Source organism: Drosophila arizonae, chromosome 3 (assembly GCF_054131065.1).
Source record: "Drosophila arizonae isolate 15081-1271.41 chromosome 3, UAZ_ARI_1.0, whole genome shotgun sequence".
NCBI lineage: Eukaryota > Metazoa > Arthropoda > Insecta > Diptera > Drosophilidae > Drosophila > Drosophila arizonae.
Genome location: NC_142923.1, coordinates 16,318,838 through 16,389,055, shown reverse-complemented (window position 1 = coordinate 16,389,055; position 70,218 = coordinate 16,318,838). Strand labels below are relative to the sequence as shown.

Genomic DNA, 70,218 nt, shown 5'->3' with positions numbered 1-70,218 from the left:
CTCGCTGGAATTTTTAAACGCCTTTTAAAGTATTGAACTCTAGGGAAATTGGCTTGACTAGGAGAATCTTTATTATTAAATTTAGACTAGGAAGATAATACTTCTCTTTATTGTTTTAAACTATTTATACTAGAGATATATACTGCCAATTATTTATTTTATATTTTTAGGTGTTTATATATATTTTTAAATTCATAAGAAATTTCTGACTTACAATATAAAACGATTTTTTCATTTCCTGCCCCAAAAAAGGTAATATAATATATTTTTTAAAAATTATTTTGATGTACTATATAATATATATCTAAGACCCCCACAATTCTTCATTAGTTGAATACAACAATAATCTTAACTAAATAATACTAAAACCGCAAAAAAATACTGTTTGTTTTAAATTAAGTATTTTCAATTAATTTCCTTAACTAGAAATACTATACCTTAATTATAAAAATATATATGTATTCCGCTCTTAATTCGAATAGCAAGTGTTCAGTATTCAAAATTTCTGGCTTCATAATCAATTTGAATAAAAGTTTTGCCACTTCCACTTCCATTTATCTATTGCAGCAATGGAGATGGGCAAAAGAAATGTAAATGGTTGCTGAAGGGGCAGTTGCCGCAGTTGCCGCAGCTGCCACACTCAACACTTTCCGCATCAATTACGTCATGTTAATCCAAGTGTCCACTGCATGTCCGCAAACTGACCGACCATACATCACACACAGAGCGTGGCAGGAGAGGGTGGGAGAGGGAGAGGGAGTCGAGGTATGGCTGGCGCATTGTTGCAATGTGCAGTCGCAGTAGCCGTCGCAGTCGCAGCCGTAAAAACAAAATGCCAAGCAGCAAACAATTCAAATGCTTTGATGTGGCACACAAGTGGCATGCCCCCGTGTTGCACCCGTTGCGACGTGCCACCGTTGGGCAGTTGCAGCGCCAGCAAACATTTCAATCAAACTGTCTGCAAAAAGAGCCAACCAAAAGGGCGCCCAGGACGATGCCGACTAACAGTCTGCTGGCAGGACGTGGATATGGACATGGCCTGGAGCAGCAGGAGCAGCAGGAGCAGGGGCAGGAGCTGGTGCAGCTCAATGACGCACATAAACTCCCAGCGTCAGCGTTAAATGCGTTCGTGTCCCTGTCCATGCCACGCCATGCCATGCCGTGCCATGCCATGAGTTGCGATTCACTCACTCATTCAGTAACAGCCTCCCCCCACTCTCTCTCTCTCTCTCTCTCTCTCTCTTTCAGTTTTTAGCAAACGTGCAAAAAAGTGAAACAGCGCACAGTGCCCTGATGAAAAAGAAGAAAAACAAGAGACGCAGGCTGCCCGTTGGAAAAACTCAATTCGATTTAATTAAAACCAATTTTCGACTTTGAGCTGAGCTTTCGGCTTTTTATGTGAATAACAAATACCCTGCAAAGCTAATGCGGGCATAGTGAAAATATAGTTATAAGAATGTTCATAAACTATAAATGAATATGTCTATTATTTAATTTTAATTGTTTACAAATTAATTTCTTTTATTGATTTACTTGAATGAGGGAATGAATTATTATATATATAATTTATTTATAATTTTTTTTTATTTTAATTTTAATATATTTATAATTTACTTTCTATATAATACATATGTATTTAAAATTTAATTGAATTTAATTATTTTAATATATACTATTATAATATTATTTTAATATACATTTTTTTAATTTTAGTTAATTGTATATATAACTAAATATATTATTTTATAAAAAATGGATTGTCGTTATCTAGATTTAAATTTTTATAAAATTTAAGTAATCGTGAATATAATTTTAAATTAGAATTAGAATTCACTTATATATTTATTTATAATATCTATACAAATATTTTGCAAACAAATAAATATTTATTTTTGCGCTTGTTCAAATATTTTGGAAAATGTTATTTATTTAATATAGTATATTATATAAATTATTCAAATATTCAAATACAGCTCATTCTCAATTCGTTCAGTTAACAGCATCAGAAACAATAGCATAGTTATAGGATGAGTTTGGAGTTGGGGTTTTCGATTGGGTACCTCTGGCTGCACTGCACTGCACTGGCTGCAATCCCTTGCAACCTGCCACATTTACATTTTTTATGCAAATACAAACTCAACGTGCAGTTGATTCTGCACAGTTTTATTCTATTAGCCAAAAATGAAATGCAATTTTTTGTGTTAACCAAGCCTGATTAAGTCGACGAAACGTGTTCGGAAGTTTAATATAAATAGAAACGCGTTACATTCAAATGCGTTCGCTGCATATCAAACTGAATTTTTGGCGAACTGCCGAAGTCGAAGTGAGTTTAAAGAGAATTAAATTAATTAAAATAGTATTAAATTGAATATAATCAATATGGTATACTGGACGTTTAAACTCTTCTTTATTATATTGTCTAGTATATAACATTAAAAATAGTACAATGAAAAAAAAAAAAAAAAAAAAAAAGAATTAAAAAAAACTAATCAAAAACTTAACTCATCTTTAACAGAATGCTAATGAATACATATACACACACATATACACTTGCAACAAACTGTAACATTTACAAGGAAATTCAGTTTTAAATAAAATTCCTTTCTTAACTCTACAGCTAAAAGTAAAGTGGAATTTCCAGAACTAAAGAAATATATTTTAATTAAAATCCATAACTCTCTCAGCTTTGTTCCACATCAAGAAGACTGCGAGACGACAACGTCGAATGGATTAAGCCACGTCAGTGGGCGAATGCATCAGGAATGAATGTTTCAGTGCCTTATCGAATATTTTCGCACAATTCGCATATTATTTGCACGCCAGTGGGGAGCAGCTCCACTCGGCCGTTGCCCAATGGGGCAGTGGCCAGGCGCTATCGCGATTCAGTTGGTTTCGCTGGCTGGGCTGTTGTGGGAGTGCATTGAAATCCACTTCATGATGGCAATGTCGATGTCAGTGGCGATGTCGATGGCGATGGCGCACGGAGCGCACATTGAAGGGTATTAACAGTCATTATTCAATGATATCTGCTGGCTGTGGACATTGCAGGACGGGGACATCATCATTCGTGCAGAATATTTCGGCTGCTGTAAATGGATCGATTTCGTTTTGTGTTCGCTGCCACGCCTCAACACCCAACACCCCACACACCACACCCCCACCCCACACTCCCATAGCGGATCAAGCGCTGTTGTGTTGTGGGCGGCAGCCATTTTGGCATTTTGGCTGGCGCACAGACACCGAAATGCATATGCATATCCTTAATTATGATTATTGTTATTTTCGACTCTGAATGGCGCATTTAATGTGCTGCCGCCCGACTCGCCTCTGGCTTCGGCTCGTCCATCTGGCTCGTTATGTTGTCATAAATTTTGCGCTTTAGTGACGCCGGCAGCAGCAGCAGCAGCAGCAACGGCGGCGGCTTCAATGGCGGCACCAAATGACGTCTGCCCCATTAAAATATCGAGCCGAGTCAGTTGCAGTCATCAGCGAACTGTCGCGTTGTCGCCTATCGCTTGGCCCACAACAACTCCCAACCCTTGCACCCCACCCTCTGACCGCAGCCTACTTTCAGTGCATTATGAAAATGCTGTTTCCCCATTTTGTTTTTGTTTTTTTGAATGGAGCTCCTAAATCCCCTTATGCTGTCATTTATGCATTTTCCTGCTCGTGATGGTCGCCATTTTGTTTGATTTTAGGGTTTCTGCAGTTCTGTAATTACAATTTATTTATATGATTTAATGTATTGTTTATGCATATTTATTTAATTATTAATTTTTGTATTTCTATTTTAATTTGTATTTTATTTATTTATTTTTATTTTATTTATTTATTAATTTTTTTAAATTTTTTTTTAATTTTATTTATTTATTTTCATTTTATTTATTTCATTTTTGGTGTTATGTATGTATTGATAACATTTATTATTTTTATTTTAACTTTTATTTAATTTATTTTTATTATTATTTTTTTTTTTTAATTAATGATGTATGTATTAATGTATTAATGATTTAATGTATTGTTTATGCATATTTATTTTATTATTAATTTTATTATTTTTATTTTATTTGTATTTTGTTTATTTATTTTTATTTTATTTATTTATTAATTTTTTTTTTATTTTTTTTTATATTTTATTTATTTATTTTCATTTTATTTATTTTATTTTTGGTGTTATGTATGTATTGATAACATTTATTATTTTTATTTTAACTTTTATTTAATTTATTTTTATTATTATTATTATTTTTTTAAGTTTTACAATTTTATTTTATATATTAATATTTTTTATGCATTTATTTTCCAATATTATTATTTATTTGATATTATTTATTTATTTATTCATTTTTTAATGTCTTTGTATTCCAATAAATAATATTAGTTAGTATCTAAACTATGTATGCATTTAATCCTTTTTTTCAATACTCAAAATATTTATATATATTCAAACTATAAATTAATTTTATGGAGAAACTATATCAAAATGCTATGTGAAAACAGCTTAGATAGTATTATTAACATCAATATATATGCATCAAAGTTCTAATTTATTTCCTGGCTTAAATCTAAATCCTTTCGCATGCTTTTGTTCGGAATTTTATGCCCAGCTGTACTTTTGGGTTTGTTTTTGGGCGAGCTTCAGCACGATCCATTGAACAAACATATGAAAAATCATTAGTTTTTAGTGCGGCTGGCAAACAATCAGAAAATTGGCACTTGAAACCCTTGCAAACAATTGATGTGAATGCGAATGTGAATGCGAATGCGAATGTGAATGTTTATTGTGGGCTGTTGCTTGGTTCGTTGTGCTCTTTTTATGACGGCTTTCCGGATTTTTTTCACACTCTCTTTTTGCGCCTCATAACGTATTCAAAATCAAATTGGTTTGCCATTCGGTCGGCTGTGAAAACTTTTACTTTCATTTCTAACGCGTTCTAACGGCCCCAAAATCAACCCAGAAAATTGAAAATAAAAAATCATTTTTCGCACAATAAAATATTCGCAACGCAACGCAAATCGAACCGAGCCGAACAGAATCGAACCAATCCCAATTCCCATACCAGGAGACGTTGCACAGCCGCCCCCGCTGCAGCCCCGCCTCCTTCCACAAGGAAGGATGTATAGTTTTACACAGTGGGAATCGCAGCGGCTGGATGGTTGGCCGAGTCCTGTTCGTCCTGTGGAATTAGTTGCGCCTGAATTGGCGAGCACTTGCCACGCCCCTCTCAACCCATTTGGCCAGCTACGAAAGCGTTTTTTACCGCTGGTCAATTTGAAGCAATGTTTTCTCGCTTGTTTTGCGTTTGATTTTATTTGATGTGTTTCGCTTTATTTTTTCCCCTTTCGTTTCTATTTGTTTTCCCCGTTGCTTTGCGTTGACCCTTTTTTCTTGTTTTTTCTCTCAGTTTCGGCTTTTAGTTTTCCAATTGCATTTGAGCTTCAATTGTTTCCCCCCATTTCAAGCATCAATGCCAAATGGCGCTTAACGCATTCAAACGCAAATGATTTGAGGAGCACCGAAAAAAATGTGCTCATAAGTCGATACTGAAATGAGAATATCCGTATGTCCTATATGGTGTTATATGGGATATAGATCTATAGAGTTCCTGTTTTATAATCTATTAGAAGCTGTCAGATATATTCGAGTTAAGCAAAAACAGACATAGGAAGAGAGAAAAACTTTGATCATATATAAGAAGAGTAAATCCTTAAGACTTTTGCTATAATTTTCAGATTAATCGAATGATCTTTGAGAGTATCAGTTAAAAAACTATGGATTTGGCGTAGAAGCAAATTCACGTTTATTTTTAGCCTTAGATTCAGACTTAGTTTGAGGTTCAGAACTAGATTACAGCTCTAGATTAGTTAGAGTCAGATTCTGCTTGAAGTTCAGGTCACAGCTCAGGTTCAGTTTCAGGTAACAGTTCTACTTGAACTTCAGGTTCAGGCTCCTGCTCAGGTTCAGCCTTAGTCAATTAGGTTCAAGCTCAGGTTCAGGTTCACACTTGAGCTTCAAGCTGAGCTTCAGACACAGTTTCAAATATCAGTTCAAGTACAAGCTGCGGGTTCAGTTTCAAGTTCATGTTCAGGTTCCCCTTCTGATTCAAGTTCATATTCAGAATCATAATGATTCATTTAGATTTAGATTCAAGCTTACGAGCAGGCCTAAATACGGTGCCACGTTCAAGGTCAAGTTCGAGGTCAAGTTCAAGGTCAGTTTCATATGAAGGTTCAATTCCAAGTTCGGTTTAAGATTTTCCATCTGTTTCAGGTTCAGATAAAACTCAAAGTTCACTACGCAAAATTCTGGGAAAAGTGATGATCATATTAAACATTTTTCAAATATTAGGTCTGATTCATTAAAGCTTGAATAAACACAGTAAATGAGTTCTTTAAAAGGTCAATAGAAATGCTCTCCAACAGTTGCCTCTATGCGAAATGTATATCTATTTTAGGACAGCCACTGGAATCGATGAACAATGAAAATCTCAACTATAAAATATATATAAACGATTCCAGCATCAATTACTTCAAATCAGCAATGCGATAGCATCAACTTCTAATGCCTCATCAGCAGTTTAGTGGCTAATAAATATGCTTAGAGAGCATATAAGTATTCTGTATATATCGCATATATATAGGTATATGTTACACTCTTGTGTGTGTGTGTGGCATTTGTATCTGCAGATCTCTGTTCGCATTTTCTCGTACATCGTCATCTAAATTTTCATTGATGCTGCCTGTGCGTGTGTGTGTGCGTGTGTGTGTGCGTTTTTCTTTCGTTTTTAGCCATTTGGCTGTGTTATTTGACTAACTGCCTGACGTGTTTTCCTCACACTGGTGATAACATAAAATTTTACTATTATGCGTTTTAGCTGCTTTCCAGCATTTTAATACAATATTTGTTTTTTCCGTGCCACACAAGAAGCTGAGGGAAAGGAACTGCAAAGAATGGCTCGCGCACACACAACAGCAAAGGGCAAATAACGTACCTCCACCATCATCCCCCCTCTCTCACCCTTCGTTACCCAGACTCCTGCCACATTTGGCCATGCAAAAGACGGACAGGACGCGGCATTGGCTGAGAATTCATGGACATGCAACGCGTCTGAAATTTACATTCAAATGTGTTTCGCTTAGATGCGAAACGTATCCAGCTCCAAAACAAAAAAAAAAAAGAAGAGAGAGAAAGAGAAAAAAATAGTACCTCAGTGCAGCCAATTCCCTCGAGCAGCATATGTTCCATGCTGTGGGGGTTGGGCAATGGACTGCCTGACTGCCTGGCTGGCTGGCTGACTGACTTGGGGGCGCGTCTGTCAGAGGGCGCACAACGGATTTTTGATGAAATTTCAAAAATTTCCCACTTAGCGCACAAAATGACAGACATTAAATTGATTTGCAAGCGAACGACATGACGAACGGAATCGGGCCGGGCCGGGCCGGGCTGGGCTGGGCCGTCTTAGCGGTGGTTGTACTGTAGATTGGCAGTTGAAAATCAAAATTCCATGCACACTTGAGCATTTCATTTGGAGTCTAAACTGCATGGCCCAGTGCTGAGGTGTGGGCCGAGTGTTCCAAGTGGGCCAAGTGGGCTGAGCGGGTCGAATGGGTCTCTGGGAGTTGGCCAAATGGAATTCAGGTTTTTCTTCGAGTTTTTTCTTTCGTTTCATCTTAACAATGCCTCAGTGATGTGTGTGTGTGTGCGTGTGGCTCATTGGGCTCTGGGTAGTAATACAAATTTAAAGTTATGTTTGTATATTTGCTGAAGCACAAACATTCTCTCATTTATTCATCTCGTCAGCTTTGTGCCTTTGTTTGTGCTCTCCTTTTGCTCAGACGGGGTGGGGGGCTCGGTTTTTTATTATAAATTGTATTTTGCATTTCATGAAAATGAGAAATGAATAAAATAAAATTTTATTTTTTACGTGCAGCATGTGAAAAATTTCGTATGCTTCTGGCCAAGTTATTCTGCATTTGATATCGTTCACTCCTCTCTCCTCTCTGTTCTCTTCTCTGCGCTTTCTGTGCCATTAACTTTTACGCTTCATGTTTAGTCAAACTTTTCTGCCAAAAGCAAAAATTAGGGTCGACGTAGAGGTTTTTTGCATGTATTGTATTTTAATATTTATATAGAAAAGAATATATATACAATATGTGTTGGTGTGTGTCTCGGAAAATTAATTTAACAATTAATTTTATATTATTACAAAAGACGATATACTAAAAAAAAATATATATATATGTCGTGTCAGTGCGATATTACACTGTTGAAATTGCAATTAGATATCTGGATATCGTGTTAATCGATTGATTTAGTATTGTGGTGCAATTAAAGGATGCACTGTCACTAAGAGACAACAATAGCTGTTGCTGAACGTAGTCCCGGGTGTCGCTGGGTGAGAGCGAGACGGCTAGTCATGCCGTTCGCAGCAGGGCCGCTGTGCTTTCGATGAACAAGAATATGCGACCATGATTAGAACTTTCGAGAGTAGAAGAGAGGGCACTCTTGGAATGATTATGGAACGAGAAAGACCATTAAAAGAGTTTAGCGACACACCGGGAATTCGTTATTACGCGCAGCTATGAGGGAAAACCAGTATGAGAAACGCATCGCCCCGACATCAGAAGTGGGATCGGCACCACCTCCTACGTTCTCGGAGGAGCAGTGGCGTACGATTTTGGGCCTACAAAACCGAATTAGTCAATACGTTAAGTGAGCAGCAGAAACGTGACGTCATTCTACGAAAATTTAACGCTGACGTGGCAGACGTTGATGCTGAAAATTGATGTGCGACTGTAGCTGAAATACGTGTGGTAGATGAATCGAAGATAAGTATACCGATCCGAGGTGAGAGCTTTCCAATTATCTTTGATTCTGGTGTATTATTCCTTGGTGAAAGATAGCTTTGCACAAAAGGCTATATGAAACAAGTGAGGGTACTCGGGTCGAGACTGCTCGACTGGTAGATGCCCTTGGCTCCTTGGGCTGGTGTTCTGGTTATTCTGCGCATTTTTGTGTACGCATACGGTGGCGCATGCACGCGTTTGCTGGCTGCGCGGTGGGCGGCGGCTGCGCTGCGGTGAGGCCGGTGTTGTGAGAGTTTGTATGTTGGATGGTTTCTCTTGTGGTGGGACGTCTCTGTGGGACTTTCGGAGCGTGATCGTGGTGCTCAGATGTGTGTGTTCCGAGGCGCGGATCTCTAGTGTATTTTTGGTGGTAGAAGTTCTTATATTTGATAAAGTCGCTTAAAGATAATCGAATGTATAAGTATTGCCATGCAAATGTTCGAAAAATGACAAATGGTTCATGCAGATTTTCTGTCCCGAAATCCAGAAGTCAAAATTACAAAAAAAAAAAAAAAAAAAAAAAAAAAAAAAAAAAAAAAAAAAAAAAAAAAAAAGTAGAAGTTCATGTTGATTTAGCAGAAATTACAGATAATTGGCTATTGGCGGAGCAGCAACGCGATTCGGATATAATGGAAATAATGAACCAATTAAATGCTGAGGAAACTCGAAATGATGTTTTAAAAACATATGAAATTAGAGCTGGGTTGTTGTATCGCATTATTCAACGAAATGGCAAAACACATTGTCTTCATGTGATTCCCAATGCCTTTAGATGGTCCGTAATTAATCATGTGCATGAAGCAATAATGCACTTGGGTTGGCAGAAAACTCTAGACAAGGTTTTTGAGCAATACTGGTTTAAAAATATGACGAAATATGTAAGGAAATTCGTAGAAAATTGTATAACGTGCAAATTGGCTAAACCTTCATCCGGAAAAATACAAATGGATATGCATCCCATTCCTAAAGTTGAAATACCTTGGCATACTATACACATAGATATTAGCGGCAAGTTGAGTGACAAAAATGACGTAAAAGAATATGTCGTTGTTCAGGTAGATGCATTTACTAAGTTTCTCCATTTACATCACAAGTTAAACCTAGACACAAATAATTGCATTGAAGCCGTAAAGTCGACTATAACACTTTTTGGAGCACCTTATCGTATTATTGCAGATCAGGGCAGAAGCTTTGCAAGTAGTGGCTATAAAGATTTTTGCTCAAGTAATAAAATAGATTTGCATTTGATAGCAACAAGCGCTAGTAGAGCTAATGGACAAGTGGAGCGCGTGATGAATACTATGAAAAGTACGTTGACAGCAGTAGAAACAAGTTCACGATTATGGCAAGAAGCTTTCAAAGAAGTACCGTTAGCCATGAATTGCACAACCAATAGTGTAACCAACTTTAATCCATTAGAGTTATTAATTAGTAGGGCAGCAAGGCCTCTGGGCATGCTACCTATCGGTGGAGAAACGAAAATTGATCGTAGTGAAGCGAGAGTTCTAGCTAAGGGAAATATGGTCAGGAATGCCGAGTATGACAAAAATGGAGTAGATAAAAATAAGGCAAAAATTAAGAAATACAAAATTTGTGATTACGTTTTGATAAAAAGTGAAGAGCGGCATCAGACAAAACTGGATCCCAAATTTAAGGGACCATTTGTAGTTACTGAATTGCTAAAAGGTGACCGTTACATGTTGAAATCATTAACAAACAAGAGAAAATATAACTATTCGCATGAGTTTTTATGAGCATTACCAGATAAGCAAATCGAAACAGAAATTTTTGACGACATTGACCACGGTGAAAAAGACGCTGGTTAAGAGGTTACCTCTGCCACCTAGAAGGTGTGGAGGACATCCTACACAGGGGCTAGGTTCAGTTGTCAATGGTCACGCTGGTGAAGGCTGACATTGTTCATGGCGGACACTTAATCTAGTGAAAGATCATGGTATATGTGGTATATATCGTGGCAGAGTGGCGGCAGGAGCCTGGTCAACTGTGGTATGATAAAATGGAAAGCCAAATGATCGGGTTTGTGCAGAAGAATACGAGCTACTGAATTTGAGCGATATACTGCCAAACTGACGTTCGATGAAGAGCCAAATGGGCGAGTGGTCGCGGAAAAGTACGTTGTACTTTGAGAATGTAGATGAGATATCCCGTAACACTGCTATTTGATGGTGTAACATGGGCGTGAGATAAAAGTGAAATCCAAATGGTTGAGTTTATTTGCATTAACCATAATTTGAAGACATTAGGAAATGTGTAACGAGATAAAGTAATGATTATGTGGGCAATGAACAGAAAGATTTATTTTGATACTATTAATGAGAGCAAATGTAAATGTTTAAATGGTGCGAATGTTATATTGGCTGATGAAAGTACGTAATCAAGTTAACTTATTTTGATTAAAAATGATATGAGTTTTTAACTGTGTACACGAGGACGTGTAATCGTCAGGAAGGCCGTGTTAGAGATTTATGTAATTAACATGAGAATTTAACATAACAGGAGTATGTTATGATAACAACATGAAAATGAAATGTTGATGATGTAGCAATGTATTGGTTCACTGTTGCGTCAGTCAGTCTGACACAATGTTGCGATGCTTCTTTGCGATGTTGTAAAACTTCATAGTGACGAGACTGTGTCGCTATATAGACAATGCAAGATGCAAAGCAGATGACAAAAGAGGAATAACGGTTAGATAATGAGTTATCCGTCATGTTCGACGATGAGTTACCCGTCTGAGAGAGACGATGAGTTATCCGTCTATGAGAGACGATGAGTTATCCGTCAAGTGTGACGATGAGTTATCCGTCAGGTGTGACGATGAGTTATCCGTCAGGTGTGACGATGAGCTATCCGTCTAAGAGAGACGACGAGTTATGCGTCTAAGAGAGACCATGTGGTATCCGTCAGGTGCGACGATGAGTTATCCGTCAGGTGCGACGAGGAGTATCCGTCCAAGAGAGACGATGAGTTATCCGTCAGGTGCGACGAGGAGTATCTGTCTAAGAGAGACGATGTGGTAGCCGTCAGGTGCGACGAGGAGTATCCGTCCAAGAGAGACGATGAGTTATCCGTCAGGTGCGACGAGGAGTATCTGTCTAAGAGAGACGATGTGGTAGCCGTCAGGTGCGACGAGGAGTATCCGTCCAAGTGAGACGATGAGTTATCCGTCAGGTGCGACGAGGAGTATCTGTCTAAGAGAGACGATGTGGTAGCCGTCAGATGTGACGATGAGTTAACCGTCTAAGAGAGACGATGTGCTATCCGTCAGGTGTGACGATGTGTTATCCGCCTAAGAGAGGCGATGTGCTATCCGTCAGTTAAGACGATGAGCTTGAAATATCAGCGAAAATGATATAATGGTGAAGACCAATGGTTGGTATGAATAAGGAATGATAGAAAGAATTGTGGTATCCGTTTTGACAGGACGAAGTTTGCAGAATCGAGAATAATAGAAGAGTAATGTTAATGATAATATTGATAGATACCGAAATCTAAGAAAATGCGAATGTAAAATCGAACTGTAATAACTATTAATAGTAAAGAATGAAAATAAAAATAAATAAATTAAATTAAAATAATAAAAATATCTTTAACTAAAATAAAAAAAAAAATAAAAAAAAATAAAATAATAATAATAATAACTCAATAAAATAAATAATAAATACAATAAAGAAATAAATAAACAAAACAAAATAAATAAATAAAATAAAATAAATAAATAAAATAAAATAAAATAAATAAATAAATAAAAATAATAAATGAATAAATAAAATAAAAGTAGCTATGAATAAATAAAATAGAATAAATAATAAAGCATAGAAGGTAATGTAGAATGATGCCCAATATAACACAGGGACGTGTAAGGGTCAGTATGGCCGTGTCGGAATGATATTATGATACAATAATTACACAGAGACGTGTAAGGGTCAGTATGGCCGTGTCGGAATGATACTATGAGAAATGAATTACACAGGGACGTGTAACTGTCAGTATGGCCGTGTCGTGTCAGTGCGATATTACACTGTTGAAATTGCAATTAGATATCTGGATATCGTGTTAATCGATTGATTTAGTATTGTGGTGCAATTAAAGGATGCACTGTCACTAAGAGACAACAATAGCTGTTGCTGAACGTAGTCCCGGGTGTCGCTGGGTGAGAGCGAGACGGCTAGTCATGCCGTTCGCAGCAGGGCCGCTGTGCTTTCGATGAACAAGAATATGCGACCATGATTAGAACTTTCGAGAGTAGAAGAGAGGGCACTCTTGGAATGATTATGGAACGAGAAAGACCATTAAAAGAGTTTAGCGACACACCGGGAATTCGTTATTACGCGCAGCTATGAGGGAAAACCAGTATGAGAAACGCATCGCCCCGACATATATATATATATATATACTAAATTAAAATAATTAAGTATAATGAATATTTACTATAAGAGAGTAAGCTATATTTATAGATATACATACAGACATATATCCAAGATTTTAATCCCACACTGGAAAGTGAAAAACATTTTTATAGAAATTTGTATTGATGAATTAAACCACATTTATATCTATCTTGTTCTACAAGAGAAAGAAAAATATACAGAGTATTTCTAGGTCAGCCACATTCAGACACCTTCAACTAGAACGCTCTCGTTTATGATATATAAATTAATCATTTTTCTTTTATTTTGTATTTCATAGATTTGTTAAATTGTTTGCTGATCTAGTTTTGTTATGCCGTTTACAGTTGGTTTGTCGTGAATGTCGAGTGTATTCTTATGACATATGTGCTTCAGAGTCGAGTTTCAATCAGTTAGATTAATGTTTCGGTATCAGTATACGAAATGGTGACGTGCGCTCCCACAACTATATATCAGGGCCTGGCTAAGCGAAATCGAAATCGAAATCGAAAACAAAAATAATGCGGCTAAGCAAATCGTCATCATTATACCCTATAGCTGAACAGATAGAGAGAATATTAAGATAAGGAGTATATACGTAAAAATATAGACATATTTTTAAATTGTAGACGGAAGATAGAGAGCTTTTTATGGTTCGCATTTTAATAAAAAAAAATATTTATCTATATTTTTAAAGAGCTTCCATATTTTCTATTAACAGAGCATTGCGCAGTCGGAAACTAGCGACTGTAACTAGTGTCTTACTTTATTTTATAAATGTATACACGTTTTTGTTAAACTGGCATTCAGCTATCAATCAAACAGTTGCCAACTCTTCATATCACTGCATTTATATAGATACATATATACATACGTATACATATATGTATTAATATCTGTGTGCGCTGTTCATTCTGATGGATGGCTGGCTGGTTGGCTGATTGATCGATCGATCGACCAGCTGACGTTGGCCAAATGTCAGAGCTGGAGCTGTTCATCTACAACTGATTAACCACTAAAGGTACGGCCATGCCCATGTGAGTGTTAGTGTGTGTGGGTCAGGTGGGCGGCAGGTGGGGCAGCAAGTGCTGGCTGCGTCATTAAGCGCGCACGCAACACATTCACTCAACCCAAAGTTCAGCCAGTCAGTTAGTCTGTCCGTCCATCAGTCAGCCAGTGAGACAGTCAGTCACTTAGTCATTTGGACATCCGCCAGCTTTTGATTGATGGATGACTGAGGGGACTGGCGCACAGATTAAGATACGAACGGCACTCAAAGTGGGTCGATTAAACCGCTCGCGGCCTCGACTCTTTATATTTCCGCTTCATTCAGTTTTATTAATGTAGTTAAAAGGTAAAAAGTGAAAAAGTGAAAAAAAACACAATTTACAATTGATATGGAAAACTGCAAGTGAGAGATCAGAGATCAATAATTGAACAGGAGAGACAATATAGTTTCTTAAAAGCTTTAAATAATTTAAAGTAGGAAATAATATAAGTAATTATAGATGAGGTAGATTCTGAATTCTCTCTCTGAGAGAGGGATAGAGATAGAGAGAGAGAGAGAGAGAGAGAGAGAGAGATCTAGAATGACAGTCGAAATGCATATAGAAAACTATGGGAATGACAGAGAAAGCATCGATCATATATTATTTGTAAATATAAAGGATAATGAAAAAGAAGTAAACAGTGATAGAGAGAGAAGAACAGTATGTGTATGAGAGAGCAATAAGGACGAAGGCATACGTTTTAGAGGGAGAGAGAAAATTAAATAAAGAAGATTGAGAGCAGGAAGACTGAGAGAGTTAAACAATAGATAAGTGACATTAGGGGTAAAGAGACTAAGGATAGGTAATCTAATTTTTATATGAAAAAGAAAACAGAAAAGAAACCAGCGAAAGGCAGACACACAGAGAAGGAAAGAGAGAAAAATATGGAGTGAGAAAGAGACATACTACTTGTATGAGCAAAGGGAGAAAATAAAGATCGTATAGTTTTTGCAAGTAATAGGAAAAGAGAAATGTTTTTCGTTAAAGTTTTTTCTCCCACACACAGACAGAGAGACATCAAATACATTTTTAGTTTGTAAGAAATGTTCATGAATAGCACAGATTGTATAAATTTGTAGATCTCATAATTTCGGCAAGTATAAAAAAAAGCAAAATCATGATTGAAAAATATTTTGAGTTAAATGTGGAATCGCCCATGGCAGCTCCATATCGAATCCGTTTTCACCCATTCAAAATTGATTTTTAAACATTAATTATAATTTTATTGAACTCTTGTTGCCTTGGGGCCATGCTCTGTGGCGTGCGGGTGGGTGGGGGTGGTGCGGTTGCCTGAGGCAGGGCGTTGCTTTGGGCGCTGCGTTGACGCATGCATCGTCTAATACCTGATAAATCTGTCAGTTAAATGTTTAAATTGAAATCTCTCACCACGGTGCCCGCCCTCGCCGAAGAGGCAGCGCGGCGGGTGAGGCGATGCGTACGGCACTCAGCGCTGCCCAATCGAGAGGCGTGGCGCGTGGTCGGGAGGGGGGAGCGCAGCATGACAAACAGACGGGCACTTGGGAAGACAACAAAAACCTCGGCCGACAGCCAAGAGGCAAACAAAACAAACAAACAAACAACATACAGAAGATGCATTTGCGCTCTGCAGATACAATTTAGATAATTTGTATCTCAGCGTTGTTGTCAGGACGCGAGCGCTGACTGACAGATGTTTTGATTTGTGGGCGAATCGGGGGGGTACAGCGAACACACACAGTTGTGGAATGTATCAAGATACTCTTGCACTCTATCTCCCTCTCTCTCTCACTCTCAGTGGAAAGTGGCAAGTGCTGTGCACATCGGGAATGAAAACAAATATTGGATGAATAAAACGCTTAATTCCAATTCGATAGCTGGCAAACAAATCGAGTGAAAGATTTATGAGCAATGCTCACGGTATTTATGGCCCACTCTTGAATTATTTAGCAGCCACGCTCGTCGCTCAGCTACGCCGCCCCACGGTCCACGCCCCACGCCCCATGGTCCATGGGTCGACTAGGCCATTAAAAGTGCATAAAACCTCAACTCAGCTAATCTTCGACTAACTAACAAAACGAAACGAAATCTTTGTGTTTATTTTTTTTCGCAATGATTTCCAACCAACTGAAAATAAATAAATACACAACAATATCTATACACACACACACACACAAATAAATGGAAACACCTGCCGATATCTGTGTGTGTATGTGTGTGTGTGCTTTGTGCAGAGATATATAATTTTTGGACCAATTAACGCCACTGAGAATGGGGAACACCCATTGCGATGGAAGTGGCTAGCAAGCTATGTATGTATGTATGTATGTATGTGTAGGCATCTCATTGACGGAGTTGAGTAAATATACATACTTATACTATACTATATAGATGCGCTAATATATACCCCGTAAAAGAGGCAGACATATGTATCTTCAGCTCAATTTACTAAACTTCATATTATGTATGCAAAATATTCAATAAATATTTAACAATATCACACTTTATGATTCATTTTTAATACACATGAAAGAATATTATTATTAAATTATAGCAATAATTAGATAAAAAAAATAAAAAAAAATACATTTTTATTGTTTTTTTTTTTTTTCATCTTATAACATTATTTTTTTTATTTATTATTACTATTTTAATGTAATTTCATGACACTATTACAAATATTAAATTAATATTATTATAATTATTAAAATTTATTTTTAAATGTTATTTATCATTATAATGTAATTTAAAAATTTATTAAACATTTAATATTATTATTTTCAATGTTTTTTTTTTAATTTTATGTAATTTAACCATTTTATTAAATATTAATATTTGATTGTTATAAGTTGTATATTGTGTATAAAATATAATAATAATTAAAAAATAAAAAAATAATAAATATATTATTTTAGTTATTTTTTATTTTATTCGACAATTTAATTCAATACTATAATTTTTATTTAATTTGTTGTCTTTATTCAACTTATTCAACTTTTATAAAATTTTATAAAATGCTAATTATTTATATTTTATGCTGCTTTTATTTTAACTTTGTAATTATTTTTATGCATTTTCGTATTTTCCTTTTTTTAAACTGTTAATTTATAGTAATGTTAAAACATATATATTAATAATTATGAATATTAATAACTAATATAAAATATATACCCATGTTATCAATCTGAGTTATCGATAACTCAAAACAAACTCCATCAGTTCGAAATCTACACCAAAGAGCTTGAGCTAACCATAGCATAAAATCAATATCTATTATAATTTTATATTTATTTTATAGTAACGCATTCTTTATGCATTGTTTCGTGTGTGTGGGTAAACATTTTATTTTAACACGATAACATTTTAATTTATTTGTTGTTTCTCATTTGTTATTTGTTGTTTGTTGTGTGTGCTACACGTATTGCAAATATTTTGCACCAATAATAACTCAGATTTTGTGGTTGTTAATTTTTGACAGCGACGTGAGTATGCCAACAGCCGCAGTCAACAACAGGCAACAACAGCAACAACAACAACAACTACAACAACAATGAGAACAACTGCGATTCGTGTTCAGAGGTTCAGTTTCGGGTTGTGGGTCATTGTTTATTTTTTGAATCAACGCGTAGCGCCGCCAATTATCGCCAGCCGATAAAAAATATGAAGTAGTGCGCGCCACAACAACAACAGCAGCAACAGCATAATTATGACGTCAACAGTTGTTGTTGTTGCTGTGGTTTTTGGCTGCAAATTGGTTGCGAGCGTAAAAAGGCCAGATGCAAATGCTGGCCAAAAGAGAAATGCGCGAATCTCACGGATTATACGGCAAATGTAACGGAACTAATGTCGCTGGCCGGCGCTGAGCGGTTGAGCGGGTGAGTAGGTGAGTGGGTGAGTGGTTAAGTGGGCGCCAGCGTCGGTCTGTCTCAAAGCTGGCGGCGCCCTTTGATCTTTGCCGTCGTTTTGACTGGCTCGACTGCCTAATTGCCCCAGTCGCTGCCTTTTGTAATTGATAAGTACACTAAGCACACACACACACGCACACGCACACGATCACAACAGAATTCCGCATTGTCTGACGCGTCCAGCTGGAGAGGCTTCAGCGCACATCCATCAAAGGCCTTTAGGCCCCCTAAAGTCAGTTAATTTGCTTGACCAGAGCTCTCCGGTTCGTATGGCAAAGCTCTCTGGCCGAGCTTCTGACCAACATTTCAGCTGCGTGTGTGTGTGTGTGTGTGCGTGTGTGTTTTGATCGATTGTGAATTTGGCAATCACAGAGCCGGCGCACAGTAGTTTCGTTTCGTCTTGACGGATTAATTCTCGATTCGGGCCTAAAACTGCATTATGATAGATGATAAATGATAGATGGATCACCGTCGATCGCTCTTCGATCATGCAAGGTCTCAGTTCCATTTTCAGTTTCAGTTTGAGTTTCATTTTTCAATTTCCATTTATTCATTTTGTGGCTTAAGTTTTCGCCTGGAAATTGATTGAGCAACTCGTGTCGTGGCTCAGGTATAACAGGTGGTATACATATATACACATTTTTTGTAGTAGTAGTAGTAGTAGTAGTAGTAGTAGTCGGGTGCGCCTTTGCCTTTTTGATTTATATGCGGCCCACTAAAAAGCGCCAATAATTCATTTACACAATTCTTTAAATTTCAACGTATTACGCATGCTCGCTCTGCCCCCAGCGTCCCCTCCCAGTCAGGCAGCCTTTCAATTCGTTTTCCACACTTGATTGATGCCAAACAGTTCACAAACAGAGCCCACAAGTGCCAGCCGCGAATGATATTCCATTAACAGCAAAACCAACACCAACACCACCAACAACACCAACAACAACAACAACAACGCCAACAAATACCCATTCCAAATTAAACAAATAAACTGTCTCGCTGTGACGCTGATGTATGAATGGATGAACGCCTCGTGGAATCTACTGTATTGTTTTAGTGTCTGCCAAAGAGGCACACACTCTGCTCGTCTATCGGCCGATATCTTCACTGACTTAGCGCCTGCCACCCACTTGATCAATGGAGCCGTCCCCAACTGTTTCTGGATGTGTCACCCCACCCAAACACACAATGCCAAGCGATCAGTCTTCAAAGTCCGTTGCTATTGCAAAATTCCCTATTCAACTGTTGAATAGCTTAAGGAAACAAAACATTTACTATTATTTACTTTTATTTCATTTAGCAATAATAATTGATGTAGGATATGATATATATTAAAAACAAAAAATTGTTATTACATCAAATAAAACTAAATTCTATAAATATTATATTTTTTAAATTATTTGATATAATATTAATAACTTAATATAATTTATTATTACACGAAATAAAATTATACAAGTAAATGCTTTATTTAAAAAAAAAATTGATAATTAATAATTAAATAACATAAATAACCTTTTTTTTTTTGTTTTTTGTTTTTTATTATAATAATAAAGCATTTTTTATTTTAGAACTGATATCTTAACTTTACATAACCATGATCATCTCTGTGGAACAGAAAAAAATTTTAATTGGAGAAAGCTAGAGAGAGGGAAAGAGAGCGATAGAGAGGGTTTTGTTTGTTTTTTTTTATATCAGATCGTAATAATTACAAAATCTGATATTTAGAACTTTTCTAGCTACAAATTAAGATATAGAAGTTCAAAACCCTATAAAAAAGTTTAATCTAATTCGAAGATATTTTTATTTCGTTAACTTTGATATAACTCAGCCTTAACGAGTTACAGTGTAAAAACCGTATAATACTTGAAAATTTATTTATTTGATGTGACAAGTGGAACTAGTTCCCGAGCAGAACATCAAGAAGGTGGAACAAACGCATAAAGTTTCGTTGATAATCGCACATAAAACTGAAACATGCTCGATGATTGTTCATAAAATCATTAAAGAACTTTAACGTTTGATCCAAAATAAACAAGCTCGTAAAGATGAGAATCGCTGTGGAGCGACCAGAGCGTGCGAGTACTCACAGCCATGGGCCATGGCTAATGGCGCTGGATAACAAGTTGAACATATCGAGGAGATTTTACGATTTTATGACTGGTTGAAACACGACTTTGTGCATAAAGGGAAATACTTTCTTAAGACTTTCACATAAATAACTCCAGTTCGAAGCTGGGATTCGTTTGAGCATTGTTCAAGAGACAGAGGCCTTCAGAGAGTGAGAGGGGGGAGGGGGGGGGGGGGGCGAGAGAGATCCATAAGAGTGACGAGCGATTGCCGCCTGCAAGTGTCAATATAAAGTAACAACTTTATTGATCCTTATTTATTCGAGGGCAAACCAATAAAATGGGCAACTTTATAATGATGCACATAAATAACGCGCCCTCTGCCTCTGCCCCTCCGCTCTCCTTGCCATCCCCTGCTTGGCAAACAAAGCAAACAGCGGATGACCAAGTCAAAGGCGCAGGCGCAACGATAACAAAAAAACCAAAAAGAAGCAGAAGAAGAAGCAGAAGAGACCATCTGAAAGATGAAGGCGACGAACATGTCAACGACGAATGGCATTGAGGATGTGAACTCAAGTTGAGACCTGCGCGAGATGGCTCGAGGGGCGGAACGAGAGTTTGAGTTGTTCGAGTGTCAAAGCAGAGAAGAAACCCAGAGGTGCCGAAACACTTAACAGCGAACATGTTTGCCAGGTGTTATAAGAGATGTTGGGGAAACAATGAACACGCTAGATTATTATGTATTGAATATAATGTTGATGAACTGAGGTTCGAAATTAGTTTATTGCATATAAAATGCACTTTAGTCCTGCAATATGATATAGATATATTAGCACCATAGAGGATCGGCGGTTATAAAGGAAAGAGAGAGAGAGGAGGTAGAGAGAGATTGAAATAGACATATACATAGAGAGTGAGAAAACAATGAGAGATAGAGAGGAAGAGAGAGAAATACATAGAAAAAGAGAGGGAGAGAGAGAGAGGAAGAGAGAAAGCAAGTAAAAAAATAGAGGGATAAAGACATAGAATTAGAGATATATAAGGGGAGAGACATACAAAGATATATAGAAAGAGAGAAAGAGAGCAAGAAGTACAGAGATTGAGAGGTAAAGAGATACACAGATTTAGAGTGAAAGAGAGATTTCGAATATCTATCAATCAGTCAATCAGCAATTCAATGAGTCATTCAATCAGTCAATTATTCAGTATGTCATTCAATCAATTACATCACAAAGTTTTTATATAACACAATATATTCAATGAATTCCTTGTTTGATTGCCGTAAATTATCATTTAAAATTATAAGATAAAAAGTACGTAATTTACGTTGCTTAAATAAAAAAAAAGATAAAAAAAAATCGCAACCGATTTCCGATTAATTTATATTTCCTGTCCTTAACAAATTGAAATTTTGATATTTAATCAGCTGATAAATCAGCGACATCTGCAAATGGAATTATGGAACCGGCTTTAGGTGCATCGCGCGCATCGTTTGCATTAAATTAAAATTGTTTATTATCATTGCTCGATTGTCTCGCATCGCTTGATAATCGAGTCCGTGGCTCATAAAATTCGGCGACTCTGCTTTAAGCCAAACTATAAAAAATCGTTAAACCAAAAAGAGAAAAAAAAAACAAGAAAACTGAAAAAATAATACAGATATCCTAAATCCCTTTGCGGCCCCAATCGAACGGCAACAACGGCAACGGCGCAATTTACCGTTGAATCGCACCAAATTGATCCCGCAGAGCTTAACAGTGCCTCTCATATTTTAACGACTCGGCTCGCGGTCAAAATGATTTTTACTATTTGAATATCCTCGACCCAGCGATGCGTCCATTTACAAGCTGTAACACGATTAAGTTGCAACAACTCCCAAACTTATAAACAATCCAATCATTAATTTCATGCCTGTTGTTGTTGCTCTTGTTGTTTGTCTGATTTGCAGTTGGAAAAACTTCAACGCGAGCTTCGTCATAAATTTCAGTTTTTGCATATTTATAAATTGTTTGCTGTTGTTGTTGTGGTTGTTATACTCGCTCAGCCCGTAGGGAAAGGGTATATGGGTTTTTCTGTGCAGACTTCGACCTTTTGTTGAATATTTTCATGCTGACTTGGCTCAATATTCATATGCCAATATTCATATTTCATTACAATTTAGGCTTTACTGGGCGGGCATTACGCAGTCAGCTATAGCCGCCTGCCACACTCGCATTCATTCATTTTGCTCACTTTTTTAGTCCCATCCCAACTCAACCACATGGCTTAATATCGCAATTAGTGATGCGATTTATGCAGAGATAGCCTTTTTTTTATTCTCTCTTGTCATTTAGCTAGGCGTTTACTTTACAGTGCAATCGTAAAGAGTATAACTAAAATTTGCTGTTCTTAACTCTTGAACTTCAGGCAAATAAAGAATTCTGAATCAGAATGAAATGGTAATTAGGAAGAGAGAGTGAAAATATAATACAATTCTGTAGGAGTATGGCGTAGTAGAACTATGGACAGTAGAACAATGGGTTAGAAGAACTATGAGTAGTAGAACTAGGGGGTAGCAGAACTGTGGGGTGGTAGAACTATGGTGGTAGAGCTATGGGGTCTTAACCTTTTATGGTTTGTTGGGATTAATAAGCTTCAACTCAAAGTTTCACGTTCACAGCAGTCCTAATGTAGCTGAAAACTAATATACTCTTTGCCACACTTGAGTAAGTATCAGAGAGGCAGAAGATTTGGACGAAGTCTTTTCGCCAAGTGTAGCAAATCGATTTGCTTTGATCGCAATCAATTTTACGACATTCGCGGATACAGATTTCTGATCCGCTCAATCGATGTGGCCCACATATAAACATATATATATATATATAAATACTATATTTAAATGCCGATGCTTAACTAATTACTATTTAATGACGGGCCATTTGAGAAACTCGAGCTGCTCGGTGTGCGTGACTCGCAGAGGTATTTCGATATCAAATTAATGTCTTACCATTTAAACCGAAACACTTTTGTGTCTTTTGTGCGGCCGTTAATTAATGCGACTGCCGAACTGCGAGGCGAGCCTCGGCGAGAGATCTTTGGCATCGACGTCGTCATAATGCCCGAATAAATGTTTTACGAGCCGCGTTTGAATTGTTTAGCTGCTGCTGCTGTTGCTGCTGTTGCTGTTGATTTGAGATTTGATTGAGATGAACTTGGACAAACAAATGAAACCAGATTTATAGAATACAAAACAGTAGAGAGATAGAGAGAGAGAGAGAGAGAGATATGGCAGAGGGTGGTGGGGGAGAGAAATGTTCCATGATCAATTGGTGGAATATTTTTTTAATATTTTGACCAACTTGAAATCGAGATCCGTCGACTTCGTCATCTACTTTTGGTGGCGCCATAAATTTCTAAATTATAATTATAAACTTTTGTTGTTGTTTTTTATATTTAATACATTTTTGTTGGCTTTTTTTTTTTTTTGGTATTTCTGATTTTTGTCGTCGCCTTTTTTTGTTGCCATTCAAAATCGAAAAGCGCTTCAAGTTTATTGCTTTTGTTAATTGTAATTTATTTGATTGATTTATCGAGCGAATAAATATTTATCAAGCGAGTTTTGCAATCAGCTCGATTTTTAGTTCAAAATAATAAACAAAAATATATACGTAATATATACATATGTATATTGTATATACAGCAGAAATATTTGTTCAGATATTAAAAAAAAAAATTAATAATAATAATAATAAAATTAAATTCAACACGTGGACTGCTTAGGGTTTTAATTGCTAAATTATAAAGCTGTATATGTATGTATGTATATAGAGAGTCTATACTATATCTATGCTCGTCCACGTCAAAGTCATAATTCAGCTTTAGATGACATTTGCGCGCTGTGGACTGTTTTCTTGGTCGGGAAGATTTACGTAGCGCTCGTAATTCAAAAATGGAAAGAGTTAAGCCCCGGGCCACATGAAAACGCCATTAAAAATAAATCCAAGGCAGTTCGACCGATCATAATAGCGCATATATGTATGTATGTGCGTACGTACATCTCGAGATCATCGGATCGTTTCACTTTGACAATTTACGTCGCGCCGAAAAGCCCGTGGGTGAGCCAATAGCACACACACACACACACACACATAGGTATATATAGTATCTGCTGCACCCGATCCATATTCATATACATATACGTTATTATACATCATATATGATCGCTGTCCGGAAGCGTTGACATTCGCCTCAGCTCTGACGATTTCTGAATTTCGTTTCTTTCTCTCTTTCTTTATTATTCAGCCAGATGTGTTTTTAATGCCTTTATGGGCCTCACGTCCATTAAAACTTACTATGTAAGGCTCAAAAGATTTGAATTCAAATTGCAACTTGCAATTTGCATGAGAATGTCTAAAGTCCTTCGCTATTTGGCATTTTATAACATCATTTTCTAGACGAATCGAAAGAAAGCTAAAGAAAGATTGGCAAAATTGATGACGAGTTTCGTTTGTATTCAATTCAAATTCAATCGGAGGTAATAAGAGTCGAAGAAGTTTATTTTACATATATTTGATTTATTGGTATTATCGTATTATGTAACACTTTGAATAAATTTGTATGTTTATTATTTTTAAATTTTAATAACACATTTAATTCGTGTCATATAATAATTTGATACTTTTAGCTTGCTTTAATTAAAAAGTCATTAATAATTAAACATATTTTAAATTTGCTTATTTAATATTTGATCAATTTATTTATTTTATGAATTTTTTTTTTACCATTATTATAATTTTTTTGATACCATTTTCTCCACAAAAACCATACTTTACGTTAGGTTTAAAGATCTAGAGATCATGAATTGATGATTATAAATTATATTTGCTGTTTAAAAATGTATACAAGCCATTTTTGTAAAAGACATTCTTTATTTTATTTATTATTTTTATTTTATACTCATTCATTTATTATTTTACTTTTAGTTTACCCATTTTCTTTTTTATTTATTTTCCTTCTTGAAAATACTTTAACTAAAAGAATTTTATTATGAGTTTGTTAAATTATTATTTGCTTTATTAAAATTTTTTAAGAATAAATGATAGAATAATTTTAATTTTTCTCCAATAATAATATTATTCATTCAATATATTCAATACATATTCATTCCATATCGTCTAGTCTTAGTTTACTTCTAATCTCTGTCAGTCCTGCTCGCTCATGCCATGCTTCACTGTACCCACAGTGAGCTCAACGTGACTTCAGCAATGTCGCTTGCTCTAAGTCCAACATTATCCGAGTTTAAGTCGCTAATTGTTGACGAATGCAGAGACATAAAAACCGAGAGAAGTAGAAGAAGCAGAGGAAGCAGAAGAAGCAGAAGAAAATAAGCAGCGACGACAGTTGAGTGAAAATGGAGAACGCTTTTTATTGATAACCAATGATGGCTGAGCCTCAATCTGCAGTCGGAGTCGGAGTCGTCGCACTTGTTGCTCCAATCGGGCCCACTTAATGCCCGGCACAGTGGGTCGTAAAAGTTTTTACGAGTCGACAATTAAACGATGATAATCAAATCACTTGGAAGCGCTGGCTCCACCTACCAATCCTTGCAGTGAGTCGGTGAGAGAGGGGGAGAGAGGGAGCGAGAGAGGAGGGCGAAGAGAGATTGAGCTCCTGTCGCCGCATAATTCTCTGACCAACTGTCGCCAGCGCCAATGCCGATTGACGTTCGTCTGGAGGCGAGCCGGACTCTGGGGTAATAAATACTTTTACGATTCTATAATTTGATTTGGGCATTTTTTCCTCTCACAATTTTTTTTTTATTTAATATTTTTCTTCTGGTTCGCCTCGCTCGGTCGCACATTAAGTTTTTTATGTGCTCGATCGTAAAATGCGTTTGATAAATTATTATTTGGGATTCGTAGCTGGAACCCATCTATGATGGGTTCGCTGCGGAATTCGCGCCCAGAGATCAAAACCCACAGAAATCTGCATACGAAATGCGAATCTAGTTTCAGTCCAGTTGGTTTCAGGTAAATTAAAGGTGGAAAAGGGAATTCTATATGCGGAATATGGATACGATATTTATATGAATGGATTTACAGGAATATGATTCGAATATCTGAGCAAATATGTGAAACTATTAAATATTTATCGTTCAGAAGAGAGTTTTGATACATATAGGAAATAGAATAATAATGCATACATAAAATCAGATCTTAATTAGGTACAAATTTACAGATCTTCAAACGATTTTATGAATTTGAAATGTATATTTTAATATTTTCTTTTTCCATATGATAAATCAAAAGTAAAGATAGGTTTTATATCTGGTAAGAAAGAATTAGTAAAGTATTTCCTATATAGTTAATAAACAGATCAAACACTGCTCTGTTTTACTATTCTATTTCTCTGTCCCTCATAATTTTCCATTTCTCAGTTTCTTAATCAAGATTTGCATGCAGATAAATATTCATTTAAATTATCTTAAAATATTTTATTTTCAACTTTTTATATTTTCAATACCATTCTTTACGTAATTTCTATTTAATTAGCGGAATGGCAACTCTTAAAACTTCCCCCACTTGCTTAAATATGCAAAAGCAAACAGAACATTAATTCATAACATAAAACCGGCTGTTAAATTCGGCATTAAACTTATGTTAAGCATCCGAAAACGATGAATGGAGGAAAGAAGGAAAGCTGTAAATTACAAATTTAGAAACTGAACAAAACTGCACAAACAAACATATGAGTTGTTTAATGAATGCATGCAGTCGCACACATGCACATGCATATAGTATATGTACATATGTATGTATGTATACTCGCAAACAGCCCTCACGAGCTGTCATCAAATTGACGAACAGTGAGCGAGGAATAGAGCTTCCAGCTCCGCTGCTATTTACATATTGCACATAGTACATATTTAGCTATATTACAATGTCATTGTGTGCACACATACACGCTTCCAAGCAAAAATATGTTGATGTGTGTGCGTGTGTAAAGTCACACAGACAGAACACCCGCACGTTGCAAAAAAACACATACACACACATACACTCAAAAAAAGTTCCAGACAGAGAGACAAAATGTCGAAAACGCGACAGCTGCAGCAGCGGCGCAGACGAAAGCAGCAACAGCAACAGCAGCAGCAGCAGAGGCAGCAGCAACAACAGCAACAAATTAGAACGAACCACCTTCTGAGCAACCAACACACTCATGCAAACACACACACAGAGTTACACTCATGCTCAGCCATTGGAGTGAGGGAGTGAGTGAGCCAGCGCATGCGAGTGAGAAAATTTGTTTTGAACTGTCATAAATCTTAATTGTGGCGGAGTGATGGAATTGGAATGTGCTGAAGCCACCGACCTACCAAAAGGGTGACACGCTGACGAAACGCTGCATGCAGCTAATTTGAGAGAGAGAGAGAGAGCCAACGGGAGAGCGACATCACCGACAGCAGCGAGCAACAGTCAGAGTGTGAGAGGCAGAATGAGCACAATTATTTCCCCTGCGCTGGCTGGCTGTTCCATTTCCACTTCGTATACACGACCCAAAACATAAACAAGATTTATGGCATTTCCAATTGGTGTGCAGGGGAAACGTGCCCGACGGCCATGCGCACAGGCGTCGCCCTCTCTCGTAAACGTCGCGCTCTCGTCGCGCCGGCCGCGCGCCACATTTTCAGTCAACAACAGACCGTTACAGCGAACGATCATGTTCGAAAAGCTCTGTGGCGCGCCAAGAACAACACGCACGTAAAACGTTAAAGGGTAAAAGAAAAAGCGCGTGGACAGATTCGCGCTGTCTGCGTCGTCCGTCGCCGTTGCCGTCGCAGCCGTTGTAATTAATTAGCACAGACGCCAGCGTCGCTGTCAGCGTGCGCGAGCGAGATAGCAGCACATTTAATCACAGCATTTGTGACAGCCAGCCGCTAGTATTGTTGGGGGAGGAGAAAAAACAAAACCAAAAAACACTCACAAAAAGCAGGGCAGCAAAGTAATCAACACGCTGCGCTGTCGACGTCGCCTTTTTGGTGGGGGCGCCAAATACTCGAACAACAACAGCAACAACAACAAGAACTGAGTGCGCACTGCGTTGCGCCGTCGCTTAACGCAATCGAATCAGAAATTGCCGTCGCCAAACGCGCGCTTCGTGTTAACGAACGTCGCCGTCGTCATCGTCAGCGTCGTTGTCAGCGTCGTGTTTCAAGTCCAACTCTCGTCAAAAGACAGCAAGCAGCAGCAACAATAACAACAACAAGAACAGCAACAGCAACAGCAACAGAGCCGCCAACGCAGCTTCCAGGGCGCCCAGCTCCAGAAAAGCAGACAAAACGAAACGAAACGAAACGTGCGCGTCGCTGCCACCGCGCTTTGAACTTCATTTTTTTGGTATCAATCAGCAGCGAACAGGCAGAGGAGCAGAACGACGAGCGCGAACGCATTGTTGTTGCTGTTGTTGTTGTTTGTGTCTGATTCTTGACTGAATCAGTTTGACAGCCGACGCAGCAGTCGCCGCAGCAGTAGCAGCAGCGCAGCAGCAGAAGAAGCGACCCGAGACTGAGAAGAAGCGGCAGCCAGCAGCAGCAGCAGCGCCGCAGCCAGTGACGACACGGCAACGCCGACACATTCATTCGCTGTTCGACTCTCAAACGAGTAACGACGGAATCCGGATGAACCGCACTAAGCACGAAAGGCAGAAAGAAACCAAAACATACGCACGCACACGTACATACACAAACAAACAAACAAGCACACATACACGTACACATTGACAAATAAGTGCGAGCGAATTGTGTGCGACGCGTGTTCGAAAAGCAACTAAAACAAATTCAATTATTTTAATCGGCGCGCCATTTATAAAAGAAAAAGTGTGATAAAAAATGAAAATGAAATGCATAATTTAATAAAAATTAATTTATTAACAAATTAGTTACAACAACAACAACAACAACAGCAACAACAACACACACATGCATCATATCTAGTCAAAATTCAAAAGCAAGAAGAGATTTACAATGAAATGCGCGTCAAATGTTTAATTAAGACTGATTACAACAACAAAAACAACAACAGCAGCAGCAACAACAAGTAAAACGAAAACAAATTACAACAAAACAAACAAACAACAAATGGTTCAACAAAAGTATACGTAAAAAAACAACAAAAACAAATTAAATATATTTATTAAAAAAAAAAAACTACGAAAAATAAATTACAAAATATATATACATATATTAAACAATATTTTGCTCACCAAAAAAAACAAAAACTTAAAATACAAATACAAAAATTTAAAAACAAATCAACAAATTTCAAACGAAGTATACGATTCAAATGCAATTATTAAATTAAACTAAAACAACATAAATTTTTCTGTCTGCCATATGAAAATATTATGAATAAATTAACAAATAAAATAAAATAATTTAAATAAATAAATATAGATATATATATATTACAATATTTAACACACAAGTTATACGTAGCTGAAAACGCTAAAAAATACCAAGTGCAAAATATAAATAAACAAAAACAAAATATTATTAACAACACATATTGCATATTGTGTCAAATTACCTAAATAAGTTAAAGAAATAAAACCCACAAGATTAAGTGAAATTTTTAATTAAAATTTAGAGCAAACACAAAATCCGTCAAAATTCAGCAAAATTTGAAAATGTTACACGAGGCGCTGATGCTCGAGATCTACAGACAGGCGCTAAATGCCGGGTAAGCTAGAGATCTAATATTAAATATTGTTAATTATTAAATAAGAAAAGATATTTATAGTTTAATGTTATGCAAAATGTTGATTATTATTGCATACAATTAAGTGTAAGGGAAATACAAATATAAAATAATAAAAATATAATAAAATATAATATATCTATATCTATATGTAATGTATAGACATCTATTAGCTATAATGTTAAAAAATAAAGAAATATCTATAAAGATAATAAATGAATAAATTATGTTATTATCAGTATTGAAGATTTATAAACCATGTGCAACAATTGTGTAGATTGATTTAAGATTCTTTTTTGTTCGAAACTAGAATAAATTTATATATGGAAAAATACATATGCATGTACATATGTATGTATATACATATGTATGTATCACTAGCATCAAAAAACGACTAAGCTCTACTTGTTGAAGAGAATTAATAACAATATATGTTCATCTTAATTTGCGATTAAGCTTAATAAATTTAGTAAGAATAGAGAAATTTATATACAATTAATTTAATATATATCTAAGCATTCGCACTTCAAAATGCCGGCTTTTATATTTGTAGTTGAAAAAAAAAAAAAGAATCAAATTAATTAATTATATAATTTTAAATCAAATTATATAAAATATTCAATGTTTAATATAAAATATTTTTTTTACTAATTGAAAGTATGTGAAATAAGTGTAAATAAAATAGGTCATTGTGTAAGCTACGTTAATGAGGTATAATGAGATATTGATTGATTGAGATTGAGATATTGATTCAACTAATATTTGCATAGAACTTTAGTTAAATATACTTGAATTTTACCATCGAATTATAAATATATATACTTGTATATATAAAGATTTATGGTGCTTCGCAGAGCTTATCATGATTTGTGAGAAAAATTTGTTTAGCTAGTAAATATAAGAGAGTTGCTATTTGATTTGCTAATACGTATGACTATTTAATATAAAAGTATGTCAATAAGAGTAAAATATACTAGAGTAAGGATTATATATATATTGATTTACCTGCAAAGATAAATTGAAAGCAAATCATAATATTTTCAAAAATCCGCTTAAAACTAACAAGAGATAATTTATGTATTTATCTATTACTACAGTGGTTTCTACATATATATCTATTCAATGTAATTGAAATTCCTTAAATTAGCTCTATTAAAATTGAAAGCCAGATCGAAACTGTTTACAGAGACAGACTTAGAGACGTGTCAGAATCTTTATTAACTTCCAAACTGGTTTTCATTAAGGCAGCGCAAAATTAGAAGTCGACTAATTAGCTTTTAGTCCCAAAACTGGATCCATATAAATAATGAAATGAAATGTATTACCTAGGAATTAGAACTGAGAATTATTTTTGAGTGTGACGAATGTGCGAGACGTTTTGATGCTTTCTCGACGTCGTCGCCATCGTCGCAGCCAACACCTGTCGTTATAAATTGTCAACTCGCCCCGATATATAGGCCATATATCATGAGACACCCACCCAGACCATATGCCGACTATAAAGCAAGGCAGAGAAATTGATTTATAAACCGAATATCAGGCGTTATATATATATGTATATATACCAGAGACTATGTAGATAGTATAGAGTGAGTTGGGCCAACTTGCTCAATCGCTCAATCGGTCAATCGCTCAAATATCGCACGCAATTATCGCTGGCTAAACGTTTGCCATAGGCTTTGTGATTAAACTCGTTTTGAGATACAGTTTTTGAATAAATCGGAACGCGAAACGAGTTTCGCTTCAGCACAGAAGTCGACTTCAGCCGCAGCAGCAAATTGTGGCACGTTGTTGCTGTTGTGTTCCTCTCTTGTTCTTCGAATGATTTGGAAAATTGGAAAATGCGAAATGAATAAATCATGCAAAGAATATTCGACGAGCCAAAATAGTGGAAATTATACGTTTCATATGCTTATATGCGTGGGCGTCGCTGTATCTGTATCTGTATCTGTATCTTTAGCTTGTAGATGTATCTCCATCTCTCTCTGGCTGTATCTTTTTGCCAGTGTGTGTTTGAGTGCGCGCCTATTACTGCCAAGATTTATGCGCACAATTTGCAGCTAGCTTGGGGGCCGAGGGGGCCATTTAGTAATGTTTAGTTTCTGTATTAGTCATGCGTGCCTGGAAAAGTATCTAACAGATACAAAAGTATCTACAGCCAGCATTTAGCACAGATCAAACCCGTCAATCTGCCTGATTGTGCCTCTCTCTGTGTGTGTGTGTGTGTGTTTGATTATTAATGAGACAATTCCCGCTTGTAATTAACTGCATTTCAGTCGCTGCCTATAAATCATTTTGATTTAAGCTTCATCAAATAACAAGATTGCATATTATGATAGCTGCAGTCCGTGGAAAACTTGTAGCTGAGGTATTTCATTTTTTTTATGCATGCGACTCTCAATCTCACCTCGCCATCTGTAAATCCAATTAGCAATTTGCGCACAGCTAAACGTGGCTATGTGTATTAGGTATCCGAGCGAAAGCTGTTTCAGTTCGGAGAGAAACAAACTTCGATATTACATAAAAAGTAGCAGGAATGCCTCATTGCTAAATAGTATAGAGATATATAGTTGATGTCGGCACCGCTTGACATTGGGCAAAAGCCCATCAATATTATTGCACTTAGAGTTGCGAGTGAAGCAACAACAACAAGAATTTCTGGATTTATTGGTCGCTATCCATCAATGAGTTTTACCACAATCGATAGCTTGATAAAATGTTTATTGTGTTGGACAACTTAATGCTGGCAGAATTGAGTGATCGTTCCACCGCCAGCTAAAGAGCCATAAGTCAGTGAGTAGCAGAAAGACACCAAAAAATTCATAGAGAAAAGCTTACAAATTCTTGGTGACTTGGGCAGAATACGAGAATAATAGAAGGTTTAAATAGAAACTAACGAGTGATAAATAAATTTCGATTTTTACAAGTAAATATACTAGAATACTAAAATAATAGAAAGTTTGAAAAAAAAATTAAGAATGATAAATAAATTTGGATTTTAGGTTTAAGTTAACTAACTTAAATATTTTATTTTTTATTTATAGTGATTATTAGGCGGAAATTGATATATGTATTATGAGTAAAAAAGCATAAAAATTTTGATGAAATGTATAATTTAATATATATTTATATTGTATATTATATAATGATTTAATATTATAATATACATATAATTTAAAAATAATAAAAATGTATATATATATAGCACTTTTGGCAGCAAAACAACTAAAACTTCTGTTATAAGTATATGTGTAATTAACATATTGGTTTTTGTTTCTATTAGAGGATTTAAGATTACTATTTTTATATTTATGATTTCATATATCAATATTTGTATTTATTTATTTATTTTATTTTAATTTTTTTTTTATAATAATTATTTTATGATTTGTTTCTTATACAATTAGTCTCATAATTTTGCATTTCATATACAAATTTTTGTATATATTTAGACTATATATATATCTCTTTTTTTTTATATATGTGTTTTATACATATTTATATTTAATGTACAAGGTTTTTTTTTATTTTTATATTTTGATACATATTAAATATTAATCCTTTGAAAATACTAATTTATATAGAATATCTTTCAATCTGTAGCTCCTATCCCTATTTTAGTACTTTACTCGCAAGTCTTCGCATATCCATGGCTTACTTCGACCCCTTTTTGTGTTAAAACAGAGCTGCCAACTTGTTGCCGTTAGAGTGAATAGCTTATCTTAGTTATCTTATGCTACAGCTGCATAGTTAAGTGGCTGACATAATCAATAACTGATTCATATTTACTTATACATATTATAAATGCCACAAAGTGACTCAGTTATAATTTTATAATTTACCTGTCAATCAATAATTCCCATGAATCCAATTTACCCATTCGCTCATCAGTCAAGTCGAAAGCTTTGCCATTTCCGGCAAATTCAGCAACTTGGCAAGTCAGCAGCTCTAAGCGCCTAAGCCACGCCCACACACACACACACACACACACACACACTCACAAAGCGAACAACAAAATAATGTTCATAAAATTGCCATCAGCATTTTACAACTTTTGTGTTTAACATAAAAAAAAAATAATTTGAATATGTGTAAAAATTGAGGAAATCAAAACTAAAGCAAAATTTATAAACGAAAAAATAGATAAAAATATATAAATATGTACATATATCTAGATATATGTGTCTATGTATGTAGTTAAGCATGTGCCTTTTGCAGATTTATAAGTAGATGCAGGGCAATAAAACTTTGTTAGTTATTTATGCATATTAGGCGGAGCAGGAGGTGCTGGTGGAGATGAACGAGGAAGAGGTGGGAGGGGGGAGTTTAGTCAACTTAATTTATGCAAAATATGTGGAATGGCTTTTGTGGCTCGCTCTGTCGTCAATTTTATGGGCCGCCCTCTGCGGTTCGGCGAAATGAGTAGAAGATAAAACCGATCTTAGATGACGAAAGATCTCTTGATAATCGCGATGATGAGCTCCGATCATAATTCACGCTTTGGCTGTCTCGAATTAAACGCCATTGTTCCAAAATAAATTTAACCGATTTTTAACGATTTTTACGAGCAAAACTTGTCAGCAGCGCGGCGTCGCAAGGGGGATTGGCAGCCTGTTCGAGAGGGGGAGCGCGGCGGGCGTCAGTTGGAACAGCTGCGAACAGTTTCGTTTTGGTTTATGGATTTGAATAACAAACGAAATGTTGACATATGTTTCATATTGTTGCCATTGTTGTGCCACTAGATTTTTATAGCTAGCTGCCCCGACCTCTCGCCGCCCCGGCCCTGCCGCCACTCTGCGCGAGTATCAAATGCATTTGGATTTATATAACTCGCATATATAGATTGGGAGCAGTCAAGATCTCTCGAAAGCTGAACGATGATCGAATGACAAGCTTTCACTAATGATCTACGATCGAGTGGATCGACAGCAAGACAGAAAGATCGAGCGGGGAAGAGCGGAGAAGAGGCATTGTTAGCTTATGCGAATGGGAAAGCAAAGAGTGATTAATGTCATCTCTTTCTATCGCACACGCTAATGAGTCGATTATATAATTGAGGGCGGGGAAAGTTCTTCTGCCGCACTTTGACCAATTGCAGAGCGAGACAGAAACAGATAGAGAAACAGATACTCTCAAAATGGCATTCCCGGCCATTAAGAGTGAGTTGATCACTCGGCGAACTTGACTGCTGTATAACAAGTTGATCCCATGATCAGTGATCACTGATCGCTGATCACTAATCTCTGTTTGTCGATTATCGATTGTCGATCAGTGATCAATGAGCCTTCATTACGCTGCCTAATTTCTGAACATTTCGTATAATTAGCACAATTTATAGCTGTTGATTGATTGATGCCTTGTAGTGAGAGTGAGTGAGACAGAGAGCTAGAGAGAGAACAGAGTGATAGCGAGTGCGGAACGATGGAATTGATGACCATTTGCTTTAGCTGAGATCTCATTTGAATTATGATCAATTAATTTAATGCTCTCTTTATTCCACTCTCACTCTGACTCGCTGTCTCTCTCTATATATAAATATACATAAATATAAAACTATTATACATGTATACATACATACATTTTAATATATATTAATATTAATATATATTTGTCATATTTATACCTCATTAATTAGTGTCTTAACAAGAAACTTAAATTTAGGATTTCCCCAAGATCTGAGTAGAATATTCTTCTTGCTCTTGCTCTTACTCTAGTTCCTATACCTATAATACCCAACTACAATCAAATTGGGAGCAACTTCTTCAGACATCGCTTAATTTAATTAATTTAAATTAAATTAATTTCTTTTAAATTTCTTTAAGTAAGAATGAATTTAATATAAGAAACTTGAATTGCGTCTGACGGCAATTCAATTTCATTTCTATGGATTGCATTTCTAATGCCGCCATTCCATACGTGTTCGATTCCAATGTGCAATCCTTATTTCAATTTTCCCCCTCTCTATTCTCTCGTTGCAGCGCCCTGCCCACAGCACGTCCACGTTCCACGGAATCGGCGAATTCCAGCGAGCGCTGCCCTTCGCACGACTCCAATTCCTCGGACAACGGTGGCCAGCGGGACGCGGGGAACATGTCGGGTGGCGTGCTGCCGGTGGTGCCCACCACAATGCACTCAACATTCCCAGCGGTGCCGCAGTCGCTGCCCGCCCAGCCCTCCTCGATGGAGGCCTACCTGCACATGGTAGCTGCCGCCGCGCAGCAATACGGCTTCCCGCTGGCAGCGGCCGCTGCGGCCGGTCCGCGGCTGCCGCTGCCGCTGCCCAGCGAGGCGGCAGCGCCGTTCAAGCTGCCGCCACAAGCGTCACCCACCGCCTCGAGCAGCAACTCGGAGGCGCTGGACTTTCGCACCAATCTGTATGCGCGCGCCGAGTCCGCGGAGCCCGTGGCCTCCGAGGAGGAGGAGGAGTTCGACGACGGCGCCAACAATCCGCTCGACCTGTCGGTGGGCACGCGCAAGCGCAGCCACGACGCAGAGAGTCCCGTTGGCCAGATTCAGGTGAAGAAGATGTTCAAGTCGGATAGCCCGCCCGCCAATGCGTCGCCAGTAGCGGCCGCAGCTCCACTGATGCCCGGCGTCAATCCCTACCTGGCCGCGGTGGCGGCGGCCAACATATTCCGGGCGGGGCAGTTCCCGGACTGGAATGGCAAGAATGACCTGGTGGTGGATCCGCTGGAGAAGATGTCGGACATTGTCAAGGGCGGTGCAGGTGGTGGTGGCTCCTCGGGGCTGCACAAGGAGAAGCAGCAGAGCAAGGCGACGCCACCGGCAGCCGTTGCACCGCCGCCCAAGAGTCCTGCGAATCAAACGGGCTCCGGCAGCGGCAACGGCAGCGGCTCCTCCGGCTCGAATAACACAGCCGGCGAGGGCGGCGGCGGCGGTGGCAGTGGAGTGACCAAGGCGCGCCACAACATCTGGCAGTCGCACTGGCAGAACAAGGGCGTGGCCAGCTCGGTGTTCCGCTGCGTGTGGTGCAAGCAGAGCTTCCCCACACTCGAAGCGCTCACCACGCACATGAAGGACAGCAAGCACTGCGGCGTGAATGTGCCGCCCTTCGGCAATCTGCCCAGCAACCAGCCGCACCACCATTCCACTGGCTCGGGGCAGGCTGGCGGCCATCACCACCACCAACAGCAGCACCACCACCAGCAGCAGCAGCACCAGCAGCAGTCGCAGTCCCAGCAGCAGCAGCAGCAGCAGCGCAAGCAGTCCGGCAGTCAGGCGCCCTCGGCGAACGTGAAGAACGCGTTCCAGTATCGCGGCGATCCGCCCACGCCGCTGCCCCGCAAGCTGGTGCGCGGCCAGAACGTGTGGCTGGGCAAGGGCGTGGAGCAGGCGATGCAGATACTCAAGTGCATGCGCTGCGGCGAGAGCTTCCGCTCGCTGGGCGAGATGACCAAGCACATGCAGGAGACGCAGCACTACACGAACATACTCTCGCAGGAGCAGAGCATCTCCATCAAGTCGGGCAATGCGAGCAACGACCATGGCAAGGACAGCGGCCAGAACAGCCTCAGCTCGGAGGAGTCGCGCACCCTGTCCGCCGTGCTCACCTGCAAGGTGTGCGACAAGGCGTTCAGCTCGCTGGGCGACCTCAGCAATCACATGGCCAAGAACAATCACTACGCGGAGCCGCTGCTGCAGTCGGCGGGCGCTCGGAAGCGGCCGGCGCCCAAGAAGCGCGAGAAGTCGCTGCCGGTGCGTAAGCTGCTCGAGCTGAAGGCCAATCCCGAGGAGCAGCCACTGGAGAAGCCGAAGCCGGAGAAGTCCGAGGCGGCGCTCTTCGCGGAGCGCATGCGTCAGTATATAACGGGCGTGAAGTCGCCCGAGGAAATTGCCAAAGCCGCCCAGCTGCTGGCCAAGAACAAGTCGCCCGAGCTGGAGCAGAAGAATGGAGGAGCCAATGCCGGCAATGCGGGCTCTGGTGCCGGCACAGGCTCGGGCAAAGCCGGCTCCTCCTCGGTGCTGAGCGCCATCGAGCAAATGTTCACCACCAGCTTCGATACGCCGCCGCGGCACGCCAGTCTGCCGGCGAGCAGCCCCTCGAACTCGTCCACCAAGAACACCTCGCCGGTGGCCAGCAGCATCCTGAAGCGGCTGGGCATCGACGAGACGGTGGACTACAACAAGCCGCTGATCGACACCAGCGATCCCTACTATCAGCACTATCGCTACACGAGCAGCGAGCGCAGCGGCAGCGAGTGCAGCGCCGAGGCTAGGCCGCGCTTGGAGGCGCCAACGCCAGAGAAGCAGCAGCCGTCGCAGCAGCAGCAGCAGCAGTCGACGTCGACGTCGCAGTCGCAGTCGCAGTCGCAGTCGCAGTCAGTGGAAGTGCCCATCAAGCAGGAGCCAGAGTCGAGTCTTAAAATGGAAATCAAGTCTGAGCTGAGCGATGAGCCGCAGGATCTGGCCGCTGCTTCGCCCAAAATTGAAGCCGAGACGCCGTTGCTAAATGGCAACTACAACAACAACAACAATAACAGCAGCAGCAGCAACAACAACAATAACAACAATGGCAACTCACCCAAATCATCGTCCGCTGCCGGCAGTCCGCAGTCGTCGCGTCTGCCGCTGCCGCCGCGCAGCCCAGCGGACAGCCAACGCTCGGCCACGCCCAAATCGCCCGCCTCCAGTCACAAGTCGTACGACGGCAGCGACAGCAACGCCAAGAAATACCCCAGCGACTCGCTCAACGCCCTCTCCTCCATGTTCGATTCGCTCGGCAGCAGCGGCGCCGGCGGCGGCAGCGGCGCAGCCAATACGCGCGCCAAGCTGGCAGCGGCAGCGGCAGCGGCAGCAGCCGTCCAAGCCGGTGGCGATGCATCCGCGCCGGAGAATCTGAGCGCCAGCAACTCGCTGGCGGCGCTGCGCCAGTTCTGCGTGAAGAAAGAGAAGACCGCCTAAAGCGTGGGCACGCCAAGAATTTGCCACCGAAAATATTTTTTCGTTGTTTCGAACAAAATCAAGATTTTTTGTCAACCTTTTTGTTTGCCACGCTTGGCCAGCCGCGGCGCCTCCCCTAGTCGGAGGCGTGGCGCGGCGGCAAGGTCAAGCGAGACTCTTCTTTGTACGCACTCAGCGAAGACCACAAATCAAGCCACACACACATATATATATATATATTTATATATATATGTATGCATATATACAGTCTATCACACGTATATATATATTGCGAGATCGAAAGGACATTTCGACAAGTCGCAGCGCGTCGCGGCAGCGGCACAGACAGCCCCAGCCTGCCGCCCATCGAGCGCGCCACGCCCACGCAGCTTTGCCAAGCCACTGAGCCGACTTTTTCAAGGTAATTATCATTGACATTGGCAATTATCATTGCTATAAATCTTTTATTTATATGTATTTATATAAAATCTAATCTTTCTCTCTCTTTCGCTCTCTCTAATTGCAGAATCGTTTTCATCTGCGCCTCGTGACATCCTTGAAAGACTGCGGCATCTGTTTGCTGCTGTGGGTGTTTCTCTCTCTATTTCTTTAATTGGCCCCATTGCCCAACAATCAATTGAAATTTATGATGAAAATATTCAAAATGTAAGAAAACGTATAAGGAAAAGCCCTTGTCAGGGCTGCCAAATTCCTGGGCAAAGAGAATGAAATTGGAAAAAAAAGAAAACATGAATCATTGTGATCAAAATAAACCGACTTTTATTGAATTTATAAAAATGGAAATTTTGTATTTATTTAAGGGCGGCTTTGGGAATTTACAGTGAAACTAAATTTGAATAGGGTTGTGGTCTAAAAATTAGTAATGATCGACGAAAAAATTTAGCAGAAGATCAATTTAAGTTTAACTGATTAAATTGATCTTTGGAGATGTCAGAAATGTTAAAAAACGTATGTAGTATTTAATATTTTTTTTTAATATTGAAAGCAAACCTTTTAGGTGGGAAGTACTTATGATTGTTTATTGCTATTCGATTTATTTCTATTTGTGTTAAATTGAGTTTATTCCTCTTAGCATAAGCTGAACCCATAGAACTCTCAAAGGATTAAAGATTGGAGAAATTAATAGATTGCTCTGCTAGTAAATAAAGCATAAGGGACTTCGGAAGAAGAAAATTCTTATAATAGTTCTGAAAGAGTTAGAGAATACAAATAAAGGTTGAATATGTCTTATAGGATATATATATAATATAGGATATATATATAAATATATATCAGACTTTCTCTAGAAATTATAAAAGATATGATATGTATATATTGGACTACGAATGAATAATGTAATTCACATTGTAAATTGATATATTTCATCCATTTGCAGCAGCTCCACTGTAATTTCAGCAACCCCTAAATGTCTGACCTTTTCAGCAAAGAAAAGATGGCAGCGGTAAAAAAAGACATGGCAACTGAAATCTTGTTTATCATAAATCATTGATTCCATTTAAAAGAAACATAAGAAGCAATATACTATATTTCAATTCGCACTGCTTAACATTGAATTCCATATCCTTTATCCTTTTCAAATGAGGAAATTAACAGAAGCAAAGAAGAAGAATTTGTTCACGCTGGACTATTATTCACACAGCAAGAATTAATATAAGCTAACAAGCGAGAATCTTAGGTAAGGAACTCCATTTACAGTTGACAGCGATGCACTTAGCCCTAGTTGCGTTTTCGGCTGGAGCCCCCTCCGGTGGGCTTCTTCTCCTTCTCCACGGGTCGGTTGCCGGTTAGGAACGAGGTGATCATATCACTGAGATCGGGCACACCTGTGGGTATCTTGGGGAACTGAATGTTCTCGATCTCACGCTTGGTTTCCGGGTCGTTGATGAGTCGCGGCAGCAGCAGCATCAGGATGAGCGGCACCACCATCAGCAGCACCATTGGATTCAGCATGTAGTCCAATATGTTCCACTGCTCCCGGGTGCGGAAGTAACGGCGCGGCATGCCCGGCTTCAGCATCAGCGGATAGGGCAGCTTCACGACCTGCGACGGCCTCAGGTGGCTGAGCTTGCGTGCCCGAAACTTCCCATTGTGGGCAATATCGATGCGGATCGGCTGAAAGAATATGTCCGCATGATGGGCGTACAACACATAGCTGCCAGAGGGCACGCCGCTAATCCGGAAGCTGCCATCGGCCTGCACGAAGCCCAGATACTCGCCGCCGTTGAGCGCGAGGCTTACGTCGGCCGGCCAGCGCTCAGGGACGCGCACTGCTGGATCAAGCGGCAGGATGCTGCCCTCGATTGTGTAGAGAGCAGGGCCAGCAGCAGGAGCAGGAGCACGAGCAGCAGTGACTCGATTGCTGGCGAGTGTAGAGACCATCAGAATAATTACAAATTTGTTCAACATTTTCGACATGTTTTCTAAAACGAATTGTGTGAGTCAGAAGGGATGATCTGCCTACAACTAAACTTGGGATTTGTAAAAATATAAAAGGAAAAACTCGAAATTTTTAAATTTTTGACAGAAAGTTATATGGATGTTCTTGTCAAGCTCGAAATTTTTAAATTTTTGACAGAAAGTTATATGGATGTTCTTGTCAAGTTGGAGAAATGGCAACTAACAAAGGCCGATTAGATTTGAATCTTTGGCACTTTCACGACTCGGCGACTTTAATTGATTTATTTCAATGAACTTTGATATGTGGCACACTCTCAGCTGAACTCTGGCAAAATTGGTTAGCCATAAAAAAACTCTTGATATTTTTACGACTGAGTGACTGATGGACTCGCTCCGTGACTTACTGATAGGGCACAGCCTGAAATGAATCATAAATGAATGATAGAGTAAAAACACTTCGATTAGGGGGTCAAAGTTTGCATTAGCTTGGCTACATTTTAATATAAAAATTCGGTGAGTTTTTTATGGGGGGAAAAAAAAAAATAAAAAAATCTGACATGGCCAGAAAGACTTTGCTCTACCCTAGTCTATATATTCCATAAATTATATAAAAAAAAAAACAAAAATTTGTTTAACTTGTATTTATCTTTAAATATATATCAATGTTAAAAGTTTCATATAATAAATTTGGACTTCATTTGCATTCCTTTTCGCTTTCCACTTTAAAATTTGATTGTATGGCAGCTCCATCATGTTGCAACTCATTAATATGTATGCTCTGCTTGAGTCATTTGAATGACTGCCACGCCCACGCTCAATTAGAGCAGTCTCCTGCTAGCAGGCCGTCGCCTGTCCGACTCGATCGTGACCAATGTGACTTTTGTTTGCTGATCATCAGCACATGTGAGGCTGAGGCCGCAGCAGAGGCCGATCCTCTCCTCCACGGCGAGTGGCTGCCAGAGTAGCTGCCACAAGTTTGCACTCGACTGCAATGTTCTCTGCTGCATGCGACGCGCTGTCGCTTCTGTGCCGAGCAGCCACAAATCCAAACCGAAATTGCCTCAACGCGCGCTCTACACGATTATGCGATAATTTCGATTTGCCAGGTTGCAACATGTGCAATCAATTGCTGTATGGCCAGAATTCTGGGCATTATGATTTTCTGACTAAGAATGGCTGCTTATATTTTTACAATTTATTAATGTATATATACTGAAAGTTATCAAAAACATATTATATACAGAATTTTATGATTATTTTTAGAATGAAAGAAATCGTTCATTTAGTTAGTCTATTCAATTACAATGTATTAGCCGTAGTATAAGCTATCATATTAAATGTTTTTTTACGTGTTAGGGTTATTTATCTGGTGCCTGACGATTTGATTTCCCTCTCACTCAAAGAATAAGATCATCTTAAAGAGATTTGTTTTATTTATTTTTATTTATTTTTTTTTTTTTCATATAAATCTTAACATATGTAGAATTTTAATTATATTGATTAAATTTTAATTAATATTAATATTGATATATTTTTATTATTTTTTATTTATGTTTAAATTTTCCCTAAATTAACTTACACAAAATAATTAAATATGCATGAATTTCAATTAATAATAATATTATTATTTAATAAATTAAGTGCACACAAAATAATTATAAAATAAGTAAATCATATTTAAATTAAATTAAATCATCTTTCTCTATATATTATGAATGACCCACACATACCGTATATTTACTTTTCGGCTATGCAAGGATCTAACTTCTTTTTATACTGAACTTAAGCATATAGAACTGCCGAATTCGATGTATTTCCTCTCTGTAGAGTATTCAGTAGCCGACTCTCCCACAGGGAAATAAAAACGCGCTCTTCTTCCTTAGTTTCGGTTGGGCTGCAAGTAGCGCTGAGATTTCAACAAGTGCTCTTCGGCATTGCTCGACTCTTCAATAATGCTGCGCTGATTATTTCGGCTGCCGATGCGCCGAGAACGTAATCATCGTCGCGAGCATCATAATGGGCAACAGCGGGAGCATCATTACGATGATCGTCATCGCTGTGTCGTCATTATGGCAATTTCGTGGCCATCGTTTGATTTAGCGCCAGTTACGTTGGGCTGCAGTGGTTCGCGCTGTGGTTTGCGCTGTGGTTCGCTCTGTACTTTTTGTTGTTGTTGCTGCTGCTGCTGCTGCTCCTAGTTGTTTGTATTTAAATTTTTTGTTGTAGCTGGAGCTGCGCCTCACGGGCTGCTGCCATTAAACTGAGTCGTTGGCTGCGCACAATTGACAGCCGAAGCGCATGAAAATTTAAATTATGGCTCCTTCAAGCGCCTCAGCCATTTGCTGTATGTGCTACCCACTTTGCTGAATGGAACCCAGCTACGAATGAGTCTTGGCATTTGCACTCCATTCAGCCAACAGATTAAGTTGCTGCGATCTCAACAGAAGTCATCGCATCTTGATGGCTCGATGTTTCTTCTTTTGGCAATCTGTTTTGCCATTTATACCAAAAAGCAACACAAGGTTGGCCAATGAAATATTTAGCGCTAAGGCAATTGAAAGTTTAGAGATATATCGGTATATGATACTGCATTGTGCTCAAGTCAACTTAAAGACATCTGAGCTGCTCACTCAATAAGAGCGAGTCTGAGTCTGAAATGCAAATCTCATGCAAATTAATAGGGTATACCTGATATCTGATATCTGGTATTTGGCTTGTGGCATTTCCTGAGATTCGATCGAGGGATTCCTTCTTCTATGAAATGAGCTTTCAAGGGAATACCGAAATGTGTTAAGATATGCGCAGAAGCCGTCAGCACGATGCAATGCAAAATGGGGCTCAGCTTTGGCTGAGCAGTCGTTTGGGGCCAATAATTTCAAGAATTGACACAAACTTAATAAATCACTCAGAGGACCCGGGCAATGTTGCGAGGGACAAGGACAAGAGCCTTGGCGAACGAGTCATGCCATACTTGTTGGCTGTCAGGATCGGTAACGTTTTCGGTAAGTTACTCGGTGCCAGGGATTGGGGAACCCGAACACAATCTGGCCAGGCCACAGACGCTGGCTAAATGACCCATTGTTTTTTTCGGCATTTGCCTGGCTGAACAATCGAATGGCATTGAGGCCTGCCAAACAGAAAAAAATATATATATGGAAAAAAATACAAAGGACCTGGGCCAAGATCAGCGCCTACAACTCAGCAGACAATCGATCGTAGCCGCTGCAGATCTGTCGCTTCGACAAATATCGCGCATGAATATTTAAAAGTTTTTCACAAAAAAAAAAAAAAAAACTAAGTAAAAACAAAAGGTTTGAGCTTTGAGTTGAATATTTATGGCTGTCAGTTTGAATCTTTCATTGGAATTGTCATGCAAATCATCTCAGGAATAAATTATGATCAGGCCAAGAGCCACGCAAGAACAAAAACATTCATTAAATATTTGATCTGATATGTCTAATATATGAGCGAATCCAATATGAAGTCAAGAGAACAGCCAGTTGAGTGATAAGAGTGAGCAAAAGTATAAATCCCTGTGCTTATCGTTGTTAAATAGTTAAATCGTATTGCTTACAGTTCGTGGCACTCATACGGTATGATAGCGATAAGGATTAGTTGAGTCACGTGTAACGGGCCTCTTAGTCAATGCTGCCAATCATAATTCGGATTTACGATCGTTCGGCTGATATTATAAGACCTCTATTGTTTCGCTTGTAAATCCATCAGCGCAGCCTATCAATACATTTTGATTGATTTAAAGTGCTTTAATCAAGTCGCTGATCATATTTCTTGCTGGTTTATTTTCATGTGCAACAGATTAGATTAAAATTGTTTATGAAATCGCAATGCAGTAGAACTATATTTATTGCCACCTGCTTTTAGCCTCCCGCCCAGCTTGACTGATAACTGACAGAGTGTAATATATTAGAAGTGCTGTTGGAACAGGTTAGTTCTTTCACTTATTATACTTGTTCATTTCATTTCATATCATTTATTTGTGATTACATATACCTCTTATGTTTAAGCTTCGATAGTTAGATACAAATTTATACAAATTATTTTAATTATCAGATAAAATTTTTGATCTTAGCTTTTTATTTAGGCTTCTTACACAACAATAACATATTTTTAAATATTAAAATAATATTTGTTTTGAAAAATTTTTAATTGATTTTTGTTCAGTAAATATTAACGCTTAAAAATTAATCAGCAAAAAATGCAAGTAAAATGTACGTTGTTTTTTTTTATTGAATATTTAATATTAATTGCATATTTTTGTAATTCATTAATTATTAATAATTAAATTTTTGTTTAAATTTTTTTATGTTATAGTAAACAATTTTTCTTTACTTTTTGCATATTAAAAAATATTACAAGAAAAAAAAAATCAATTCCATATATTTGCGATTATTAAAAATTTCTTTAATATTAATTTTAAGACAAATAAAAAAAAAAAAAAATTAAATACATAGTTACGTACATAATAAGATTAATTCTTATATATAATTTAGTAAATATGAATAAACAAATGAATCTGTACACATTTTTAATTCGTGCTATGAGTCTAATAATTGAATTACGTAAATTATTCTTATATAAACCTCAAGTAACTAAATGTGAAATGCTAGAAGAATATATTTTCAGTCGAAAAACTCTCAAGCTTTGGTTCTCATGCCGGTTGCATGGTGGCCCGCTGATGCTGTCTGCACCTAATGCGCTTTAACCGAATTCTCCGTGTCGCAACATATTCTAATAAGCGCAAAATATCTTCTAATTAGAAGAAATTGTTGAACATGCCACGCGGATAGCTCAGCAATTTAGCAGCTCTGCTGTAGTTGTAGTTGTATTTGTTTTTATGTGTGGAGTGCAGCGAATGAATCAGCCCCGGACTCCAGATATGGCTGCCGCGTTGACGATCGCGACGACGGGAACATTGAGTACGACGAAGACGACGACGAGGACGACGACGATGATGATGAGGAGGAGGCACCAGCCACAAGATGGAGTGGAGTGGATGGGATGGGATGGAATGGGATGGTATGGGAGGCTGGGATGTGTGCGAGTGCGCGCGCATTTAAAACAAGTTCAAGATGCAAACAATGGATCATTATCCAGATACAGAAAGAGCAGAAGAAGAGCGAAACAGATACAATCGAGCGCAATCGCCAGCAGTCGCCAGGCAGCCAAATAGCCAGCCAGCCAGAGCATTCCCATAGGTTACACGAGATGCCTGTCTCAGGGAGTCCAGCGAGCAGGGCAACTGGGCAACTGTTCAGCTGGGCCGAGTTGAAGCCGGCTGAAGGGGGCATCGGATCGTAGCTTCGATGGCTCTTGTTGTTTATTGATTACACGCTTTTTGGGGAATGCGATGCATTGCCAATGCAATGGTGGGCAGGGACAGCAGCTGAGGCAAAGGCTCAGCCAGAGACGGCGACTGCGACTGCGACTGCGACTGGGGCTGGGGCTGGGGCATCGGGTACCCAGTTGCCATAATGGTGCGGATGCCAACGGCTTCAACATGCGCCTGTCATGCGATCGCCGCCAGAACATAACATCCATTACAGCGGATCGCAGCGCGAGAGACGACGACGATGGAGACGATGGCGAATGCGACGCTTACGATTGCCGATGCGATTGGGGACCGGCTTGGCTGCTGGAGCAGCGCGCAATATGAAATTCAATGCCACATTTGCAGCATGAACTAGAAAATAAGCGAACAAACTAACAAATCAAGCGATGGCGACGAAGGGAATGCCCTTACTACAGATTTTACACTTGCGAACAAGTATAGCTTCATAAATATATATAGAGATAATATCAAGAGAAATGTTTTTTATATAATTAAATGACATTATTTATTACATTATAGTAAATTATATTATAAAAGATTATATAAATTATAATAATATAATTTATATAATTTTTTATAATATAATTTTATAATTTATATAAACAAAGATTCTACATTGAGTTAAGTAAACTCTAATATTAAAGCGGTACTAGAACTAGAGATCTTAGAGATTGGAACATACATTTTTGTCTATAATGCCCTCTGATACAAAGACTTCTTCTCAGATAAAAAATCTGAAAATTTTACAACACTTAAATTACACATAGGCTACTCGTACCTACTACCTTCTCTAGTGACCGAATAGAAATGAGATATAGAATGTGCATCCAATAAATCCATATATTAAATGTTAAATAATATTATCTGGCTAAACTCTTTTGGAACCTGAAGAGCTAAAAGACATAATTGCTCATTTTTATAATAATATGAAACCACTCATTATATATTGGCAATAGCATATCCTATATCAGAAGCAATCGACTGTCAAACTGAATTTTATTTTTACAGAACAACAAGTCAGTTTCTGTAGTGGAAATACCCTAAGCTAGTCCAGCCTACCTATAGGGTATAGCTGCTGGTAATGTTGCATAAAGTTCTATGCTGCCTCCTGTGCATTTAAATACAAAATATCAAAATTAGCATTTGTAACAATGGCGAATTGGCCAGAAAATAATGGAACTGACCTGGCATAACCAGCAGACGATCTTGGCCATGGCATCGCATCGGCTACGGCCCAGGCTCGTAAATCAGACATGAAGAGTCAGCCCAAAGATCGCCAATGGGGCTGGGCGGGGCAGGGCAGGTGGGTGGTGCTGTGGTGCTGTGGTGCAGCGGTGCAGCGGGTGTTTTGGCTGCCACGACGATTGCACCAAATTCTATGCAAGCAATAGTCAATGTGTGATGCCGTCTGTGACGACAACGGCGACAACATTTACAACGGGAGCAGGCTACAGGTCGTACAACAACCAGGACAACAACAGCAACAACAACAAGTTGAAGAGGGGGGAAGAGGAAGAGAGCAACAAGCGCTTTGCGATTGGCACAAAAAGCGTTACTCAAAGGCCAATCGGCCGTGACTACAACGACAGCAACAACATCGTCAGCAACAACAACAACAACATCTATAACAACAACAACAACAACAACAACAACGCAGAACAACTATACGTATATCGCATTGCAATTTTTACGCTACTTCCACGCCATATTTGTATCTCAACTTTAGCGACCTGTCTCAACCTTGTTGTGATTGGCAAAAGTCAAGATCCCCATGTGTTATGGCCAGGTTTTCCTCTTACAATTTGGTTTCTCTATTTTTTTGTGGGTCTATGTCTGGTCTCTTTAGAGCGTTAGACTAAAGCAAGCAATCTGATATATTGACTTTAACTAAATAACTCTTTTTCTTTATTTATTTTATTGACTAGATTTTATGTTATCTGATTTGAAAGTTTCTTCTATAAATATAGGAAAATGTATTTGATATAGATTGAAAGAGATAAATTATTTACATTTTTAAGAATAAACATATATATGTAGTTGCAAGTGAAGTAATATAGATTAATTTGTTATAGTTATATTATGGATTATGGATTGATTATATTAGCTTACTGAAAACGTTCTCTCATGGATACTTTGCCATAGATTAGCCAAGTTAAAGACATAGGTCTATAAATAGTGAAAGTAAAATTCGATTTCGTATATCTATAAATTCGCAATTAAAGCAAAAAATTGACTATTAAGCTGTGAGAAAATACATCGGAGATCGTAAAAAAAATTAAATTAAAATAAATAAAATTTTTAGAAATCACTATATGAATAGAATTTAGAAGTGACAGACCGAGACTAAGGTTATTTATATATAGCTATGAAGAAACTTTGTATCAATGTATAATAGTTCGTTGATAAGAAAACTGCTTCATATTCTATCAAATATGTGATATATCTTAAAAATGAAAATGCTTGTAACAATATAAGCAGCAAACCGTTATGACAAGTGCACAGAATTGCAAGCGAATATTTTACAGTTAGTCAGTTATTGAATTGAGTCCTAAATGGAGCTGTGGTTCCGCTTGAGAGAAGCGAAAAGAGTCTCAGCTCTTTTTGTTCGCAAAACATTCGTGATGATGGCAATGGAAATGTGAAATGTGAATGTCTTTTCCTCGAGCGATATTCAGTGGAGCGTTGCAGCTTCCATGTTGTTAGGATCTTTGCTTGTTTTTGTATCTCTGAGCCACCTAGGACTAGGCATGAGACAATCGAACAACATCGCCGATTGCGGTATCGAGCTACAAGTATCTTGCGGCAACTAACAACGACATTGCAGAGCTTATCTAAATGGGATTGATAAGCGTAGGAATTTGCTGGAAATTAGCGAATTTTGTTTTCCGCTTTTCTCGGACAATGTTTTTTTTTTTTTTTTTTTTTTTTTTTTTTTTTTTTTTTTGTGGACAACTCGTGGCAATTGCCGTTGATTTGATAGAGCAACGAGTGAAGCGGAGAGCGAAAAATTAAGTAGCGCTAAGAAATTAACCCGCAGGTCCTTCGCCGCGAACGATAAAAACGATCTCATAAACAAAGCCAATTTGGAAGCGGGCAACGGCAGTGTCCATGCGCCTGCCCGGGGGCAATGAGCAGAGCTGCTGCTGCGGTCGTCCACACGGCACACACAGAAGCAGCTACTTTAAATGAACAATTTTATTTTTATCCCGCAAACAAATCTCGCAAACGAATGTTTTACAATTGGCCATCGAGGCCGTCCAGAGTGGAGAGTGGATAGTGGATAGTGGATAGTGGAGAGTCGAGAGTCGAGAGAGTCGCAGCCGGTGCAGGTTCAGGTCCGGCCTCGACTGCGGCCGTAGCGTATTTAAGCAACATTATTGCCAAATCGTGACCATAGTTCCATGAAACTGATATGGACCAGCCACGGCAGCCGCTGTGCCGCCCGCGCGCGCCCCCAAGCCGCCCACCAGCTGCACTGCAAGTCCCCCCAAATGCCACGCCCCCGTTGCGAAGCCAACGGCGCCCTCGACGGCTGCGGCGGCGGTGTCGGTGGCGGTGGCGCTCATATTTGCAACGAAATGAAATGTGCCCCGTTGTTTGCCGTACAAATTAAATTAAGTGCAAAATGTTGCCGACGTCGCCGCCGGCGCATCAAGCGCGCATCATAACGGTGCTCGTTGCACCATCTGACACATGCAACGCCACACCACAGCACAGCGCGGCACAGTGGAGCAGCTGCCCCAACCGCCTCCTGCTCCTCATGCAGCATAGTCGCCTTGGCAGCTCCATCTTCCAAGCAGCAGCCATTCCATTCGTTGCAGTGGCAGTGGCAGTTGCAGTTGCAGTTGCAGTTGCAGTCGGGCAGTCGCATATGCTTAACTTGAAATCGATCGATCGTAAATTGCGGACTTACGACCATTGCAACTGCATTTATAGATTTTTGTTTGCTTCCTTTTGGCCAGGCTAAGCCAGCGCGCTTTGGCTTCTGTTGCATTTGCAATTTTTCCATTTTCCTTTTGCGTTTTCCCTCTTCGAGTCTTTTGTTTGCCTAAGCGCAACTGGCGCTTCAAGCCGCAGCCGCAGTCGCAGCAGCAGCAGCAAAAAACTCGCTGAAAATCTTTACACAAACATTATCAAAGGTCTTGTGGCACGAATTTGTAAGCAGTGCAATATAATTGCATATAAAAGGGAAATAATGCGAAAGCTGAATGTTTCTATATCCGCTTAGAGTTAGACTGAATGGGCTGTAACTCTCATATGCTTCAATTTATATAGATTGAAAAGAGCTAAGAAATTGTTTATATAAATATGAAACGCATTTCTTCTAATATTAATTCTTATATTAATTAATAACATGGAAAATGTATATAGTAAAGGCAAAATAAACTTACTCTTCCTCAACTAAAAATTTCAAATATTTATTATGAAAATTTTATAAATAACCTACACACACATCTTTATATAATGCATCAAATCTATCACTTCATTGAAATATGATCAATAAAAAAAATAAATTTAGTTGCTTAATTTATTAGCTCACATATTAAGTACTAGGTTGGTCATAAAAAATAAACCAAAGCAGCAGCCGCCCGCATTTCCGCAAGAGCATACGGCCTCATGCTACACGGCTCGAACTGCGAAGCAAAAATCATTCAAGTGGTTTATAGGTAAGGACAGGCTGAAGGACAAATTGAAAAGAAAGCCACACGCTTCCTTTTCCTGCAGGCCATGCCGAAATCCAAGTCGATGCCAAATCCCAATCGAAACGCAATCCAATCCAAAATCCATGTGTGCGGTGGATTGTTACGCCTGGCAGCGGGAGGCAACAGACTACAGAACGGAACGGAACCGAGCTGAGCTGAACTGAAAAGAAATACCCGAATTTTTCGTCTATTTCGATGGCAATAATTCAAAAAATGAAGACGGCTCGATAGTCATAAATCTGTCAAAAATCCATTTCTTCCATTTACCAAACAGCTTGGCATGGCGTTTCCTTTCTTACACTCACTCACTCTCTCTCTCCCTCTCTCTCGCTCACTCTCTCTGTGTGTGTGTGTGTGTGTGCTTGCTAAGCGTATCTTTCAGATACATAAACTGGCACTTCAAACAAGACGCTGAAGAAGAAGAAGCAGCAGCAGCAGCAGCAGTGGAAAAATGAAATACTGTGGCAGGAGTCGGGCAGAGCAGGCGTCGCCATTCGCCGACGTCTTTAGACACATTTCAGTGGCTTTTGGGTTTTTCAGTCTCTCAGTTTTTCGGCATTTTTGGGCAATGTTTGTGGCACTGCTCGAGATGCACTCGATGCCATCGCATGGCAAACGGCAAACGGCAAACGGCAAATGCCGAAGCTGGCGACAACAGCAGCCTCATTGTTTGGCAGTTTTGTTGTCTGCTTTTCAATTCCCATTGAATGCAGCCAGCGTAACTGAAACGAAAGTGAAGCAAAAGTATCTGTAAGATACTTCAACTGTGCTCGCTCGCTGGCCCCTTGAACAGTTTCCCCCTTTCATATTTGAGTGCGTGCCTGTGTCTCTCTCTGTGTGTGTGTGTGTGTGTGCACACCCACTGTAACCCGCACAAAGTCCAAAACGTATATACATATATATGTGTATTTATATAAAAGAAGGAATACATATGATGGAAAGCAGCCATCGCACCATATTTCAGTCAATTAGAACTGTCATAATTCATTCTTCGGAGTTATTTAGTTGCCTCTCAGTTGCTGTTCCCCTCTCCCTCTCTCTCAGTCTCTCTTGTACTCCTGCCTCCATATAGAGGCCAGCGTATCGCTCGCTTTTTTTTCATATCTGATAATTTATGGTTTCGCTTATGATGAGTTCCAGAAAATTAAACAATTTTCTTCTTTCGTTTCATATTTTTCCAGTTTCAAACAAAAATATTTGTAAATAGCTAAATGTGTGCGTGTGCGTATATGTGTGTGGGTGTATTTCGAATGCATCGTAAAATTTGGTATTATTTAATTTGTTGCCTCAAAATATGGCCTCAAATATTTGTTACACATTTACAACATGCATTCAACAAATCTCTTCGATATTAAGCTCAAATTATGCTATAAACCATATCAGAAGAGGTCGTAATCTAAATATGAAGAATACATATGGATATAAAGATAAATTGTTTACTTTAAATATATGTATTTCAAGGTCAAGTTAAAATGTTTTTAATTTAAATACAGATACACAGTCAAATTAGTCTCATAAACTCATCGGAAGCAAAAACTAAAATATTAGGATTTTCCAATTAATATATTATTAAATTTTTATATATATTATATTATTCTTCTACGTTTTCATAGTTTCTTTGAGGCTAAATACAATTGCTTATTGAATTTAATTTCAGAAAATTATTACATATTATTATTTGATCAATTTAAAAAAAAAAAATTAATTTATGAAAAAAAAAAATTGTTTTCTTATTATTTTCATTACGCATTTTTTTTTTTTTTTTTTTTTTAATATTTAAAAATAACTTTTCTAATGTTAGTTTTCATAAACTTTTTTTCACAGCAATGACTCATATTTCTTAATTAAAATTTAGGCATATGTTTATTTTTCGCTTTAATTTTGAATCCCTGCTCAGCAATAATTTTTCATTAATGTTGTTTTATATTTATGTATTAATTCACTCAATTCTTAAGAGGCAACAATTTTCAAATTGTGATTTACGTAGATCAACTGTAAATAGTAATTCTGATATATAGTTTACGCTAAGATATATACATCAATCGACTATTCCAAAAGTCTTTTAATTCCAACCTTAAAACAAGGTCTATTTGTAACTTCTAGTCGAGCCTGTTTACATAGACTCTCTACAAACTGAGATTGAGCACTTTAATATTCTAGAAATAATATCCATGTGTAACCAGATGCGTCCACTCTTTGTGCTAATTGTGTTTTCGCATTTACAGTTAGCGCAAATGCGCGATTATCAGAGTGCGAAAGTGCAACTAATTGTGTTCAGTCATAAACCACGCCCACAGCTCGGCTAATTTCCAAACACACACAATCTTCACTTAAGTACACTTAACATAAATTAACTGGGAAATCATAAAATTTCTTTAAAAATATATATATGTAGGTATATAATTTCGAATTGCATTACAGCAGGCAAGCAGGCGAGTTGGGTGGGCGGGGACGGGTGCAGCTCGAGCGCAGCTTGGGGCCAGCAGGACATGCACAAGTGGTAATTGCCATTAACGCGAAATAATTTTTGAAATGGCAATAAGAACGACAATTTCCAACACGCATGCACGTCCAGGACACAAATTGCAGGACAATCATCAGGCGCGGGAGTCGACGGCGGCGTCAGCAGCGACGTCAGCGGCGACTGCAAGCACCAGGCTTCACCATTAGCGAAATGGACGCCGGACGCATAAAATGCACTGGGGAAAAAGGACTGAAAGGACTCTCGCCTGCAGTGGGTGGTGGGCGCCACTGAAATCCACTCAAATGAATTTGTATACGTATGGTTGTGTGTGTGTGTGCGTGTGTGTTGTATTTGTTTTTAGGAATAATTTTCGCACATCGAGGCAATCAAAATTGTTGACCAAATCGCGGCAATGCGGTGCCTGAGTGGGTGGTGCAGCGGGGCAATGGATTTTTATGTGGTAATCAACATTGGATTGTGTCGGATGTTTTGAGTGGTGATATGTGTGGTTGCAGTGTCGATATGGCGGTTACTCCAATGGCTCCAATGGGCCCAGGCACCCACTCGCACTCGCACTCCCACTCGCTCCCCTCCCGCCCGTTGCCAGCATTATCCAGGCTTTGGCCAATTTTAGCAAAAATTTAACGAAATGTTTTCGCAACGCCTCTTAATTGGCGGCATCAAATTTCCCAGAGAGACGCAGTGGGAGAGGAACTGAATGGCAGAGAGAGGGAGCAAGAGCGAGTGGGCTATCGGCCATATGGTTTTTGAGCTTATGACAAAGTTGTAATACGCTCTGGAATTGGCTTAATAGGGTTATTATAGTGCTGACATATTAAATAAATGCGTAAATAACTTCGCTCGCGTTTCAGCTGAGCTGTGCGACACTAATTTGCGAGTATTTATTGATGATTGAGAATGGATTTATATACCTTTTAACACTATTGTTGTAGAGGCTAACTAAGTGAAGAGAAATTTAATAGTCAAGCCATGACTCTATTCTACATCTAATTTAGTTCTTGAATGCAAATGGATATAGACACAAATGTTTACTATTACTGCATGACAAGGAAGGAATTTAAGGAATTTAAAACCTACAAGTCAATTATTTATAGCTTATAATAAAATGAGAAGTATTAGTTTATATCACTTTAAACTGAAGTTAACAAAAATATTTGGATTTATTATAAATGATATACAATATTTGATGTCCAAAAAATAGAAATATACTGAAATTAAAATGGATCTCATCTATACACTTTTCTAAGCTTAAGGAAAACGAATAAACTAATGCCAGCCATAGATTTGCCTCTATATCAGGATTTTTAGAAGAATATCATTTTCAAAATACATGTGTAAGAAATAGTTTATTCTTTTTAAATGTATGTAACTTTTTATAAATATCTTTCATATGTATAAAAAATGATATGATTAGTTTTATTTTACGCAAGCTTTATGTCATTCAAAAATGATTTTAAATACATATTTCCCACAAGTTGTGATGGTTGTTCATAGCGTCAAGAAGTTTTATCTCTATGTCGTCACAGACTCAAACGCTAAAAGGGAAAAGAAAGAAAGCAATGGAAGTGCTCATACAGATGCACATACCCAAGCATATGTATGTGCATATGTGTATCTTGTATATGTTTGCTTGAGTGAGGAAGGGAGGTTTATGATAGAATGAATGAAACATTTGGATTTTGGAGATTGGCTGAAACTGAAATGAAGTTTGAAGCTGGAAGTCAGACGCTTGAAAGCTCAGAGCCAGCGGCGGCGGCTGTTGGGATGCAATTGCAAAAAAAAAGGGGCGGGGTGGCATTTGGCAGACATTTGGTGAAGCAGTAGCAGCAGCAGCGGCAACAGCAACAATGGCAACAGCGATGAGAAAAATATCGAAATAGCAAACGATAACAACGAGCGACAGCAACAACAATTGAAAAGAAGGCAGCGACCAGCAAAAGCTCAAGTGGCAGCAGAGAAAGAAGAAGAAGAAGCAGCAGCAGCAACCAGCGAATCAACAGCAGCAGCAGCATCAGCAGGAACAATGAGAGACGACGATGACGTTGAGCAGGAGGAGTAGCATCAACAGCAACAGAAACAGCAGCAGAAGCAGCAGAAGACGAAAAAGTCAACGAAACGAGACAACGACAACAACTTCATGTGTATGGATTTTTTTTACCCAACTGCGTCTTCTTCTTTGTTCGTGCTCGTTGATGCTGCTGCTGTTGTTGCTGTGCACATTTTTTGATGGACAGAACAATGAGAAAAGGGGTGGAATCGGCAAACAACTCACAGCACTAATACCAACGCATACCATTTACTCCACGCCAGTGTTTGTGTGTGTGAGAACGTTCATATGAATGTAGGCGTGTGTGTGTGTGAGAGAGTCTGTGTGTCGATATGAATTTCGATTTGCATTTTACGAGCTTTGAGCAATACGGCAAGAGCAAAACAGAATCGACGAAAATGTCGACCGAGGGCAACATAAAAATTGATGGATTCTTCCTCAATGCGTCCACCACAATAATAACAACAACAAGGAGATGAAGAAGAAGGAGAAGAACAACTAGAGAAATAACAAGAACAGCAAAACGAGCATTGGGCCAGTCCGCCACTGAGGTAGAAGAGTGCAGCCCTTTTTTGCAATTCACTGAAGCAGTGTAGGCCATAATACTAGAAGCACTTCAGTTTAAGGTATGGAAGAACTATGATAATTGATAAATGCCTAAAGTTATTCGATATGCTAAACTAATTTATATTAATTGAAAATAATTATCATATGAAAAAAATCTTACAAATACTAAAATAATATGTTATATTATATTTATATTTATATATGAAAAGAAATACATTTGTATTGTCTTCTCTGTCGAGCGTTTCACGTAGGTGTACCTATTTAATTGACTCTAATTGTTTTGTGAGAAAGCTCCCTGGTTGCTGTTGCTTCTTCTTTTGCGTTTTTCAGCTTACTTTGTGCTTGTGCATTGGTGTACGTCGTTATTTGCCTGTGCGAATGTGTGTGCGTGTGTTTGTCAATGTGTAAGTGTATGACTCTGTATGTGTGCTGTGAGTTTTGTTCAAGCGCATTGAGCTGTCAACTTCATGTCTCAGCAACATTTCGTTTTCGTTGCTGTTGCTCTTGCTCTTGTTGTTGTTTTTGTTTTTGTTGTTCCCGCTGCTGCTGCTGCTGCTGCTGCTTTGCTTTGTTGGTGATGGAATCTGGCTATGCGATGCGGCAGACAGAGGAAGCCAACAGAGCGAATGCTGATGCTCGCGCTGGTAGTCAACTACCAATCAGGTCGGTTGCCGTTGCTGCTGCCCCTTGCCAAAGGATTTCACGTGCACTTCATACACACACACACAGAGAGATACTGACACATACAATCATGCACACAAAATGGCAGACGTCTTGCTCAAGTGCCCGTTCTGCAACCTGTATCTGTATATGCATTCGTAGCTCTATCGCCCTCTCTGTCTCTCACTCCCCATTACTCTCACACACACACAAACAAATTGAGCTGCTTAATTGAGTCACTTGAATATGCAATTTTTCAAATGCTGCACTTGGCCCGAGCAGCTATGCAGCTAATGAAAAATCGACCGCATCACAACATCGTTAAGAGCTGCAGCAATGGTGGCAGGGGTTGCAGGGGTTGCAGGCAGTGGTGCAACTGCCTAGCCGGGTCATGATATGATTTAATTAGGAGTTTCCACGCGCAATCAATCTTGAGCCTTTTTAGGCAGGCAGTTCGACTGCACCACTTGAGAAAGACACAAAGTTAAGGTTGCTGTGGCAGCAACGTGCACACGTGCAACCAAATCATGAAAAGTTAGTGGAGATCTTTAGAAGTGAAAGATTTCTTTAGAAGAAGGTGAAAACTCATGAAGAAGTTTTTTAAGAGTAAATATATACATATATATTTTCTTATTTTTGTTATAAATTTGTATTTGATAAATTGTGAAAAAATATGTAATAATACGTAATAAAATAATATGTATTTCCTTTGCACGTTTAGAAAATATATAAATATATATGCATATAAATATAGATGAGCATTAATGCATTTTAATAAATAAAAATAAAAAATTATTGTTTTTTATTATCTCCGAGAAATTATGGCTTGACAATCTGCTTCAAAAATATTAATTCGTATATTTATAATTATAATTACTAATTATCTTCTCTTCTACTTTAAGTCTATTAGAGTTGATTTGTCTAGACATATTTTTTTATTTAAGGAAATTATTTTTAAATTTTCTTCTTCTTGAACTTCCCATCACTCGTTTTTTTTTTTTTTTTTTTTTTTTTTTTTTTTTTTTTTTGTAGTTTTCTGACGCATGAACGCAATGTCTGAGAACGCCTACGCCTATGAAATTATACGGGTACCTGTTTCTGCTTCATTGAGTGGCACTTAACCAAAATCATTCTCCATCTCGCTCTCTCGCATGCTCGTCGTCTAGCTCTAACATCTTACATTTCAATTATTTGGAGGAGAAGAAAGACATAAACACATGTTGGACCTTGGCAGCGTCTGCTGCTGCCGCCGCTGGTGCTGCTGACTTGACGGAGATGCAGACGTTGTGAGATTAATGCGCCAATTGTTCCCTTCATCATTTCCAATTTCCATTTCCCCACTTCGCAGAGCGAGCGAGGAACTGAGAGAGCTAGCGAGAGCTCTCGACTGCCCGCCCGCCCGCGCCGCTGAATATCCGATAATAATGCAATTACTATTTGAAAAATTATGTCTGACAGTTTTGAATTTGTCATGGTATTTATCAAAGTCATCTCAGCCGCCATGTGCAGCCCTTGCAGCCCGTGCAGCCGGAGGAACCTCGCTCCATATGCTGCCTCGATGGCACTGTGCACTGGGCACTGCAATCCCTGGGAAATATAAAAAATTAACATGTCACTTTCATCGCAGGTAAATCAGTGGTGCTTCTTCTTCTTCCTCTCCGTCTTCTTTTCTTTGGCTGAAGGATTTACCTACGTCGCGCCGTGAGCGTCAAGGTTAGTTCGGGTCGGGTACTAACTTTTGATATCAACGCTACAAAAGACTTATTAATAGCTCTATTAATTCAGCGATAAGAGCAACATCTTTTTCAACTCTCGGCCCTGCCAGCTTCAATTCAGTTGTTTTGTTAAGCAAAAGGATTGGAGAAGAAGAAGACGACGAAGCGGGTCATTTGTAAAGCTACAGCAGATGATTTCTGTTTTTGCCTTGGCTTTGATATCTTAAGAACTGCAAGTGCTTTGGGTTGGCAGGAGTACCGATGGCGGGTTCCTATGATATATCATAATGGAGTGCAATTATTCATTTCGTAAAGAGTAAACTGAATATAAATAGTTTATTTAGATTTCTTATCTTCTTGATCTACTTAGAAACTCACAATTTATAATAGAATTATTTATAATATTTAATTTTGATTTAACAGATGCCATAAATTATGGATATATCATCCGAAAGCAAACCAAACTCCCTATTTTCAGTAATTTTAATAAGCATATAAGTTAAAGCACTCTTTATAGCGCTAATCCCGGGAATATATAAATAACGGTGCCCCATTAAGAACTCATGCAGTTAGAAGAAAAAATTAACCATATTTTCTAACCCTAACTCCCAGTTGAGCCATGCCGTTTCGAAAAACAAAAGCAAAAAATCTTAAATTTATTTACGCCATTTGAACGACGTGAAATATGAATACATTTGCAACAGCAACAGCAACAATGCCCCACAACATGCAACATCATCTAAAAACCTGTGACGCAATAAAATAGAATTAATAGAACCGGAATTATGCGACTGATGTGACCCGCTGCAAGTAGTCCATAGGGATGGGGTTGGTAGGGAGGGGTGAGGCAGGCGGGAGGTGGTATGACTAAGCCAGGCACACAGGAGTTGGCAATATCATTGTTTGTGTCTGCCGCTCCGCCTCTCAGTCTCGCTGGCTGGCTGTCTGTCTGTCTGTCGCATCTAATATTAATAAATATCTTCAATCTGCTGTCGGAGAGTGCAAAATAGTTATGGCGCGATATGCAATTAAAATATATCTAAAAGCCAAATGAGAAAAAAACGTCGCCAGGGCGGGTGGAGGTTGAGGGTGTGAGGAGTGCGCAAATACCCCTGACAGGTAATAAAAGTAATTTATGCGCGCTAAGGGTTGTAACTGCGACGCCAGGACGTTGGCAGGACAAATACCGACTGGCAGCTCGTTTATGCTGAATGACGTTGACACTGACTGTGGCAGCAGCCCAGTCGCAGTCGCAGTTACCGTCGCAGTCGCAGTCACACAGGCATTGCCACTGGCTCTGGCAGCACAGTTGGCAGCGCCATCGAAATACAAATGCACCTTCTATAATTCATATTCGCTATCAAAGATCACAAATCAAATTATTATGCCATGTGATGGTCTCACACACACACACATTCATATAGATATACTCAGTAATGAGAGAAAAGACAACAACCACCAGAAAATGGCTATCGACAGAAAAAATTGCATTGAACGTTATAGAAAAATGATTACCACGAAGTCCCATATACCCTAATCAAGTTTATGATGTGTAAAAAAATTACACTTTTACAAAAATTACTATGGAAATAATACAAAATTTATTCTGTCAATTAATTACAGCTTAGAAAAATATATTGTCTCTTATTCCACCGGTGGGATTCGAAATTTCTTCTAAAGCTTTTACTTCTACAGGATATTAATAATTTTGCATTTAAGTTCAATGAATTTATATTCATTCGATTCTTTAAGTTCAAAAATATTTCCCGAATTATTATTATTATATTGAAAAAGAAGAAAGATAAAAATTATACAAAATTTTAAATGTGCAGAGAGAATTTTTTTTACATATTTAAACAATAAAATTAATAATTTTTTTTTTTTTTTTTATTAATTTATTATTATTAAATATTAAAAAATATTTGGAGTATCATATTAAATGTGATGATTTGAATGCGTAATACATTGAGTATTTAATGATATATATGTATGTACATATGTGCATATATAGCATTTATAAAAAATATATTTTAGCAAAAATAAAAATAAAAGAAACTGAAAAGAGTCTCATCAATAAGTTTAAATATTAAATATAAATAAAAAATGAAATTCTTTAATTTTTTGCATGTAAATATAAACAAAATACATTTTAAATTTTATTAAGATATTTAGTTAATATATTTATTCCTGCTTATGAATAAATTACAAATTTTTTGTGCCGACTAGCAACAGTTATGAATATAAGTATATCGATCTAAAAGACTTTTAGTTAGGATTAACATATCATATTGTATGCAGGTATGATATTTGATATCTAGTATAAATAATCTGTAATATTGATTATAAATAAAATATTCAAGAATTTCCAATATGCAGAGTAATCAAGAAAAGAATGCTTAATAATTGCTTAAATAGCTTTCGCAGTTGTTGATGTGTTCTGTGTGTGTTGAGTGTGTGTGTGTCTTCATGCTTTTCCTCCACTCTCACTCTCTCTGTCTCTCTCACTTTCTCTGTCTACGTGTGTGTGTGTGTGTGCTCTAAATGCCAAATGCTGAATGCTCATTTACGCCCTGCGAAGGCTGTTGAGCTACAAAAAGCGGCGTAAATGAGGAGAGCGGGGATGAGGACGTGGACGAGAACGAGACGTAGCCGTGGCCCGGGCCAAAGACCCGTCAAGTTTAGTAGATGTCTGGCAGTGCGGCATAGGATGCGATGCAGTAAAGGATATTATTTTTATGATATCTGTGTCCAATCTCTTGATTTATTCGGCCGCACGAATCGGAATTATTTTATTCGTCGACTGCAGCGACTGCCATTTTGTTTTGGCCCATGTCCTTTGGCCTTTTGCCGCTCTGTGTGTGCGGCTCGTCCTTTTTTGCGTTTAATTTTATACAATTGAGTGATTTATTCGTGTCACAAAATAAAAAAGAATTATGACTCGAATTCTCAACTGAAATAAGGGTCGTTTTCTCGCTTTGCCTGTCACCCGTCGCCCGTCGCTTGCTGCCCGCTGCCCGCTGCCCGCTGCTCATTCGGTTCGTCCTTTTTCGGCGCTGCCTCCTGTCAAGAAAGCGCTTTGGATGGTGGTTGCAAAGGACTTGTTGTTGTTGCTGTTGCTGTCGCTGTTGCTTTTTTTGACTCGCCTCGACTTCGACCTCGGCTGATGCCCTGCCCCACGTTTCGCAGTTCGGGGCTCGAACTGCTCACTGCATTGGCTCGTCTTGACTGACTGACAGACTGTCAGGCAGTCGCTGTTTCTCGTGCGCTTCGTCGTTTTGCTGCTCGTCGTGAGCGTCGTTGTCGTCGGCCATGATGGAATGGAAATGTTGCTTTAGTATGTGTGTGTGTGTGGGGTTGTTGGGTTGCTGGCTGTCCAACTTGATGGCTTCTCTTTCCCACTTGTGCGATTTGAAAGAAAACTCTGCTAAGTGCTTGCCGTTTGCCTGCTTCTGTGTCTGCGTGTGCTGCGTGAGTGTGTGTAAGTGTGTGTGTGTGTGGGGGGGCAATTTTCCACGAGCTGATGCGGGTTTTTCATTAAAAAGTTTCTGCGTTAATTTTGACGAAAGAAAACGATTCTTGAACAATGCTCGCTGAAAGTGGTCAACGTGGGAGTTTCGATTATCAGCTCGAAACGAATCGTCGAAATGGGAGCATGGAAAATGTTTGAGCAACTGCGACTCAGACGTAATTTGTAAAGTTCTTTCATATTTTTGCTCATAAAAATGTTCTGTGAAGGAATTTAATATGAAAAATTTATTAAATATTTAATTTTTGGCGGTTAAAATTATTAAATTTAGTTTATTAATTGTTTTAAAAATATTGGGAAATTATACATTATAGATTTTGTGTTTAAAGATATGTAAAATATTGCTCTGATAATTATAAATTATATATTATAATTAAAGAGAAAATTTTAAATATCATTTATGTATTTCGGTTTAAATCTTGTTCATTTTTTGTAAGTTATGGTAAATCATTATTTAATGCACTTGAAAGTAATGCGATGTTCTTGATCAATTGAAAAATGTTGTTTAAAACTGTAATTAAACTAAGCAATAAATATGATCATTATGGTCTCTTTACTTTCTATTTAACATTTTTTTAACTAAGTACTTAAAATTAACTCAAGTTTTCAAGGTAAATTATAGAATATATAACAAAAATATTGTTAAGGATTGTTTGATAAGATTTGATAATTTTATATTAAACTTACTTTATGACTATGGCTATACATATTCATATATACAATTGTATGTATGTGAATTCATATAAAAATGTATTTCGATTATCTTTATCGTTTTGCCTAATCGAAAATTTTCCCTGACTGCTACACATTAAATTCCATTTTTAATTTTCTAAACGGTCCGATATGGCCGCCCCCGGGCAACTGATTAGAGGCATTTAATTAAAGGGGCCAGCCGGAGCTGTCAGCGGCCGGCGAGAAATACCTAAAATTATGACTAATAACTTAAAATTACAAGAGAAAATTAAATGGCAGATGCGACGAATTTATAAAACGAAAATTCTATGTATGTGGGAACGAGAGGAGCCATTAAAAAAAAAAAAGGCCGCCTAGGAAAAGTCTCATGGCCAGAGAGAAAACCATAAATTTGATAATTGACTTTCTACGTCGCAGCCAGAAGGAAAAACCATGGCTTACATAATCGAAGAAACGCATAAATCTCAGTGGCAGCCAGAAAGAAACCCAGTCACTCACTTCGAGAGAGGGCGAACGGCCAACGGCGAACGGCGAACGGTGAACAGCGGGCAGGAGTAGCGCTCAGCTCTGAGCGCTCGACGGGCAGCGGAAATGTGCGTCATAAAAATATTAAAAATTTTTGAGAGAGAAAAAAAAAAAAGAAAAGTATAAGAAAAGAAGATCAACATGCGTTTGTGAAGTGCGACGCTCAGATAAAAGGCGGCCCTCGTGCGAGTCCAAGTCCGAGCTGTTCGTTCCACTGCATTAGAGCTCGATGGCATTTCAATAGGCTGTCGAGGCCATAAATCTGATACGAGCTCTCTCTTTCTCGCTCTCTCTCTCTTTGTCGCTATCTCTCTCTCACTCTCGGTCTCGTCATCATCGCGTTCATAATTTTCATATTTCCACATGGCGCGCGGCTGCAGCTGCGCCTGCGCAAAAGTCACTGACGGATGCGATCCGTCGTTTCGTTCTGCCAAATTAGCCGAGCGAGAGTTTCTGTCGGTGGCATGATTTATGTTGTCCTTGTGTTAAACGGTGACAGTGCCGCTGACTTTCGCCCATGTCCTTTTCCATTCTTTCTCTCCGTTCTCCATTGTGCCATTGTTTTAGTATTTCGTAAATTTGCCTAATTTACTGCCAGCCGCTGACTGCAGGGGGCTCGGCTCGCACACAGAGACACTTTCTTGCTTATCTCTCGGCTTACGCACGAACAACATTTTCTACAATTTGAAACATAGGTATATATATATATATTGCTCAAAAATTATGAACTCCTTTCATGATGTTCTATTTTCATTGGAACTTCGAGCCATCCATCCGTTCGCTCGGCTCGGCTCGCTTGTAAATCACTCAATTTTTGACATTTTCCTGCTCTTTAAATTGCGTGACATTGTTTTATTTCCTGCATGTGCGAGCGTAAAAGAGAGCGAGAGAGTGGGAGAGAGAGAGAGAGTGGGAGAGAGTGTGATAGTTGATTTTGACTGCGATGCGGGGTGTGTGTTTTAGTTTTCGTCATGGAGGCCATTTCATTAGAGATCAGAGGCGAGCAGCGCCATGCTGTTTCGGCAATGCTTCGATAATATCAAGAACGAGATCCCGAATTCCCGTATCCCTAGCTCCCAAATGCATACGAACGCATGCATGCATATATGTGTATGTGTGTATGCCTTGCCACAGAACTACGCCGCTGGCACTTCGAGGTGGATTTCCACTGTCAAAACTTGATTAGTTGCTTTTGATTTTGTTTTCGTCCGCTCTTCCTACCCCGCCCCAGCGGCAGCTCATATACGATTCCGCCCATCATAAATCTAGCGAAGGGGTTGCTTTTGTCTGCCCGTATGCCTCATGCCACATACATATTTTATATTCTGTCATTGTAGCACTCCTCGAATTCACTCCAGGCCATCAGACTTACTTAGCTCAACTGCTTATCATCTGAAACTTTACCAACTGCCGCAGCCAAAAAGCTCCAACTTTTTGGACAAAAGGGAGTGATTGACATCAGCATTTTTGTTGTTCATGCTTTAAGCCAAGTTTAGTTGCTGGGTAGCTTATAAAGACTTATTTGTATGCATGTTATATAAAATAATATCAATTCAATTACGATCATCTGCATAAATTAATTGATAAAATTTTTTCATTAAACTAAAAGCCAATTCGAGACAGAATATAGTATTATTATACTTATTATTGTTATATTATTTTATTTTGATTTTAATTTGATTTATTTATATTTTTTTTTTGTAAACTTACATATTTTAAACTTCTTTTTATAGATAAAAAATAAATTTTAATTATGAAATATTTTGATAATTTTTCTAGCAAACTCAGCCAATTTTATAGAAGAAAAGAATATACTTTGAATCTATATAGAATCGATCTGACATTATCAAATTAGTATATCTCTTTCAGTCATTTACTAAACAATCCAAAATAATTTGTTGACGGAATTTAAAAAAAAAAAACGCTTTGTATTTGTTGAACAAATGATATGCAAATTGTATTGCTAAGCTCTGATGTTCTGAAAGAAAATTTTGTTTTGGGATGGGAAGGAACATTTATCGATAAACGCTAATCAGCAAAAGCCGAGCGAGCCGAGGCATCAGAATTAGGCAATTAACTTAGTCCAAGGAAGAAGTGAGAGCAGGCGAAAGTGTGGGCGTATAGAAACCACCCCAAGATAAATGGATGGCAGCTAGATATGCTTCTTCTTCTTCTTCTTTTGACTGGATGTCATTAAAATATAATTGCGACTATTTAATGCCATTAAAGTCAGTGCGGCGATTAATGACTAATGGAGTTTTGTACACTGACTGAGCCCAGCGCTGGGCGGAGGAGAGGGTGGGTGGTCAGAGGGTTGGCAACAGACGGTCAGCTGTGGGCCGAGCTCGTGGCTGGGATTGATAGAATGATTTAATGTCGCCAATAAATGGTGGACAAAAACGAAACGTGCGACTCATTCGAAATGCACGACCCGCATGGATGCCAATGTGACGACCAATACACACACACAAACACAAACACACACAGATATGGCAAGATGGCCGCCCATTTGGCTTGTTCATCGCATGCTCAAATGACATTTAATGTGTCAAATAAGGGTTACTCCCACCCTCGGTAGAGCAGCCCAGAGCCCAGCTCCGTTAGCTCTGGTAGCTCTGCGGCTCTAGCTCTGGCTGTCATCATCATCCACTTTCTCGGCTGGGCTGGCAGCGTTTTATGTGAAATTGATATCCGTTCGAAAGCAGACATCATGAAATGTATCTGAAAGGGACACGCATACGCACACGCACACACACACTCGCACATACGTATATCTCATGGTATGCGTGTGCGTACATAAATCTGTCAGTTTGCTTTCTTTTTGTCACTGCGCCTGTCAATTCACACAAAAATTATGATCCTGAAAAGTAGATTATCCTTGATTTATCGCCGCATCATTCGAAAGTTGAAAGCGAGCAATGAAATTGCACACACACACACACACGCCGGCACACACACGCACACGCACACTCACTTATGTATCTTTGTATCTTTTGTTGCCAGCATGTGTCGTCATTTGGCTCTGTAGCTGTCCCAGAGGCCAACAGTGCCTTCCATCTACGCACACACTTTATTTGTTGACATTTCTCTCGTTCGTCTCTTTGCCTGTTCTACGTTTCTGGTTTTTCTTCTTTCGGCCCTTTCTCCTGCTTCAATTTGGTTTATTTATGTCTGTCGCCTACCCTCAGGCGAGTCCTGGGCCCGCTTTTAGAAGGCGCTGATAACGCTGAGCACGTCAAGTCTTTGTCCGCGTTTGAGTGAAAGTGTCTGACGGATATCTCTCTGCATCCGCACATGTGCAAGTGCTCATCATCTGTGCTCTTTCCAAAGGATAACACACACACACACGCACACGCACGCACACATTCGATAATAAATAAAATTAAATGTGCTTTTGTTTGAGCCAATTGAATTATGTGCGTGTGAATGCCTCGTTTTCATTCCCTTTCCCATTCCCATTCCCATTCCTTTTCACATTCCCCTTCCCCTGACCAATTTCATTTTCCAGTTCTTTTCTCTTTTCTTTCTCGCACTTTAAGGCTTCGACTCGTTCCCAACTGTTTGGCCAGTTCACATTTATCGCTTTACAAATTTCAACTGAACTTTAATGGCGTCTGTCTCATCTTCAAGAGTTATGACTGTAGCATGTTGTCTGACAATTTTTTGATGGAATCACTTTGTGGTGGGTTTGCACAATAGAGCGAGATGCCATAGAGGCTATGCTCAGCAGAGGAGAGTATCAAAAGGTTAGACTTTTTTACAAGGCATCTGCATAAATTTGTATGTGGCATGTTTTCTATTTTTTTTTTTTTTTTATTGAATAAATTTATTCCAAATGCAATCTTAGGCTTGAACATTTTTATTGAAAATATATAAAGGAGCATTTTAATTGTTAAAATATATAGAAAAGCTAGATTTTTAGATATTTATTTATACACAATATATTTTGTAATATTTTGTACAGTTGAGATATTCATAAGAGTTAATCTATTATTATTAATAGATTTAAAATTATTGTTCATGACTTCACCAGGCAATAAAGAACAAATAAATATTATTTAAATTAAAATTTAATAAATATTATATATTAAAAATGTATTACACTTAAATACAAATATATGAAAATTAAGAATACTTTTCGAGCACCTTCTTAAATAGGAATGAAATCATTTAAATTAATTTTCTAAGCTTGATTTCTGTTATTTATTTATTTTTTTTTACTTCTAAACGTTAGTCCCTTTGCATGAATAAAGCAGACAATTATGTATATTCTTTATCTGGTCTATCGATCTGCTATAAAAAGTAGATGTACGCAATTAATATTCAGATCATAGTAATTAACATTATATATGTATGTATAAGAAGAGAAAATAAAAATTTAAAAATGTATATACATAATACAACAATTTTGAAGAATTATTGCTTTGAGATTTTTTGTATTCATTTATAAAAATCAAGCACTATAAGCAACTATATATAAACATAAAAATATTTTTTTTGTTCAATTAAATTTGTAAATTTCCATAGTCTATGCTCCTTCCCTTCCCTTCTTTTTCGTTCTCTATTCTCTTTGTAGTTCTTTGGCATTCGACTGACTGATAGTCGTATATGGAATGCTACGCCTTTAACCCTTAACGACAATGTGGCATTAAATTATAGCATTTAATAGCTTCCGGTTTTGAGACACTCGCAATTTTCAATCAGCAACCTATTGAGCTGCTCAGGCTGCAGCTCCAGCTCATGCGCCATGCAGTCCGAGGAGCAGTACGAGTAGGAGAAGGCAAAGCAAGGAAAAATATATGTATTCGCTTTTTGTAATAAATACGCTGTCAAGCCCGCATCGATTATGGACACTCACGGATGCACTCACACTCGCACTCGCACTCGCACTCACACTCACATTGGCAGTGTGGTATTCATATTCAGGGACGGCTTGTGGCAGTGGCAGCAGCAGCTCCAATAATATGAGTCAATAAATCGCCAATCAAGCAATCATACACAATTTATTTCCCGTCATAATTATCGACCGATGTCTGTATGAATCTGTGTGTGCGTGTGTGTGTGTGTGCGTGTGTGCGTGTGTGCGTACTAGGAGCTGTGAGCAGTTGCCAGCGCGCTGCAGCGTGTGATTATGACGCTGTACGTTGGACGCCCTGCAGCGGACTGAGTGACTGCAAGCTCCCAGTCCAAGACGAAGTCCCACTCCGAGTCCAAGTGCAGGTCCAAGATTCATTTGCAAGCCCAGACACGCAGACATGGAGGACGGGCGCAAGGCTCCATTTGGGCGTCTAGAGAGTCGGCAATCTTCAGCCGTTGCTGGCATTTGATTTGTGGCATAGACGGGCGACGCTGCTGCGCTGCCGCTGCCGCTGCCACTGCCTCTGCCTCTGCTGCTGCTGCTGTTGACTGAGTGACCGACTCGCCGGCTCGCACTAAAGCCGAGAATTATTCGATTTCGATTTTGGTTTTTTATCATTTTTATTGCCGGCATTCCTTTGGGTCGCGTCCTCCATTTTGTTTAGCCGCGTGTTGTGTTCCATTTGACATTCCGTTGCGCTCTCCCACCTCTCCACGGCTCCATTATTTTTAATCGATTTTCAGTCAACAACAACACCCGCCTAATCCCTGCTGCTTCCAGCCAAGGCTCTTAATGCTTCTTGGGTTTTATTTTCTCTTAATTTGACTTTTTGCCTCGAAGTCTCTTTGGCATTGTTTGCTTTCGATTTTCGCCTAGCTCCCTCATCCCCTGCTCCGTCAGCATCCGCAGCAGCAGCGGCAGAGATGATCACTCCGCGGCATTTGTCATTGGTCAATAAATTCGATTGATTTATGCAGTTCGCCGCAATTTAAATCCCAGACGCTTCGATCTTTCAGCTCTGACTGAAATTCGTTTCGTTCTCAAATTGAATTCTTACATTTTTATTTATTCCAATTTTCGAATCGAAACTTGAAATTTGTTTTTTGTTTCGTCGGCCTCAAACTGAGCCGCCTGTAGAGGCGATTCTCGGGTGATTGTTGTTGTTTTTGTTGTTATTGCTCTTAAGTTTCTTGATGCGGTTCACGGCTGGACGTCACGAGTTCAAGAGTTCAACGTCTTTATGAAAGCATTTTCCATATTTATGGATTTGTTTTGTTTGTTCCTCAAAAATATTAGATTCAAGCGCAATATTGTTTATTTTATGAGATGCTCGAAACTGTTTTTATCTTGATTAAAATCAGTTTCTCTTCGTTAGACTCCTACCTAATATTAATGTAAATATAAAGTGTAATATTTATTTATATTTTTATAATTAAAATTTGTTGATTAAAAAAAGTTTCTCTTCGTTGGACTCATAGTTAATATTAATATAATATAATGTGTAAAATTTATTTATATTTTGTTTCTATATTTTAATATTTAAAATATGCAGGCAAAATTTAAATTTAATTTTGAAATATTTTGATATTACATATTTAGGAATTATAATACAGATTATAGTTCTTATGACTTCACATGAATATTGGGGAGTGAAACCTTTTGATAAATGGATTACTGTGTGGATATCTAAGATAGTTGTGTGAGTGCTTAAGTGAATTAATATAATATCCTTATCCCTTGGAACATTATAGATTTTTATATACAGCCTAGCAATGAGCTGTTTATAA

General features: G+C 38.5%; 2 protein-coding genes across 2 annotated transcripts; one reads left to right on the top strand and one right to left on the bottom strand.

The window, feature by feature from the left end:
- Positions 1-27,903: 27,903 nt before the first annotated feature.
- On the top strand, positions 27,904-39,682 carry tsh (teashirt). Its single transcript, XM_089463845.1, has 3 exons — positions 27,904-29,965; positions 35,962-39,305; positions 39,411-39,682. The coding sequence occupies exons 1-2, from the start codon at positions 29,913-29,915 to the stop codon at positions 38,903-38,905; spliced, it is 2,997 nt and encodes a 998-aa protein (XP_089319971.1). The 5' UTR covers positions 27,904-29,912; the 3' UTR covers positions 38,906-39,305; positions 39,411-39,682.
- An 832-nt stretch (positions 39,683-40,514) lies between these two features.
- On the bottom strand, positions 40,515-41,516 carry LOC108609591 (ER membrane protein complex subunit 7 homolog). Its single transcript, XM_089463846.1, has one exon. The coding sequence runs from the start codon at positions 41,318-41,320 to the stop codon at positions 40,622-40,624; it is 699 nt and encodes a 232-aa protein (XP_089319972.1). The 5' UTR covers positions 41,321-41,516; the 3' UTR covers positions 40,515-40,621.
- Between the last annotated feature and the right edge of the window lie 28,702 nt (positions 41,517-70,218).

What these genes read in the sequence shown, in the direction of transcription:
- tsh (XM_089463845.1), top strand. Translation starts at nt 29,913, where the DNA reads ATGTTACACGAGGCGCTGATGCTCGAGATCTACAGACAGGCGCTAAAT. An exon ending in AGACAGGCGCTAAATGCCGG is followed by an intron (nt 29,966 to 35,961) that starts GTAAGCTAGAGA and finishes CTCTCGTTGCAG; the next exon opens with CGCCCTGCCCACAGCACGTC.
- LOC108609591 (XM_089463846.1), bottom strand. Translation starts at nt 41,320, where the DNA reads ATGTCGAAAATGTTGAACAAATTTGTAATTATTCTGATGGTCTCTACA.